A 71,827-nucleotide genomic window follows, 5' to 3' on the forward strand; every position below is an offset into this window, starting at 1 on the left:
AGTTCCGTGGCTACCCGGCAGCGACTGTCACAGCTTGCTGGTCAAGGAGTGCCCTTTCAGCCGTATATTCCTGGCGCAGCATTCGCGATCCTGGCAGGAGCGGGTCCAGGAGACATTGGGTGGAATTTGGCTCTGGCGGTTGCGTAAGCGCTATTTCGCTCGCGAGTAGGGCTTAGTCGGCGTCGGGCGAAAGTGGGGTAAAGCCGAGCCTGCGAGGCTAAGTAGACTAGCACGACCGCATTGGCTAGAAGGTGTAAACCATGTTGGGCGAAAACAGGTCTACCGCTTATTTGAACCCGTTCGCGTCAATTTCCTGCAAGCGCGGTTCCTTCGGCCACAAGCTTGGAAAAGTCCCAATTGTTACAAATCACTCCCGCACCGGTGTACCCCGCAGAAGCATCTTTATTCACAGATAATCTGTATATATAGGGCAGGATCGATGACGTCACAGACGCCACTCATGATGGTGGTAATGAGGTGGCGCTTGCATCATTGACTGGGGCCAGATCATTTAACCACACTAAAGCTCTCATTTGTCGCCTGCCGTGTCCCATTTCATTTGAATCTTGTGGTTTTCAGTCGCTCCTAAGCAATGCTCCTTCTGGCAAGAAAGGATCTCTCCCAAAGTAGTCACTTCAGACGCTGCATTTTTTTCTCATTAAATAATCTATAGTGACGTTGAAGGCCCTAGACGCTGTACTCACAACCTTAGTCACATTTGGCTCGAGTTGGCAATGAGCCACACGATGTGGGTGTAAATAGTGTATCATGGATTCTTGGAATCACTGCAGCAATTATTGCGCACGTTAGCCCTTGTCAGTGCATTTAATTGCCGGCTTTAAATTTTCCGAACCTCACGATGGCGTCTGCAGTTGCGACGTTGTTTCAAACCAGCATAAAAAAATAGTCCTCATATTCGTGTATTGAAAAGTATGCTCCTTGCTGCTTAGGAAAAGCTAAGCACCAAGGCGTGTACTGCGCGACGTACTTCATACAAGCTCTTATCACCCAGTGCACGTATCCCTGTCAGTGTCAGTGGCAGCATACGCACGCCTCTGCTACGCTGAAAATAGCAGAACGCTACAGAAGGAAGCTTACATCGTGGCGTGAGCTCCTCGCAGTACGGTGTTCGTAATCACGTGTGTCGTACTGTTCGCTGAACTTACCTGCACTGCTACAAGCACGACCTCGGTGTTTTCTTACAGCAGCCAGCGCCCCCTTGCGGACGGAAGATGAACGCAGACTGGTGCTACTGCATCTGCGTGCTCTTCATGTTGTGCGCCATCGTGGCGGGCACCGTGGCGTCCGTGTTCGTCTACTTCCTGGTGGCGACCTCACTCAGCTATCCAACCGAGAAGTGGGAGTACCAGAACATGGCCATCGTCTGCGACGCCAAACAATGCGCCGAAGTAGCCAAGTGAGCGCAATTACGGACTTGAGCGAGAAAAAAAATTCAGGGGGCACTTTGGCTCTCTAAAATGCTGCAAGGCGAAAGCCTTTCCTTGCGCACTGATTTGCATTGATCTTGTATTTTTTATTATTTTTAGTTGTTTTTATTCCCTTTTCAACTTTTTCTTATTTGTTTTATTTCACTTTATATTTTTTTTTTATTTTTCTTGTCAGGGGAGGCAGATGGGGTGAACGAAGACACCGTATTCACTAGACGCGCCTTTGTTCATTCCAAACAATCGAGCTTGCATGGTGGAGTGGTTAGCGTGCTCGTCTCGCACTCCGGAGACCCTGGTTCGATTCCGCAACTCGACCAGTTTCCTGTTCGTTTTTTTTTCATTTATCTAGTCTGACTAGAAAGGATAATTAGTTAATTAAGCAATAACTAAACTCAATCCCGCTTCACTGGAGCATCACTATGCGATCCCTTTAATTGGTTGCATGGTTACTAGCCAAAGTATAATTGGACCCGTTTGAAATTCGCGCACTTTTATGTCACGACCATTTCGACCAATTGAAAAGCGCGACATTTCTGTCGCCAACTCCTGCTTACAACGATGAAGCATTGAAGGCTTCCGCCTTAAAAGCTGAGCGTCCGTTAGCCCGCCTGGTAACGGGAGATTCGGCGGCAGCTATTAAGGCGAAAGCCTTTAATGGCTCATGCTCGCGGTGTCCGTCCTTGCTCGCGGTGTCCGTCCATGCTTGCGGTGCCTATCCGTGCAGTGGAATCGTGCGAACTATGGCCTCTCCTCCGCGCAGCGGCTGAACCTCCTCCATAATTTCCTTTCATCAAATTCATTTTCTTCACTGCGGGCCCACTTTCTGTTTCTTCTTTCACTCTCACTTCCTTCCTTCCTCTACAAAAGGAGGACGGGTGTCCACCGAGATACGCGAGACAGTTACTGTGTAATTTCCTTTCCTCAAATACAATTTTAATTTTCTTCACTACGGCCCCTATTTGTCTTTCTTCTTTCACTCCCCCTTCTTCCCTTCCTGTACGGAGCGGTTCGGGTGTCCACGGCGACGGTTGCTAGTCAACGGCTCTTGCAGCCGCATCAACAACACAACAGCACGGTTCAAGCGTCCACTTACCCAGGGAGCCAGTTTGCGCACTTACTTTCCTTAAAATGATCAGAGTGTAAAACGTCAACGAACGGGCAACGGCGACAGCGACGCAGCGAAACGGACGCCAGAGAGCTGCGCTCTAAAACACTACAATAAAAAAAACGACTGCAGTCGCCAAAGACGATAAGAACCGCACATGCGGGAAGCCCGCCACGCGCCAAGTGGTTCGGGGAAGCGGCAGTGGGTTGACCACAAGGCTTTCGCCAAGCACAGTTTAGAATTTCCAAAGTGTCTTCGGTAATTTTTTTTTCGGTGCTAAATCTCTCTCTCCTGTAAGGTATAAATTTGTTTGGACCAGTCAGTTCATACTTGAAGCACAAGAAACCAACTCAAAAGGGACGCGCAAAAAGAAACAATGAAGACAGGACGGGCGCTGACTACCAGCAACACCGCCTGATGAGCTTGCTTTAAGATGTCTTCATTGGCTCCATGATATTGTCACGTGGCCCGGTGTTGAAGGTTTATATTATGCTGGGTCTCTTGACAACAAACAGCTGGTATGCTCAGCGCCGGTCCCGTCTTCAGTGCTCCTTTGTCGGCGTTAGAGGACGCAGAAAATGCGGCGTCGGCTTTGTGAGCGAGAAATAACGGCGTGGTCTGGCAAGTAATGCCCAGAGAGCAACCTAGGAGGCAGGTGAGCTACCTAGGTCACGTGACCTTGCGCCGTTATCACAACCTTCTCACCGGATAGGGAGCAAACTGCCCACCGTGGCAGGTGGCATTTAAATTAATGATTGGTCGCTCGGGAGGAGCAACCCGGGTCGCACAAGGCCCACCGCTGGGGGCCCCTGCCATCGCGGGCAGGGGTGCAGCACTAAATATTGAGCCCTAAAAAAACATGTACGATACAGAATAACGTTAGACATGCGTTCTAATGCAGCGGAATGTGTCTCGTCCTGCCTCTTGCTGAGAATGAGCTCCTGGGGGGGGGGGGGGGGGGGGGGGGGGGGGTTAACTGCTAGAACACTTTCGTGAAAGGGCCAGCTCTGGTCGGTATGAAGTACCCAGACAAGCCATGAGTTCCCGTTTCAGAAGCCATTTGCGAAAGCATACAGGAAATGCCGAAAGTGGGCTATGGTGCCTCTCACGTCCATGCCCGTGCGCTGGACATGTCAGCGTATTTTCCACATTATCAATGCGATAGCATTACTAGGCTATGTTGTGTCCACAAAATGTGTCGCCGGATGTGACGTCGGTGACGTCATCAGACAGGATCTGAAGAGTGTTATGGTGAAGTATATAAAGTGAATGATTAAACAATATCGAGTCAGAGTTATTAGTCATCGGTTATTAACATTAGGTGCTAATTAATTGTTACAATTAACGATATTAATTAATGATAATAATTAATGGGGCAACTAATTTGTTTGATTAGTGGGGCTGATTAGTGACACCATGTGACGGCATAAGAGTGTGACGTCATCCATACATATGATGACGTCACGCCTGCAACCAAGCAGAGTACAGCAAGAAAAAAAGTACACATCGTCGAGTGCGGTAGCATCGGAGATCGAAGAGCGGCGGTCGGATCTTAACGGAGTGGGTAAGTATAGGTGTAGAAAGGCGTCGACCAGGAGCCACCAACGTGGCGGCAAACGCTGATGCTTTCGCATTTCTCCAGTGTAGTCTCTGCAGTGGTCTGTGTTTCTTTTTTTTTTTTTGTTGCGGACTTGTAACATAGGGATGGTGCTCTTTCAGAGCAATTTTCTCGCAAGGCGGCGCTATCGGCGACGCTGCCGTGGCTGCGCTGCTGTGCATGGGTGTCACCGCTCCGCACCTGTCTGGAATTGGCGGCGGACTTATCGCGGTCTTCTACAACGGGTGAGCGCAGTGCCTTTGATTACGATGGTCCTGGTAGTTTAGTACCTACTCTGCTGGGCATCGAAGTACTAAACTTTTGATCATCAGTTCGACATAATGCCTGCACTAAGTCAGCCTGTCCTGTGGTTATTCTGTCGTGTGTGACTCGTGAAATGGCCTAAGGTTCGGCAGTAGAACTAGCGTACAGTCGCGATCAGAATGACCTGCAACGCTCTCGTGGTTTGCGCTTGAAAGAAAATTAATACGCTGTGCTGCACAGTATCAGGCACGCGGGCACGCTGCTCGGCAGCTATATACAGAACTTTGCAGCAGCGCCCGACTCGAATTGCTTCGTGATATCAGCTTGTACCACCTGAGGCGTGTTGTCATACTGCGCGCGATAGTACGTAGTTTCTGGAAGCAGCAGAACAAGAGTCGGTTGCAGTTCATTTGGAAGCAACGCTCAGGTTATGAACAGCATCTTACGGATATCCACTAGGGAACCCGCAGAACTTCTTGCGGGGGGGGGGGGGGGGGGGGGGGGGGAGGGGAGGCAACCACAGAAAACGCCCCCAAATTGTGGCCTAAGCTATACAGATCAAGAATTAGTAACGTCAAGTTAGTGCATGGCTTACAGGAGGCACTTTGGAGTTTATTTATTAACAAAGCACTAAACTTTATAATATAAGCAAAATGTTGAAAGCTGCTATCGCTTCGTGAACAAAAGTGGTCAGTGTCGCTACGTGCAGGTTCGCGACTCACGCGAACTGATAACCAGCACACAACACAATGTGTTCATCTACATTTAACCGCTGTCTGTCAGACTTGAATAGGAGGCTGCAGACGCCTCAGATTTTTCTAGCCAAATTGCATGATGACACGGGTGATAACGTGATTCTTGTTTCATTACACGCTCTCGGTGCACGCTAATCATGAAAAGACCGTCCAGACTGTCATTTTTCATTGTTGAGATAAACCAGGTTTTTCACCCTCCTCACTGTACTGAAGTAGCATTCGAGAGTGTAGGTGTTAACCGGTAAGGCCGGAGCTACCTCAATGGCTGTTGCGACAGCGCGGAGGAATGTCTTGGCCTAAAGAAGTTCAGAGTTAACTATTATTTAGATTTACCTAGGTTTGTTAAGCCTCATCTCGTACCAGGATATGCCTTTTTTCTTAAAGGCTTTGATGCAATAATAGCCTCGGAGTTATTCAGCGAGGACAGCAAATTCGACACGGCTATAAATACTTCATTCTTGCTTGATGCAGCTGAAAAAATCTGTAGCTCTTTGCGTTGCTTTCGGAAAAGTGGTGAGCCAAAGAGGCAGTGAGAGAGACCAAGCAAGGTGAATATACTGCCACCCGATAGTATTCCTCCGGTGACTGAATACCGTAGTTGTCTCGGTAAGCCTGATGAGACTTGTCTGGTTACCGATATTAACACGTTTAAGCGACTGGCTGCTTACTTGCTGTTTTCATGATATAACGGAACTGCTCGCTAGAGTTAGTCCGGTGGCCGCTAAAAATAATCTATTCAAAAGTTTAGGGGAGTCACCCAAAGTGGAGTAGATTTTTATTAAGGGACTAATCACTCATTGGCATCCACCCTAGCGCAGGCATACGGCTAGAAAGGAAAGCTGTACAGCGCTCTCAAACTGCGTAGTCAAAAATTCGTCCCGTATAGCTTTATAGCTTTCCTTTGCTGCCGTATGGCTGTGCTCGGATGGATGCTAATGAGTAATTTCGCTTTTACTAAAAATATTCTGCAACTCAGTTATGTGGTCTTGTACACAATGGAAGCCCATGAGTACACTTCGCAGAACGTTTGTGACTGCTTCCAACCGTGCGCTGTACTTCACGACAGTGTGCAAGCCGACAATGAAGGGTGAACTTCCGCTTGCATAGCAGAGGATGTGATCTCGGCGCCTAGTTGTAGCGTGCGAGCTTGATTCCATTGGCGTGAGCACCTCGAGTCATTTCCACTAGAGAAGATCTTAATTAGCTTGTACTACGCAGACCATATCGTTTCATACAGCATCAGAATGCTGGGCACAAATTTTTTTCGGAGCACGTTCTCAGAGAAGTTTACGGTTTGTACCAATACTCATCTATGGGGTCGTGAATAGAGGACTAACGAAGTCATGAAATAAGACTTACATCACAGCTAGGTATGGAAAAGAAACTAATAAGAGTGACATTAAGGCCTTCAGTGATTCGAGAGAAAGCGTGGGTTAACTATATCCTAGTTCAAATCAAATGAAAGAACTCGGCTCTGACAGATGACATAACGTAGAAAGGCAGCTCATCGTTTGATAGGAGAGCACAGTAGCAATCGAGAGACAGGGGGCGCTACAGGAGGGGGTTGAGTAAAGTCACTTTAGGGTTGAGCGGAGCCTTAGGGCAGAGAGTTCAGTTTGGTAGAGCCGGGGGATCGTCGCAACCCGACCAGATCCCATCTGCACGAGATTTGTCGGGATCATGCAAATAAAGTGGCACTCGCGGGCTTGCTCGTGACCCGTCCTGGCCTGACGCGACATAAATGTCCCAATGCAAAGCCGACAGGTTTGATTTCACCTGATACGCTGTTGTCAAAGTTAATCAGACTTACTTTGCGAGCTTTAGGGCCTTACAAAGGTCGGTGCAAGTGACATGCGTTGTACTTATATACTGGGTGTTTCAACGAACGCTTTCAAAAATTTTCAAAAATAGGCTTTTGTGGCATTGTATCACCACTGTTGGCGGACACAAAAAAACCGGTGAATCGTCTTAAATAGTAAGCTGATTAATTATTAATACCTAACTTTTTATCTAGTAGAGTTAGGTGCCTAGTTGCAATTAGAGATTTGTAGCCGGTCGTTAGTAATAGCGATATCAGTTTTTAACGCTACTACCCTTGCCGCTGTGTCTTGAGAAAGTTTGGCTCTTTCAACTAGTTACGTGCAACTAGTTAAGAAATGTCTGGAGAGGTTGCTTTGCCTGCATGCTTACGATAGCGCATGCATTTTAGTTCGATGCCGGCAGTTTTTGTCCACCCACAACGGTGAGGGTAACCGCGTTTTAGAACTTCTAAAAACTGATATGGCTAAAACTAACGACCGGCAATAGATCTCCAGTTGCAACTAGGTGGCTAATTCTACTAGTTAAAAGTTAACTATTAAAGTTAGTTAAGCAGCTTACTACCTAAGAAGATTAATCGGTTTTCTGGTGTCTGCCAACACTTGTAATACTATGCCTCACAAGCCATATTTTACCCCTAAAAGCTTATTTTTGAAAAAATTTTAGCGTTCGCTGAAACACTCGGTATATTTTGATCTACATCGCAAAGCTCGCTGTGTCCAGTTTTTCTTGTCCACCAAAGCGGCACGTAGACGAATGCAAGCCCGTAAAGCTATAATCTTGTGGCGAACATTCACTTTCTCCGTTGCATATTCAGACTATCAGTTTACCGGATAATTAATCTTGTTAGAGCGCCAAACAGCAGCCTGAAAAGTCCTAGAGCCAGTGCTTAAAGTCAGGCTCCATCGGAGTGGGGTCTCTAATTATTCGAGCATTGGTGGAGAGGGAAATAAAGAAGGAGAGAGAGAAAGCGTTTGGCGGTTTGCTTTACTCATCGTTTATACGAAGGTGAGAAATCATTTTTAAAGGTTGCTGTTTGCTCAGTTTATGTCACATACTTGAAACAAACGATCCAAACGCTATACCAGTATGCGAGTTGTTGTCTAGCCACTGAGCTGAGCAGTCAGCACTGGTCTGACTCGTGGTGCGAATGCATGTTTCCCTTTTTCTTCCACCCTTTGTGTAGTGCAGCCAACTTTGTATTTTTTTCCCTCTCGAGTTTTAAAGAACATTTTAACGAAGCTTACTAAAAATCCCAGTGAAATTTTCGAAACTATAGACAAGAAATGTCTGCACCACCACTAAGAAGAATAAAAAAATTGTTGATTCATGCAGTCTCTACATTCTAGCACGGGGGTCTCAGATCTCTTGCCAATATTAGCTGAAGGAAGGGGGGGGGGGGGTGATCAGATACCCCCTGACTTTAAGCTCTATCTAGAGCCGTAGAAAACTGTCACGTTAGTGGTGTATGAAGTTTTTCACTGCGTTAATCAGCGCAGCCGTTAGCTAGCCGACTCCGCCAGATAGTTTAGTGGGAAGTAGTCTGTCAACGCTCCCTCGCTTTTCTGTTCGGGGCAGCTCAACCCACGAAGTGGAAACCCTGGACGCCCTTGGTCATTCACCGGGTGCTACGAAGGCAGACATGTTCAACGGAGACAATGAAGCGCTCGCCAAATTCGGTACGGGTTCCCTCCTCTTGGTGAGGGATGACATTGCCTGCGCACTACGTAGCCGTACTTTCTTTCTTTCTTTCTTTCTTTCTTTCTTTCTTTCTTTCTTTCTTTCTTTCTTTCTTTCTTTCTTTCTTTCTTTCTTTCTTTCTTTCTTTCTTTCTTTCTTTCTTTCTTTCTTTCTTTCTTTCTTTCCTTCCTTCTTTCTTTCTTTCTTTCTTTCCTTCCTTCTTTCTTTCTTTCTCTCTTTCTTTCTTTCTTTCTTACTTTCTTTCCTTCTTTCTTTCTTTCTTTCTTTCTTTTTTTTCCTTCCTTCCGTTCTTTCTTTCTTTCTTTCACCGCCGCGGTGGCTCAGTGGTTATGGTGCTCGGCTGCTGACCCAAAAGACGCGGGTTCGATCCCGGCCGCGGCGGCTAGAATTTCTTTGGAGGAGAAATTCGAGAGGCCCGTGTACTGTGCGATGTCAGAACACGTTAAAGAACCCCAGGTGGTTGAAATTTCCGGAGACCTTCACTACGGCGTCCCTCATAGCCTGAGTCGCTTCTGGACGTTAAACCCCAATAAACCAAATCTTTCTTTCTTTCTTTCTTTCTTTCTTTCTTTCTTTCTTTCTTTCTTTCTTTCTTTCTTTCTTTCTTTCTTTCTTTCTTTCTTTCTTTCTTTCTTTCTTTCTTTCTTTCTTTCTTTCTTTCTTTCTTTCTTTCTTTCTTTCTTTCTTTCTTTCTTCCTTTCTTTCTTTCTTTCTTTCTTTCTTTCTTTCTTTCTTTCTTTTTCTTTCTTTCCTCGCTTGCTTCCTTCCTTCCTTCCTTTTCTTTCTTTCTTTATGAATATTAGGCCGTTCTTTAGTGTAGCGTGCGCAGGCATACGCAAAGAGATGACGTGCGCGCTAAAAATAGCATGATGCGTAGTGCGCATGTTTCAAACGCTATTTCAAATCGAGACTTAAGGTAAGCTCTCCTTACGCGCAGGCTATTCTCCCGAAATTAGCCTGCGTGGATCTTGCATACGCTAGAATATCGTTCCCAACATGACGGTGCGCTTCCACCCCACGCTCCGGAGTGAATTCATCGTCATTGAGTTTTTCATTAAGTGCATTGGCCATCTTCTTCTCATGTGGCTTACAACAAAACTGTTTTTCAGTTAAACTGGCGATGCTCCCGCTTCTAGGCTTAATTGACAAAAGTGGTCCCCGCTCTAAACACCAGATATCGCCACTAGGCTGAAGCATCTCATCTAATCCAGTCCAATGTTGTCGCATCTGCGTTAACATACGCTGAACTAAATGTGCAGATGGGACAAACAGCGTAACGTCCCGAAAAAATACTTGTGCTTAGGGTATGTGAACTTGCATACGCTATTTTATAGTCAGATACAACTCAAGTACGAAGCGGCAGATGCCCCTCAAAAGAAGCCCTCCAGCTAGTTGCGTAGACCGATTTTCATGACGCCACAGTTAATCGGATTAAGCAGTGGTTATTCCCCATTTATCCGTCACCCCCTGCGATTTCACGCTTGCATGTCCAAAAGTATCGGTCGAGGAGAAGAATCGGTCGACGCTATTGACTTGAGGGGCCCCCTTTGAAGGGCACCAGCCGCTTCGTTCTTGAGTTTTATCCGACTGCAGAACACTCTATTGGCTTCTCATCCTGATGGGATCAGGCGTGATATTAGGGTTAAAGAAGAAATTTGATGTGGGCTGTAAAAATGGCATGAAAAAAACGAAAAAAAAAAATGAAAGCGCCGGTTCTGCGTCGAAAGTCAGTACTATTAGCGAAGGACACATTACGCCTGTTATATGTCCAACATTTTTGGATAAAAAATTTTGAATATGGGAAAACTTTGAGGCACTGGTATACCAGGTGTTCCAGGGAAGACTTTAAGTAATTTTCAAAAATTCAAAAGGCTCATGAATTGAAGGAATCATATTCTTAGCGGTCAGAAACAGACACAACACCAAGATACACACACACAGGACACCTTGTTGTTGGTGTACATCTTGGACATCTTGGTGTTGTGTCTGTTTCTTACCGCTAAGAATATGATTCCTTCAAGCCGTTACCAACTAGCCCAACTTAATGTTTTAACGAAGCTCATGAATTTTTTTCAATTTTCAAGAGGCTTTTAAAAGCTGCACAGTATAACCGGTGTTGGCGGACACCGGAAAACAGGTGAATTTTCTGAAGTAGTAAGCTGGTTAACTAACTTCGGATAATTAACTTTTTATCATAGCTAGGGCAACTGGTTGCAATTATAGATATGTAGCCGGTCGTTAGTAGTAGCCATATCAGTTTTTGGAATTTCGAAAACGCGATTGTCCTCGGCGCTATTTCTTTACAAAATTCGGCTGCATCGTGCCAATATACATTCGCTTTCGAAGACCATGCAGGCAAAGCAACCTTTCCAGTGCACGTAACTAGTCAAAGAAGCCAAATTTTGCCGAGCCACAGTGCTAACGCTATTCGCGTTTTCTGAATTCTGAAAAGTGTTATGGCTATCACTAACGACCGGCTACAAATGTCTTATTGCAACTAAGCGCCTAACTCTAACAGTTATGCAGTTAATTAATAAAAATTAGTTAACAGCTTCTGCTTCAAACGATTCACCGGTTTTCTGGTGTCCGTCGACACTGGCAAAACTATGCTGAAAAAGTCAGATTTTTACCTCAAAAACTTATTTTTGAGAATTACTTAGTCTTTCCTGAACCATGTGGTAAAAATATTGAAGGTAATGATCCATTCTTCTAATATGTACCAAAAGCTTTCTTTTATAGTGCTTCCATCGTTCGCATCGAGCAGTTTAGACTGCCGTAGAAAACCAACATGGAATTCTTTTAACGATGGCAAAAATATGCAAGACTGCCGACGGTACAGCTGCGGATATATTGATTCTTATAATGAAATATAATGAAATATAAGTGTTAATTGTTGGGCTAGTTTGTATTGTAGTTTGAAAAAAGTCATAAAATAACAGCGCAACGGCTCCAGGCCAAAGAAGACGCACAGAAGGAAGGGCGGAAAGGACGAACACAGCGCTGTGTTAAGATTTTGAAGACACGTTTCACGTGCCCCCGGGACGGAATAACTCTCAGCAAAGCGCTCACTTATGCAGAGGCAACACCTTCCTTACGTAGAGTTCCAGGTACCTTGCTCGGCAAGTTGCTGCCACGATACTGGTGTGGAGCACATTAACGCCGTGAAGTAGGGACGAACTTACGAAACGCGAACCGGATGCAGAGGAAGTGTACTTTAGAAGTGTTAATTGGGCTAGTTGTTAATGTAGTTGGGACATATTCATAAAATCACAACGCAACGGCTCCGTTCCAAAGCAGGCAGACAGACCTTGCAATATATGAAAAACTGTGCTCATAAACTCTTACCCGTTCAAAACTGCTCTGTGCCCAACATTTCTAAACAAGACACATTATGGCGCCCATTCGTACGACTTTGCAGGCAGCCAGGCGCCTATCGTGCCCGGTGCTTTGGCGGGCTACGAGGCGCTGCACAAAAAACTAGGCACCCTGGAGTGGGCCAAGCTGTTCGAACAGGCGATCAGGCTGGCCACCGATGGGTTCAACATCGGACCCCGCATGGCCGAAGCTGTGATGAGGAACTACAATATCCTCGACAAGCAAACGGACCCGATCGGCCGGTACGCGTTTCGCATGCGCCCGGCGGGTCTGCTCATAAATATTTTCTGGCTACACACATAGCACCGAAGCAGCGTGTGGTAACGAACGTTTCAACTCCCAAGCGCGCCAGTGCGCTTCATCAGTGTACCACGCACACGTTTTGTGAAGGACGCGAAAATAACAATGAAAGCTTGGGGGAAAAAATGATGGTTGATTTGCGTAGCTGGGCCAAATGCGAATTAGGTGAGCTACCAGTTAGATTTTCACTTCAGGTCCGGGATTCAGATCCAGTGTTCACGGATGACAGTTGTTCGGATAAGGTTTTCTTTTCCTTCCTTTCTTTCTTTCTTTCCTTCTTCCTTTCTTTCTCTATTTCTTTCTTTCTCTCTCTTTCTTTCTTTCTCTCTCTCTTTCTTTCTTTCCTTCTTTCCTTCTTTCTTTCTTCCTTTCTTTCTTTCTTTCTTTCTTTCTTTCTTTGTTTCTTTCTTTCCTTCTTCCTTCCTTTCTTTCCTTCTTCCTTTCTTTCTTCATTCCTTCTTTCTTTCTTCCTTTCTTTCTTTCCTTCTTTCTTGCTTTCTTTCTTCCTTTCTTTATTTCTTTCCTTCTTCCTTTCCTTCTTCCTTTCTTTCTTTCTTTCTTTCTTTCTTTCCTTCCTTCCTTCCTTCCTTCCTTCTTTCTTTCCTTCTTTCCTTCTTTCGTTCTTTCTTTCTTCCTTCCTTTCTTTGTTTCTTCCTTTCTTTCTTTCTTTCTTTCCTTCTTCCTTCCTTTCCTTCTTTCCTTCCTTCTTTCTTTCTTTCTCTCTCTTTCTTTCTTTCTTTCTCTCTCTCTTTCTTTCTTTCCTTCTTTCTTTCTTTGTTTCTTTCTTTCTTTCTTTCTTTCTTTCTTTCTTCCTTTCTTTCTTTCTTTCTTTCCTTCTTCCTTCTTTCTTCCTTTCTCTCTCTCTCTTTCTTTCTTTCTCTCTCTCTCTTCTTTCTTTCCTTCTTTCTTTCTTTCTTTCTTTGTTTCTTTCTTTCCTTCTTTCTTTCTTTCTTTCTTTCTTTCCTTCTTCCTTTCTTTTTTTCTTTCCTTCTTTCCCTCTTTCTTTCTTTCTTTCTTTCTCTCTTTCCTTCTTTCTTTCTTCCTTTCTTTCCTTCTTTCTTTCTTTCTTTTTTATTTGAGACAATTTGCTACAAATTGGCTCAGGAAGCAATAGCAAAAGTCCCGGATGGGGCCTGACTAGGCTATGCCCCCCTGACAGCACAGGCAGCACAAGTGTACATATGATTATACATCATAAGCGGACCGAAGTATAACACATCAATAAAGAAGACAGAAAGATACACACCGTGTTAGGTTACACTCTAATCGCTCTGTATAAAGAAAAGGAAAATAACGTATTTGAACGGTAATATTACAAAACAATTTCTTATGTACTGCATCAAGTTTATCAGCAAACAAACATGTTTCACCAAACAAAAATTGATAATGTGAAATGCGATCCAGTGTACATAAGTGATGGAATATGACCTATAGTGCACGATGGTAGTACAACATAATACAGATTAATAGCACCAAGAGTTGGCTCAGGAGTTTAACCCATGCACCTCCTGCTCAGATAAAAATATTGCTTTAACTTGCTTAATGAGGTAATGTCGATGTATGCGGAATTGGTCGTTCTTTCCGTTCATATATCCCTGGGAGTCTTCGTACACTCCTGACGCAAGTGGTCAAGCGACGCGCCATTGCCCTTCTATGGCAGGTGCTTTTATCGGTAGGTGATGGCGGTGGTGAAACTTTATTTAGTGCTGTGTCTCTGTGTTTCTCGACTTTGTCCTGTCCCTGCGCACTGTTTTAAGTAGAAAAATGAACGAACTGGCCCCGCCACTTCCCACGAAACGTTATTACCAGCGGATACAGAGGGGCGACCCGAAACCGCCCCTCGCTTAAACGACGGCCGCTATACCTTGGGCAGCGGCACCTTCTTCAGCCAGCTGAAGGAGCTTGACCTGTGTCCCCGGGTCGGGGTTGAGCATTAAAGCCTCCCAATGATCAGAGGTAGGGATTGCGGGCAGTTCCAGGTCATATCATGTAGGTCGGCTTTGCTATCACAATTTTGCATTTATCTGAGTAGAGACATTCCGAATAGAAGCTACACAACGGGGGATTTGGATAAGTGTTAGTTTGAAGTTTACGCCAGGCTTTCGCCTGTCGTTAGGAGACCGTTTTATCTGCTGAGGGGAATCTGAGTCTTGCAAGCCTGTAGCGCTGCAGGATTTCTCTGTAAGAAAACAACCTGTCATTTACCGGAATACAGGGCGGGTGGGCTGCACGACCCATCTCGGCGGGACAGTTCCCGAGCTATGTAATGAGCCGCCTCATTACCATCAAGGGAGGTATGAGCAGGCGTCCAGATTAGGCAAATGCGCCTTGTTAGCTGAGAATTTTACAGAATCCGTGCTGCTTGTGGGGTGATTCTTCCGATTTGATTTTACGTGTTCTTTATTTTTCCGTTTGTTGCATTTTTTTACTCCGCTCTTTGAATTTATTTTACTTTTCTTATCCCCCACTTTTTCTTTGTTTTTTGGCACTTGTGTGTTCGGTGCATGAGTTGTGTGCCGTCTGCTGCCGGGCGCTGCCACTCAAGCCTTCTAAGGCTTTGGCAGGCCCGCATTTGTATTGGAATGAATGAATAAAGATATTATTATTATTATTATTATTATTATTATTATTATTATTATTATTATTATTATTATTATTATTATTATTATTATTATTATTATTATTATTATTATTATTATTATTAACGTGTAGTTACGTATCGCCAATTTTGAGTCGCTGACAATGGTTCCTGCCGAGGATCCCGCAATGGCTAGGGCAATGGCTGTTTCTTCTCCATCGTGTGTGTGCTGAGTGCGTATGGTGCAATTATGAGTCTACCATGTTCTTTGATGACCATAGCTACCATCTTGTTAGTCGAGAAATTTGCTACATCTACATATCCTACAGAGGTATCATTAAGAAATCGGTGGGACATGGGTCGCTTCGGTTAGGGTTGCGATCCAGATTGCTCTGCCCGAGCTGGCTCTCATGAATAAATGAATTGTCGCCTGGCGTGGTGGCCTGGGCTAGGTATATCAACCGACAAAACCAGTCCCACTGATTGAAGCATATATATATATATATATATATATATATATATATCGTCGAGTCGAATAAATATGTTTCCTCTAACGAAGCGCATACTTCGCTATATATATATATATATATATATATATATATATAGGGAAGTATGCGCTTCGTTAAAGGAAACATTTATTCGACTCGACGTTTAGACCGGAAGACCGATCTTCTTCAGGAGTGATTTTATTTTGTTAATGCATCCTCTTTTATAGGGGTGGGCACAGAACAGGTAAGTGAGAAACACAAAGCCCATAGCAGAAAAATACACAAAATTATTAGAGGTAGTGCAACCGACATGAAAAAAGAGTACGAGGAACAGGTACTCAGAGCAAAGGCCGCATCTGGACGTTGTATTTTCTTACTGAGTACCTGTTCCTCGCACTCTCCTCTTTTTTTTTCGTGCGGGTCGCACTCCCTCTAATAATTTTTTATGTGTATTTTTCTGCTATGTGCTTTGTGTTTCTCACTTACCTGTTCTGTGCACACCCCTATAAAAGGGGATGCGTTAACAAAGTAAAATCACTCCTGAAGAAGATCGGTCTTCCGATCGAAACGTCGAGTCGAATAAATACATGGTCTGTTCTGAAAGTAGTAGGACTGGTTTTGTCCTGGGCGAACGGGCGGACGAGAGGTGGTCTGCGCGTGCAGGATCGTTGAAGGGGATATTGGGAATGCTGGGGAAAATCGGCAGTCGGCTCTCGGCCGTTAAAAAGAGGAGGTCGCTTGTACTGTGAACCCCTGTCGAAACGTCTCGTCACGCAGAATCGTCGAGCGTTTACTGCATCAGCGATACGCGATCAAATTTTGAGTAAATCTTGGTAAAACGGGCAAAGAAACTCACAACATGATTAAGGAGGCCTACGGTGACGCTTCCATGGGTAGATCAGGTGTTTTTGATAGGCACAAGCTTTTCCGAGAAGGTAAGGAAAGAGTGGAGGAAGACGACCGCTTCAGACGCCCTTCGACCAGCAAGACCAACGAAAATGTGTAGCGAGGGAAACATTTACTTAACAGTGATCTATCAGAATGATTGCTGATGACTTGAGCATTCCTCAAACCCAAGTTTTTGGGATCGTGACAGAAAACTTACCCATGAGGAAAGCGTGCGCGAAGTTGGTGCCGGGAGTGTTGTCAGAGGAGGAAAAGGCCAACCGGTTGGATCTTCTTCGTCATCTGAATGAGGACCCCGATTTTTTATCCCGCACAATGCGGCAACGCTGTCTCAGCCCCCCTACAGCCTCGACTTGGCCCTGCCAGACTTTTTTCTATTCCCGAGAATAAAATCGACGCTTGAGGGGAAACATCACGGATCGGTAGAGGTGGTTCAACAGGCCGTGACGAGGGAGCTAAACAGCATTCCGGTCCAGGTGTTCCTGGAGGCGTACGAAAATTGTAAAACTCATTAGCAGCAGCGTGTAGGTGCGGAAGGGTGCTACTTGAAAAATTGTAATCGTTTGTACTATTCTCTTGAATAAATTTTGTTTAAAAAAATGAGTCCTACTACTTTCAGAACAGATCATGTATGTTTCCTTTAACGAAGCGTATACTTCGCTATATACTCTTGCAAGCAGTCAAGTACTTTATGCTTTCGCAACCTCTCTCTCTCTCTCTCTCTATATATATATATATATATATATATATATATATATATATATATATATATATACAGGGTGTCCCAGCTAACTTGTACCAACATTTAAAAAAAATCTGAGCGTTCTTCAGAACTGAAATCACGTGATATTGTTACGGTTTACCTAAAGTTACAGTACCATTTTTCGCTCGTCCTATTTGAATAATTAATCGAGATAAATCAATTAACTTTTTAAATATAGCTTGAAACGTTCAGGCATCCATAGGAAATTTGTGGAGCTCCACAAATATTGTCAAACCCAGGCACTTCCAACGAGATTGACTTAGCCTGGCCGTTTTTATTCGGGAAAAACGAAAGCCCGCGGAATTTAAAATATACCACGTGACAGCGCGCTCCGTGCGCCCGGATGCGCCGCGATTACAGCGCTTTCATCCGTGCCTAGTAAAAAACATCACTCGCTTCGCGCCTTTCGTGCTGCCCAAAACAGAACTTCACGTTGTAGATAAGTGCCAGTGGGTTCGGGCGGCAGTTGAAAGCATGGCTCCCGTTTTATAGCGGAATATATATGTATATACTGCTCAGTGGTTATGGCGCTCGGCTGCTGACCCAAAAGACGCGGGTTCAACCCGGCCGCGGTGGGCAAATTTCGATGGAGGCGAAATTCTAGAGGCCCGTGTACTGTGCGATGTCAGTGCACATTAAAAAACTCCAGAAAATCAGGAACATCACTTCATATGGAAGCATTTCGTTTTCGACCAGCTTCTGGCCGAAACGTCGACCTAATAAATGCTTCGATGTGCAGCGACGTTCCTCCTTATACTTAAATTACATACATACATACATACATACATACATACATACATGCATGCATGCATGCATACATGCATGCATACATACATGCATGCATACATACATGCATGCATGCATACATACATACATACATACATACATGCATGCATGCATACATACATACATACATACATACATACATACATACATACATACATACATACATACATACATACATACATACATACATACATACATACATACATACATACATACATACATACATACATACATACATACATACATACATACATACATGGTCTGTTCTGAAAGTAGTAGGACTCATTTTTTAAACAAAATTTATTCAAGAGAATAGTACAAACGACTACAATTTTTCAAGGTAGCACCCTTCCGCACCTACTCACTGCTGCTAATGAGTTTTACAATTTTCGTACGCCTCCAGGAACGCCTGGACCGGAATGCTGTTTAGCTCCCTCGTCAAGGCCTGTTGAACCACCTCTACCGCTCCGTGATGTTTCCCCTCGAGCGTCGATTTTGTTCTCGGGAATAGAAAAAAGTCTGGCAGGGCCAAGTCGAGGCTGTAGGGGGGCTGAGACAGCGTTGCCGCCTTGTGCGGGACAAAAAATCGGGGTCCTCATTCAGATGACGAAGATCCTACCGGTTGGCCTTTTTCTCCTCTGACAACACTCCCGGCACCAACTTCGCGCACGCTTTCCTAATGGGTAAGTTTTCTGTCACGATCCCAAAAACTTGGGTTTGAGGAATGCTCAAGTCATCAGCAATCATTCTGATAGATCCCTGTTAAGTAAATGTTTCCCTCGCTACACATTTTCGTTGGTCTTGCTGGTCGAAGGGCGTCTGAAGCGGTCTCTTCCTCCACTCTTTCCTTACCTTCTCGGAAAAGCTTGTGCCTATCAAAAACACCTGATCTACCCATGGAAGCGTCACCGCAGGCCTCCTTAATCATGTTGTGAGTCTCTTTGCCCGTTTTACCAAGATTTACTCAATTTGATCGCGTATCGCTGATGCAGTAAACGCTCGACGATTCTGCGTGACGAGACGTTTCGACAGGGGTTCACAGTACAAGCGACCTCCTCTTTTTAACGGCTGAGAGCCGACTGCTGATTTTTCCCAGCATTCCCAATATCCCCCTTCAACGATCCTGCACGCGCAGACCACCTCTCGTCCGCCCGTTCGCCCATGAAAAAACCAGTCCTACTACTTTCAGAACAGACCATGTACATACATGCATACATACATACATACATACATACATACATACATACATACATACATACATACATACATACATACATACATACATACATACACACACACACACACATACATACATACATACATACATACATACATACATACATACATACATACATACATACATACATACATACATACATACATACATACATACATACATACATACATACATACATACATACATACATGCATGCGTGCATGCATACATGCATGCGTGCATGCATACATGCATGCGTGCATACATGCATGCATGCATGCGTGCATACATGCATGCATGCATGCGTGCATACATGCATGCATGCATGCGTGCATACATGCATACATGCGTGCATACATACATGCATACATACATACATACATACATACATACATACATACATACATACATACATACATTTCGACTGCGGATCAGCATACACACATATATATGCATACCTGGGCACATCGCCCACCACCCGGTGGGCAGGTGAGCAGCCTGCCACAAAACCGACTTCAGACAAACGGAGAAACACACAATTGCTAAATGCGGGGAATGGCCACTAAAAAAACATCGAAAGGTTCTTGCGGCGATCTCAGGGTTTTGTTAGTTCTTGCTTTCAGTTTCGCTTTAGCTTTTGTTTTCAAAACCACTACAGCGAGCCTCGATGAAAGATTGGAGAGCAATTGGCGTGTGTGTAAGATAGCGTCTTTCAGACGTTCATGCGGCGAGGACGCGGGACGAAGGCGCCATCACACAAATGCGCCAGGCTCAACACACCAACACAAATTTAACACTTGAACTCGGGACTGAAGTAGAACAAAATGGCTGAACTCGCTTGCGATCGACGCACACGGCGCAAACAACAAAGGTTTCTGCCCACGTCAGCGGCTTTTCCCTAATGCATCTTCTTGGCGAGTTAGATTGGTTACTGTATAGATTCCCTACGGGAAAGCTATTCGAAACTCCAGGAAAAAAGTTCCGGGTCTGGCAACACTGAACAAAAACAAAGATGGCAGTCCTATCCGATGTTCATGGGTCTCCTCCTCCTATTTCAGGAAAGTCTTCTTCAACACCCAGACCAATACCTGGCTGAAACTGAATGAGAAGCTTCACCAACCGTACCTGGCAGAGACACTCAAGAGGATTGCCGCATCGAAAGGAGCCGACATCTTTTACACCGGAGACCTCGCCAAGACGATGGCGGCCCAATTCAAAAAAGGTTTGTCCACTGGCGGACCGATTTGGTGAGCTGAGAGAAACTGTGGCACTATTGGCAGTTTTCATGAACTATAGGCTGCGCCGCAGTCCAGCCAAGATGGCGACCGTAAAGAGGGCTCCGCCAAACTCCGTCTGCGATCAGCATGAGCGCTTAACAAGTTTCCTTCATTGCACGATTCAATATTTTTAGCCAAACACTTTTAATTACTCCGTGTAAAATATAGAACCGATGAAAAACTGGAGATCGTCTCCCTGTGCCAGCAAACGTCCGCAGTGCGAGCGGAACCTCACGTGATCAGCGCCCAATCCAGGACGTTTTTAGTGGTGTCATGATCGCTAGCGATGAGAGTTCCTATGCGGTTGAGGCTTTTTTTTTGTTAGTGATTTCACGCATCCATCGCACCTAAAACCACGACCGCCGCATCGATCTTCTCCTATCTGAAGAGGCGAGGTTTGGCGCAGTAAGAGACGGTAGGAAGAAGCGTTTTTTTCATAGGCTGCTGTTCCTTTAGTTATTTTTATTTCAGAAACATGTGCAGTCCCTGAGTTTGCCATATTTTTCTGAACGATGCACTGACCATCGCTGCGTAAAGACGCGCAATGGCGATGCGATGACGGCACTGATGACACCACCCAAGCCTAATATACCGCGGAACCAAGTACACCTACGATAGCCATGTCGGCTTACATTCGCTAAATGTATTCTGCGGCTGAAAATGAAATTGAGCTGGAGCGAATCGGACTGCATGTCGTTTTCTGTCTGCTATGCCGGTCGCAGATGGCGGCATCATAACCCCGGAAGACCTCTCGGCCTACAAGGCGCAGTGGAGGCCGCCTCTTGTAGCCGAGATAAACGGCAAGAAGACCGTCCACACAGCTCCGTTCCCTGCGAGCGGAGCCATCGTGGGAGCCTTGCTTGACAACGTCACCATCGGGTGAGCACTGCCCTGTTTCATGCCTCTCTGTAGAAGATATCTGTTTGTCGTTTTTCAGGTCAGGGCTGTGATTTTAGATCGTCCTTCGTCTCCTCGCAGATGTGTCTACAGCTTCAATGCATCGTCAACATATACGCACTGTAGGCGAGGAAAGTACGCGAGCAGAGTAATCCTGTACTAATCCGATAAGTTAAAATAGTACACGAGCGATTTCCTCTCAAAAACCGTGTGTGCACAACGAACCTGTCAGAATCAGTAGCCACTGCATGCGGAAACGCGACTGGCGGCCGCGTGACCTCCGTTAGGGCGGTGAATAGCTAGCAGAGAGCAAGCCCTTGTTGACCATTAGAAAATAAACGTTGGTGCAGCCATATCTTTTTTGGCTGCCCTCGTGTCGCGATGGTGCACAGATGATGATGCAGTCGTTGTCCAGGCCACAGATGTTCAATAATTTATGCAGAGACGTTTTTTTTTTTTCAAATTTTTCCCTACAGTCATGCGGTGCTGCAGGGAACAGTCAAAAAGCCGCCGCTTCCAGTTATGAAGCCAAAGATACTAAATACGTAAGTGCCGCAATCACTTCTGCGACGACTGAAAAACTTCAGTTCTCGTGGCACAGCAAGTACAATCTTTTCGAAATGAGCTCAACCCCAGGAGTAAGAAACTCTAGCCAATTTCGGTTTCAGCTACTTCAGCCCACCTGGAGACTGGTGGAGAACTAATGTTTAAAAATAGAGAGTTCAAGCATAGCTGACCCGTTTACGTGATCCGCTTCCGCTAGGCACCGCTGCGCGTGCGCAGAACGCCACTACGGCGCCAGATGGCGCCACGTTGCCGTCGGCTGCGTGCCCGCCGTGGAGGAAGGCAAGGTGCGCGCCTACCACGTCGGAACCAATCAGCGCGCACGGATTGCTGCCCGCCAGGGCTCCGCGGTAGCGGGTCGCGCATCACGCTTTGCCTTAATTAACTCTCTAGTGAATCATTTCCACACATGTACGCAACGGGAAATGAAGCTGTTTTCGTTTCGCCAACTGTGGCTTGAGTCCGGCTCAGAGATGGAGTGTTTTTTTTTCTTCTGGATAACGTTGCCATAACATCGATACGATGCTCCAAGTGGCTCTCGTTCGGCCGCTATGGCAGCAGTTGGCGCTGGCGTCTGCACTGGATAGGGCGTTTCACCTAAGACTTTACGCTGTTTTTGAAAATAGGCTTTTCGAGTTAGAAGAGTGCTTTTCTCAGCATAACATTGTCAGCACAGTAGTACATCAGAATACAGCTAAGATGTGCTAACTAGTAGGATGGTTAACTATTACTGAATAGTTAACTTTTTAACTATTACTGTCAGGTGTGTAGCTCACCGTAAGTAACATCTATATCAGTTTTTAGAATATCGAAAATACGGTTACCCTCGGCGCTATGGCCCAACAAATTACGGCTATATACATCGTGCCAAAATACATGCGCTTCCAAGAAGCCTGCAGGCAAAGCAACCTCTCCAGTACACGTAACTCGTCGAAATAGCCAAAATTTGTTGGGCCACAGCGCCTAGGGTAACCGGTAACCGCGCATTGGCGCATCGCTTAACCGCTGCGCCATTGCGCTGGTAGTGGTATGAGGACTCGCCGCGATCTATGAATGTTAAGTAGACGATGGTCAGTTCTGCATATTCGGCATTCACCTATTAAAGCTGCCGCGTCATACCTTTAGGCTTAGCTTAAATGTGCCTTCCAACTAACGGTGTCTTCGGCTGACGGCACTCGTGCAGTTTTTTGCGCACTCGTGCGGTGCCCCACGTTCGGCTGGATGCCACTCGCGCAGTGCCGTACGTTCGGCTTGGACGAGCACGACACGCGTGCGCGCCACCGTGCCACCGTGGAGACCGACGGTGGAGCGCGGTGCAATCCTGTCGTGCAGCGCGCGCTAGCAGACGACGCTGTTCACGCTACAAGCGTTTGCTGACTCAGCATCGACGAAGAGGAAAAAGCATTACAAGTGGACATATTTTACAGAAATGTTGAATATTATAGCAGCAATACATTTATTCACGCTGCAATCAAGCAGCCACAGGCCGGCGAGCCATATCTATTATGAGAAAATTAGAGGTTTGTCAATATCTTTAATGCTGGTGGACATATTTTACAGAATTGTTGGATATTATAGCAGCAATACACTTATTCGCGCTGCAATCAAGCAGCCACAGGCCGGCTAGCCGTATCTCTTATGAGAAAATTAATGGTTTGTCAATATTTCTAGTGCTGCTAGTTCTGCCTTAGCTCATGCAAGCAGCGAACGGCATATGCTGTTCATCTGGCATGTCTGCATGTTATAACATCATACTTTTTGCAAACGTATGCACAGGTTAAAGGATATCAATAAAGCGACAATGTGGGGCGCTTAGTAGACTGAGAGTCACCTGCAGATATTTTCGGGAGTTACTCTATAGCTGAAGCTCTAAAGGCGTATGCATCGAAACCGGCAAGCATAACGCCTTTGTGTGATGTCTGAGAAGCATGCGCCACCATAATTAATCGCAGTATCTCACGAGCAGGCTCGTGGAGCTCGCGTTTCCCGCCGTGTTCTCAAGAGGTTGTTGCTAATTGTACAAATTACTGACTTCGCTTGTTGGCGTCGGCCGCTCGTAAGAAAAGCCTCTAAGATTATCGAGGGCCTCGGTGAACAGAGGGCAGGAAGAGAAACGGCACTCTGCGAGTGTTTAGCACGTTCGGCTGATGTGCAAGGGGACGTGCCACTCGTGTAGTATTTGACGTCACTTACTGCGCACCGGCACGGAGGCAGTGCGTCTCAGCCGAAGGCACCATAAGGCACCATAAGCTTTCAACGACCACTTTTCCTAGTCTCCGCTCGTGGTGCTGTATATTCCTGCTCGTCATGTGGCTATACACTCGTAGCGATTATTCACTGAGCGCAAATTTTCGCCCTGTTAGGTACGTGGAAAAACTGAAGTTCATCTTCGCCGGGAGAGCTGAGCTTGGGGATAGTGAAGGTGCCATACAAGTAAGTTGAAAAGAACGTCTTCGACGCCACCTATACTGACACGCAGTTTGCCTGCAGTAAGTTCACTAGACGGCTGCAAACAGCGCATGCCGGAGTTGTTAATATCGAAGCTTTCCCGTCTCCTCGACTGAAAGCTGTCATGCCGTGCTCGCGTACTAGTGACGTAAGCGAGGTAATCTATGCATACTGAAGTGGAGAATGCAATATACCGTGTTCCGTCTGCACGCTAAACACGAATCAGCCTATACATGAGTAAAAAGAGAGTTATGCTGCGCTCCAGCGCATTTCCTTTTAGGGGCAGGGTATAGTACCCAATCACGAAGTAAACGGGATGCTTACTCTTGGCAATGGAGGTATATTCCTACCTCAAGGCGTAGTAACTTGATGTAGTTAGCAACTGGAGGAGCCATTTAAACGCGGCATAGGAGGTCCTGAGGTTAGCAAGCCGAGGGGATTTAAACCTAGTCAAAAGTCTTCGTAACCGCTAAAAGTTCGCATGTTTTCAAGAGGGAATCAGTTTCTGTTGCGAACTGTAATTATTCCGCATTTTCTGTAATGGAAATCTGCCCCAAGGCTTCGGCAGAATACCCTGCCCCTAAAAGAGAATGCACTACAGTACAGCTTACTCTCTTTTTATGCCCATAGAGGCGAATTTGTGATCGCAATGAAGGCTAAAGTAGCGCGCAGCCTGTTTGGTTAGTGCTTTTGCAGATGCGATGACGATGGCGAGAAAAAAAAAAATAGAAAACACGCTGTATCATAAAATTGGTCATGGTAATTGTGATAATCAGTTATTTCAAAAAGAAAAAAAGGAAAGTGACCGATGGTTGTGAGCAGTGGCAAAGTAGTCAAAATCTGCTTTGCTTGTAGTGTGCGTTCAATGCGGTCATTACTTCCACCTGAGACGTGCCGCGTTGCGAATTCTGAGGAAATGTTGCGCAACAAGGAAACTAGGAGTGCCATCAATCAACAGTGTTTGCTGTGTCGTCTAGTAAAGCTTCAGCAGTCTCCATGATTACGGCTATTTCTTTTCGATCGCGGCACAAAGCACGGTGAATAATCTTTGAGGCCAGTCTTCTCACGGCCCAAATGTGCTTTCCAAGTCCGTGATTGTATCCACACTTAAAGTTTGTTTCCAGAAATGTCGTACTGTCCGTGGTATGCCCACAGTTTGTTGTGTGAAATAGGGAAAAGGGAGGGGAAAAAACAGCATTCTAAATACAAACGACTGGCGCGTGAAACGCACGATGACATTCCTCTTGGCAGTCCTTTGTCTTCGGTGCGGTTGTTTTGTGTCCGTCATGAATGTTAGCCCAGTAGCGACTTCTGTGTAAACTAGCGGGTGTTTGTCCTGCTCTGAATGAAGTCTTGCTCTCTTCACGCCGCAGAAGGAATCCAAGGTATCTCCTGATATACTGAAGCGCTTTGAAGACGCACCTAACCCTGGCTTACCGAAGGATAAGTACGATGAGTACGGTATTGTACACGACGTGGGTGAAGACTTCGGCGGAGCGCACCTCTCCATTCGGGACCATCTTGGCAATGCGCTCTCGATCACTACGGGCCTAAACTCGGAGTGAGCACAAATTTGTTGGACGGGTGTTACAGCGGCCCCTCTTACTGTCTTCTTCTTCATTTGGTGACTTTCTTTGTGATTCACTGTTTAGCGTCATCAGTGTTTAAATTCAGAGGGTCTCGGGGGGGCCTCAACCCCCCCCCCCCCCCCCCCCCCCCAGTATTGGCAAGGAATCTAGATCCCCCGTGCTAGAATGTAGAGACTGCATGAATATGAAGCAAGCAGCCATTTCGTATTCTTCTTGTCAGTGGTGGTCGAAACGTTTCTTTATCAAAACGTTTCTTTATCATTTAGAAAATATTGCTCTGCTTTTTAGTAAGAATGATTAACGTATTTTCTCAAATCCTAGAGAGAGAAAAATGCATAGTTGACAGAACTCACAAAGGGTCGAAGAAAAAGGGCAACGCATGCCTTCGCACCACGAGTCAGACCAGAGCTTGCCGCTCAGCTACAAGGCTGTACAACAGCAACGCGCATACTGGTATAGCGTGGGGATCATTTGTTTCAGTCCTGTGATATGAACTGGGAGAAAAAAATTTCCGACGATTACGTTACTTCCTAATGCAGAATTTGAGTGCAGCTCATCAGCTGTTTCAGCTTTTCGATAGATTGAGGAAAGAATTCGACGGCGGCGACGGTAAGCTTCTGCTTCGGCGGCACGCACCTCTGAATTCTGGCGGCGACGGCGCTGGGCCTCTGCTCTGGCAGTTCGTTTAGCAGCAGCGGCAGACGAAGGACTTCCACCAGTTGCCTCGCTCATGGCTCAGAAATAACTGTCATAGAATAAACTATATATATATATATATATATATAGGCAGGCGGTTTGCAGTGGCGAACGGCGGCGGCTCTGCGTTTTGGCTCGGGCGGTGCACATATCGAGATCCGCCGCCACCGATCCGGAGCTCTGATTACCGCCGCACAAGGGTGGCATTGGAGGAGGAGCGAAGAGAGCAGTTAAGTTATCGGGAGGTCGCGAGAGATAGCGCCAGGAGCTATGAGGGACTATCACTATGGGACTATGAAATAGGGACTATGAAACAAATTTATTGAGATTATGTAAAGATAGGCAATCCATCACTCGTCACTCCAGCGCAAGAATTTTTGAGCTAGCATCAATAACAACGAAGTTATAGGCGATTAAAAATCACCCTCCTCCTCTCCCCCCTCAACTCGTACGCGCGGGGCACCATAAAAAAATAAAGATAACAGCTCCGGGACTGGGCTCCGCCCATGAAAACGTCAATCGCTGACGTTCGGTTTACAACTTCCGGTTGTCGCACTCGCAAGGAGCAGCGTGCGTCGGCAGCGTCTCTCCGGTCTCGGCGCTTTCTTGGATTGCGGCGCGCGTCGGGTTTCTTTGCTAGTTGGCAGAATGGACCCGGACCTGTTCCCGGCTCACACAATGTTTTATTTTTTTGTGCGCTGGTTCGGCCGTCACACCGATGCTGCCAAGTCTTGGTGTGAAACACCGTGCATATACTGAGCCTAGCTCTCGAATGATGTTGGACACCCGGCTGCGGGATCGCAAAATCGCGCCGCCCGACTTAGAACACAAGGAACATACGGTATTACGGTCGTAAAACGGACGGGAGAGTCAAAGAAGGTCGGGACCGAGTCTGCATGTCGAAGCAGCAGCCGAATGTGAACAGCAGCAGTACGTAGCCGTCAGGCCAAGGCCCTCCGCGACAGCTAACGCTTCGAATTCGTCCTGTGCCCTAAGTAAATGCGGCACCTTTTTTTAAGTTCTCGTAGATAAAATTGTCTTCCATCGCAGATCATATCGTGTAAACGTCCATACCGATGGCTGTAAGCTGGAAACTCACCTTCCCGGCGGGAAGAAACAGTGTCGGCAGCGACTTCGGTCGAAGCTTCAGGTGCTTGACATTCATGCCTGACTATCGAACGAGCGCTGGGTTATAGTAGTAAGCGTCAGGTGCGAAGTGTCGACCGCAAACGCGGAGTCTTCGGCGTGCGTGCGACGCTGGCAGTCCGATGCGCTCCATCCAGGCTGCTCGCTCACGCACATCTCTAGGAGTAACACCTCGCCAGTCACTGGGTTTGCAGCCGACGACACAGCAAGGCGTATTCATCTTGGGCGGTCGAAAAAGGCACTGCTAGTGGCTCCCGAACTCGCGACAGAAAGAGGCGGCAGAGGTAAATTAAAACCATATGCGCGAAGGCAATGCCCTCGCTCGCGCTTGCCCCAGGGGGTCGCGCGGCAGCTCGAGCAGACGATTTTCACCGCTACCGGAAGTGTGCCCGTGACGTCGAAGCTGCCGCGGCTCTAGCGAATGACAGCGTGTGGTGGCCTGCCGACGTCATGGGACTAGTGACGTCTATCTTCCCGGTTTTGGTTTCAGAATTGCTCCCTACGAAGACACCAAGCGGCCCGCGAATTTTGAAAAACACGGTTTTTAAAAATTCATAATAAATTGCCGGCTGAGTTCCGAAGACTCATACTTGGTGTCAATGCTTCTGAGCATCACTTCTAACATTTACAAGCGGCTTTTAATTCTTTTCATGGTCCCTTTAAAGCCCTAGCGCAACTAGAGCAGCGCGCTGCCCCGGCCACGGTGGAAGTCTGTTTCTTCCACCGTGGCCCCGGCTGCGGAGCTGTTTACAACGGACAACGGAGACGCTGCGAAATGCAGGAACGGGCGCCAAAGAGCTGCGCTCTAAAACAACCTTAAAATGCTGTTAAGGCGCTCGTCTACCGAACCGGAGTACCCGGGTTCGAACCCGACCGCGACGGCCGCGTTTCGATGGAGGCGGAACGCAAAAGGCACCCATGTGCTGTGCGATGTCAGTGCGCCTTAAAGATCCCCAGGTGATGGAAATTATTCCGGAGACCTCCACTACGGCACCTCCTTTTCTCTTCGTTCACTCCTACCTTCCTCCCTTCCGTTACGGCGTGGTTCAGGTGTCCACCGTTATACGTGAGACAGGTGCTGCGCTATTTCCTGTGTTCAAAAACCAATACACCACCTTCGTATAAAACGATGTGTAAAATAGGCCGCCAGTTGCTTTCTCTGTCTTTTCCTTTTTATTCCCTCTCCATCTGCGCTTGATTCACTAAGACCCCCTTCGATGCAGCCAGACTTTAAGCACTGGGTGCCATGCAAAAACTTGCATCGCGTTGTCAGTGACTTCGAGTGGCTCCATGGCCTAATGTCGCCATCTGCCGGAAAGTAGAGGCTAGTGACTGGAATGGACAGCAGAGGCGGTGTTATGCGATGCCTGGAGAGAGCAGCAGAAAATCGAGCCATAATCCCCTCACCAGCAAAGCGACGGTCAGAGGCTGTGTTTACGCTGACTAAGCGTTCCTTTTAAAAGGTCCATTTTGTCTGCATGCGCTGGTCATAATGCAGGGGAGAATATGAGGTGAGCGCGGAGGTTCCCCAGTTTCCAAACCGATAATATTGAAATAGTAGAGCCACGTTCCGTTGTGTGTGAGTGTACAAAAGTGAGATGATGGGCTAACGGTGCTCCATTGTGGCAACACAGAGCAAAGAACAAGGACGTTATCTTGCTCCATGAGACAGCAGTCTTCGTCTTTGGTCCCTTCAGGCACTGGTCTCTTCTATATTCTCCTCGTTCCTTGCACTGTGTTGTAACACTGATAGATCAGCTGCAGTTTGTGCGCCATTTAAGCCGTTTCTGTGCGTTTCAGTACCGCTTTCGTAACTCTATGCTGGTTAAAGAACTGCCCCACATTATAATTTTTATGAACAGCATTAGCTGAATGGTTTATACGCCTGTGTCTCATTTATTGACTCCCCTTTCTGGCTTTCGCAGGTTCGGCGCCAAGTACTTTGTGTCGGGCTTTTTTATGAACAACTACATGGACGCGTTCGGGAAAGCTGGCGGCAAACATGGGCGAACCGAGTCGCCGGTCAACTTGCTGCGACCACTCAAGCGGCCGCTGACCTTCATGGTGCCCACCATCGTCACCAACGCCAGCAAGAAAGTGAACCTCCACGCCGTGCTGGGGGCCAGCGGAGGACTGGCGGCAATATCGGCCCTCGGTCTGGTGCGCAATGAGTGGCCCTCTGCTAGCGCAGATGGAAGCCATCGGGTGCATATAGTACTTCTCGTTTTGCACGGGTTACATGCAACGAGTAATCGTATGACACCACCCGGAAGGCTGTACGACATACGGTTGCGTCACAGTTTTGATACAAATGTTCTCGGGAAAATTTCCGCCACATTGAGGTCGGCCAGTGGCGAGTATATATAAACGAACGACATGTATAGGATTGTCTGAAATGGCGCTACTCGGATTTCTGTGTGCGTCATACGGCCGCTTGATGACGTCGCCCTATTTTTCTTGACATCGCTGGGATTTTCTTCACCATCTACAACTATACACACACGCACACACGCGCGCGCACACACACACACACACACACACACACACACACACGCACACACACACACACACACACACGCACGCACGCACGCACGCACACACACACACACACACACACACACACACACACACACACACACACACACACACAAGCCGCCGGATTTTCTCGTAGGGGGACTAGTAGTTCTTTCACATTAAAAACAGATGATGACATGCTTGCGTTAGAAGGCGCATACCCTAGTTTCTGTGTGTCCCACAAGATTGCAGGCCGTCCATGCATGCGCGTTGATGTGGCATTGATTGACTGTTAATAGTTCTTTTGTGGCGCTTGTTCCAGATGTTAGCCTGCGCGGAAAAGTACCCGCTCAACAGCTGCGTCGAGTACAACGTTCCCGTGCACCCGAAACTCGATGCCGTCACGTTCAAGGTCCAAGTGGGCACGCCGTCGTCGGCCTTCAACCCGGTGTGTGCCGCAGGCGAGCCTCTCTCACGCTGAATTCTTTTCTTGCGCACACAAAGACGACACAATAATACAAGGGAGACAGGACGGAGCGCCACTGTTTTATTCAAGAAAAGTACAAGATATATATATTGAAAAAATGGATAATCACAGATGCGTCGTGCAAGCCAAAAAACCAGAAAAAAGCACCAAATGAAGGGCACAGGTGGCTCACCTCTTATCTAATTTATCTAGAAAGGCAAAATCTTTATCATGCAATGTCACAGATGGTGTACGAACACATGAACTACCACCTTTCCTAACATGGTAGTCCTCAGCCAGTTCTCGCGCAGGAGTGTCGGCGCTCCTGCACAAGATGCTGGTGCCTTGGAGCCTTGCATCACTCATCGTTTTTTTTTTGCTTTGTTTTCTGTCATTTTCTTTTACACACTCATTGATGTGTGCCGGAAGCTGTGAACCGGTACCGTTTCACAAGGACAAATTGTGTTCCCATAGGCGCTCATTAACACATCGGTCCGATTGTCCGATGTACACCTTCCCACACTTCAACAGAATTTTGTACATAACCCCTTTTTGACACTTCACAAACTGGTTCACATGTTTGATTTTGCAGTCTGAGTTGTTGCTACTATCCTGCGAAACTAGACGACACAGTGAAAAGAGTTGCCTTGCCCCCCCCCCCCCCCCCCCACAAAAAAAAAAAAAAAACACGGGTACCTCACGCTGGCCTGTTGACACACGGGCTTTCGACATCGAGAGCGAACGGAAATCGCCCTTCTGAAATGCAGTGCCGCTCACCCTTTGTGCGCTCGCGCCACCGGCAAATAATGTGGAGTTGCAATCTTTTTGAGTGACGAGGGGCGAGCGCAACCTCCCTCTCGCATTCCTATTGCCTAGAAACGAAAAACCGGTTTTTCCGGTTCCACACTGATCCTGCTGGCCGCTCGCTCTTAATGCCGAATGGTTGGTTTCGTTTATTGGGGTTTAATGTCCCAAAGCAACTCACGCTATGAGGGACGCCGTAGTTAAGGGCTCCGGAAATTTCGACCACCTGGGGTTCTTTAGCATGCACTTACATCACAGCACACGGGCCTGTAGAATTTCGCCTTCATCGAAACTCAGCCGCCGCGGCCGGGATCCAACCCGCGTCTTTCGGGTCAGCAGCCGTGCGCCGTAACCACTGAGCCACCGCGGCGGGCTTAATGCCGAATGCTCTAGTGAGAAGGAATCATCGCTTTGCACCTCTTTGTTACTTGAGCGGAATACACCACTCTGACACCACTCTGACACACTCTGGCGAGGCTGCTGACCGTATTAAAGAATAAGCGGCCACAATGCGAAACGCTATAGTTCGGCCATTCAGCTTCAATATTCGGGCAAATGGCAGCGCTTCTTATATTATTGCGAAACCAATACTACTTGCACTTTGCAGGGTGACCACCATCGTGCCGCGGCGGTGACCACCTTTGACCTTCATTTGACCTTGATTGCATTAGTTGGATTAGATTGGATTACATTAGATTGGATTGGACTGGATTGGACTGGATTGGATTAGATTAGATTACATTAGATTCAGTAGATTACATTGCATTGGATTCGATTGGATTGGATTGGATAGCAGTGGATTGGATAGGATTGAATCGGCTTGGATTGCATTGGAATGGAATGGATTGGATGGGATTGGATTGGTTCGGATTGGATTGTATTACCGATGCATCACCACAAGTATAACCACAAGCACCACCACCAGCTACACTACCAGCTGTACCATGGCGTAGGTACGGATATTGCTTTCGCAATTACCGGGCTTAACCAAGCTAAGCCGCAGCGAATTTTTTCAATGCCAGTCAGATGACGCATTTTGGGCTGATCATGCCGTTTTCTATTAGATTTTCTTTCTCTTATTCACTAAAATTCTTGCCTTCTCCGCGCTCGATGCGAAGGGGGGGGGGGGGGGGGGGGGTCACTTAACTAAACACAGCATGGTTTTACAGAAGGGTGGGCTTTACAGAAAATAGTTGGTTGGTTTAGGTTGGTTTATGGGGTTTAACGTCCCAAAGCGACTAAGGCTATGAGAGACGCCGTAGTGGAGGGCTCCGGAAATTTCGACTACCTGGGGTTCTTTTACGTGCACTGACATCGCACAGTACACGGGCCTGGAATTTCTCCTCTAAAGAAATTCAGCCGCCGCGGCCGGGATCGAACCCGCGTCTTTCGGGCCAACAGCCGAGCATCATAGCCACTGAGCCACCGCGGCGGCTCTTACAGAAAATAACCGCAATGGTTGCCACGTTAGTTAAACAAGTAGTATGATCTGCTACTGCTTTGAAGTCCGATGGGCAGGCGATAGCGGTGATGTTGTGGGAAGGGCCGTTCCAACATCATGCTGCGTGGGGGAAGAAAGAGGCAGGGAACTTGACCGTATGGGCTCAAGGCCAGGCAACTCGAAAAATATGGCCAGTGCGATGAGATATGCGAGCTAGTAGTGTAATGCAGCCTGCGTAAGTCATAGGTGCTGTAAGAGAAATTATGAAACAGGGTTATACTGGCGATGCGGTGAGGAAGCACAAGGGTTGACAAGTTTGATTCTGCATTTAAGGATGATACGCTGACTTAATATGAATAGGTATTATGAATGAATATAATGGCAGGGTTTAGAACTTTTTGTTGGGCTAGATGGTGCATGTTGTAAGAAAAGAACAGTAGCGCAACCAAGACGAACACAAGAGAGGACCACACACAACTATCGCTAAACTTATCTAATACCCCTGCCACACGGCAAATTTAATGTCATTCTCATCGAATGACATTTGTTCGACTTAATGTCATTTTTTCTGCGCGCTGCTAGACGGCAAAAACTAATGTCATTTGCAAATGATGGCGATTGCGATGGAAAGAGAGTACAGTGAGTACAGCATACAAAAATTTCGATGTATGCTTCAATACGTTGCAAAAAGTATTGCTTTGCTAATGGAAACCGATTCTAAAATCTTCATCCTCATTTTAATCAACGTATTTAGATAGGCACGCTGTGCGAGGGATCTAAAAACGTTGATTTCAATAACGTGTTGATCACTGCTATCCACCTTAAGTCCAAGCCAAGCCAAACCTCAGCCAGCGGCGGCAGGCAAATGGAGGACGTCATATTGTGAAATGCTCTCTATGGTGAAATTAGACAGTATTATCTGTGCGTCCGCAAAAGCTTTGCGCATGCTACGGGCGCACCTTGCGCGCACTGCCGCTTGCCCTCACAACAGTTTTAGTAGGGAGCACGGTGGTTGGGTGTGACTAGCGTAGCGCGCGAGAAGCATAACATACTGTGGCGCCATCTAGACGATAGCAAGTCAAACCTTCTGAACTGAGTGCCGAAAAAACGTTTTTCTCTTTTATTAACGGCAGTAATGAATGCATTCGAAGGCTTTGTTTTTTTTAATGTAAATCAATTGGATGAAATGAAAATGTAGATTCTAGTGCAAAGTTGGAGAAATACTTCGCTCGGGGTCGTTGCTATGACGACAGTGTACGCCGTACATAGTTAAGCGTAGCATCAAGAAATTCTGAAATTTATCTCAAAAGCGATTGATATTTCAAACCTATATTGTTACGGAGGGATGAGAATGTACAAAATAAAAGCGAATACAACCGTTTAGAGCAAGCTATCGCGTCGAAAAATGCAGCGGCGACGCAGTATTCGGTCCGAAGCGGGCGAGCTGGGCGTCGCCATGTTGTGAATGTTAACCACGCAAGGCTGGTAGCGAGAGTGAGTTTTATTTTTTTCCAATTCTATTTGGCATTTTTATATACATAAATGAACGACAGCACAATCGTAGGGACGCGGAAATATTACAGTGCTTGTGACGTTTTTGTAATCGTTTTTTTTCGGTGTATATTCTCCCCAAGTCTCTGGTGTCGAGGGAACACATTAGCTCGGACGTCGCAGGCGAATGTGTTCAGGGAACTCATTCGATACCTAATGTCGTTTTCATCGAATGACATTAGATTTTCTCGTGTGGCAGCAAACTAATGTCGTTTTCAACGAATGTCATTCGATGGCAATGACATTAAATTTGCCGTGTGGCAGGGGTATAACTTTATTCACTAACAGCGCAGCAAATATGAGGAAAACCAGGACACGTGCAGAGAGATAACCAATTTCCACACAACACTATCTACAGAACCGTTCAAGATACGCCATTTCCGATTTGAAGAGGTTCACCGACGTATCGCTAACACAAGATACACCTCTCTTCCTCATATGAAATGCTTCCAATAGTTTCCTTGCCCTTGTGTCTTTGCTTTTACATGAGATAAAGATTTTAGATAAAGTTTCATGATAAAGATAAAGGTAAAGTTTCATGAGATAAAGATTTTAGGTAAAAGCAAAGACACAAGGCAAGGGAACTATTGGAAGCATTTCATATAAGGAAGAGAGGTGTATCTTGTGTTAGCGATACGTCGGTGAACCTCTTGAAATCGGAAATGGCGTATCTTGAACGGTTCTGTAGATAGTGTTGTGTGGAAATTGGTATCTCTCTGCACGTGTCCTGGTTTTTCTTATATTTGCTGCGCTGTTAGTGAATAAAGTTAGATGAAGTTTAGCGCTAGTTCTGTGTGGTCCTCTCTTGTGTTCGTCTTGGTTGCGCTACTGTTCTTTTCTTACAGTGACAGGGTGCTGGGCCGATTCGAAGGCATCTGTATCGAGGCAAGCTAGCTTCAATTTCTCGTCAGTGTCCCCTAAAAAAGGGTGTTCAATCCTTTTTACCACTACCAATTCCTCTGTCTAGAAAACATCTAAACTGCGCTAGTCCTGTCCTCTGCCTTGCCCTTGTCTTGAGCACTGCTTTAGAAACGGCACAATATCGACAATAGTTAATACATGATGGTGAAGACAACGAACTTACTTTTTTTGCACTGTATAACTGCGGCTTATATGCGCCGTTCCAAAACTAGTACGATTAAGCAATATACAGTTAGCGCCAATGTAAAAGGGAACACATCGTGAACATCAAGTAATGAATACTCCATGACCATCAGTAAGGACACTTATCTTTTTTTTTTTCTAAGAAGTCTCTCTCTTTTTCTTTAAAACGGGGCAATTAAGGGCCACAAAGCATTTTCGTGGCCCTTGTTCGATCTTATTTCGTGGCCGTCCGCTCGTCCTGCTTCTCCTCATGTCACTGCGGCTCACTGCATGCGCTGAGCTTACGCAGCCGCCGATACTCCATCTTCAGCGACATACTTCCGTGGTCACCGTCTCTGCTTGCGGGGTTGTGCCACTACGGTGCACACGCGGCACTGATTCCGGCTTCATTCCAACCTGATACGCGAAGCTGTGTATACACGTCTGCGCACAGCCGGACTCGGCTGCCAACCGCCGCCTATAACCCACCACCGCGGTCGGCCCTGTCACGTGAGCAGCGCACCCGCAAACTCGGCCATGTCATGTGGTCTCATGACGTCACACACTCCGTCGACCAATTAACGCTCGCCCATGTCACTTGACTCTGTGATGAAATCACTGTATCGACCAATCAGCGCATTTTATGATAACCACGCCATTATTTTTTTTCTGTGCTGAGGCTACTAGTGCTATCGAATTAACAAATTCCAACTAGCTGTGTATGTCGTAAATTCAGCGCTATAGTCTCCACTTTTTTTTTCTTGCTATCGTTCAGCCTTTAGTGCTTGCCTAGCTAAAGTGGGTGCCACTCAAAAACTAGGAGTTGCCTTGTTCGGTTTGCGTGCAGGGGACCATATTGTCCAAGAAGTTTGAACAGCCCACTGAGCATGTGACCTTCACGTCAGCCGCCACGGCAATCCTTACCACAGCTCGGGACTCGTGGATGGCGCCCGCCGACACCAAGCGCACCGACGGAAGCTCAGCGGGTGTCGGATACGTGCACCCGGTTTACAAGAATGATAGGACTTGAACACGCACGCTACGCACACGGCCGCACGCCGTCCTCTTCCCGCAGCACGGACGCGAAATGCAGTCGGCGTTGTGGCGTCTGCGTGATATTGCAGCGCTTGTTTCTTTTTTTTTTTAACTTCTGGTGCGTCTAGCGACCTTAACTGGACGTGCATTGAAGGCATGATTGTGCCAGAGGGATCTTGGTTAATATATTTAGCAACACCTCGTAACTTAATTGTTTTATTTTCTCAGACAATTTGTATTTTATGAGCCAAAATGTAGATTTTTTTTAACACTGTGAAGTGAACAGTTTTAATGCAGTCGATCTTTTACGATATCATGAATTTTATTAAAGTGGTGTTTATTCAAGTTACATTATGGCTTACGATAGGCCTGGAGGTACAAGGTTCATTGATTCAAGTGAGGAAGCATGAGGAAGAGGTTGGCCACAGGTGATATGCTGAGGATGGCAGTGACGCTGACGAAGTGGCAGCAGTTAAGAGGCTTGTAACGAGGCTTCAGGCGTTAATAGTGAAACACTGTACTATGCGACAGCAGTAAACTGAGTCTAATGAAAACAGTATTGAAAATAGATGAGTGAACTTTCTATGAGCCCAGCACACCTTGACCAAGTGAATCTGGCGCCTTGAGGGTGATCCTTCAATAAAGTCGTTCTCTCTACCTGTCGTGTCTTTAGTGACTGCCGTTTGCCGTTTGACTGCCGTTTGCCCGTTTGCCCGGTGGTCCCGGGTTCGAACCCCGGACCAGCACGAATTTTTCTTCAACTACGAAGTTTCTGGGAAAGCTGTATAGCTTTCCTTTGTAGCCGTATGGCTGCGCTCGGGTGGATGCCAATGAGTAATTACTCCCTTATTACAAATCTACTCCACCTTGGGGGATTCCCCTAAACATTCGACCAACACTGTTCCCACTTCGAGTTATTGATCAATTCGCTCTCGCTCTACCATAAGCTTGCCGTCCCGGTTAGCTCAATTGGTAGAGCGACTGCTCCGGTGAAGCGGTGGTCCCAGGTTCGAACCCCGGACCAGGACGAATTTTTCTTTCACTGCGAAGTTTCTGAGAAAGCTGTATAGCTTTCCTTTGTAGCCGTATGGCTGCGCTCGGGTGGGTGCCAATGAGTAATAACTCCCTTATTACAAATCTACTCCACCTTGGGGGATTCCCCTAAACATTCGACCAACACTGTTCCCACTTCGAGTTATTGATCAATTCGCTCTCGCCCTACCATAATCTTGCCGTCCCGGTTAGCTCAATTGGTAGAGCGACTGCTCCGGTGAAGCGGTGGTCCCGGGTTCGAACCCCGGACCAGGACGAATTTTTCTTTAACTGCGAAGTTTCTGAGAAAGCTGTATAGCTTTCCTTTGTAGCCGTATGGCTGCGCTCGGGTGGATGCCAATGAGTAATTACTCCCTTATTACAAATCTACTCCACCTTGGGGGATTCCCCTAAACATTCGACCAATATGTATTATATGTATACATATAATACATATAATGCATATAATGAGGTACATATAATTTCCTCGGCGTCTGCCAAGGACCTTATATCACGCTTAATGAAAGAAAGAAGGAATTGAGAGAGCGTGAGAGTTTTTTGTTGACTGAGCAAAGTGAGAAATGTTTTAATGAGTGAGGAGGCAGGGCAGAGGCAAAAATAGCGAGAAAGTGAGTACGAGAAGTGACAGTGGTAGAATACAGTGAGCTGTCAGATGGCCAGATACCTGGCCTTCGTTCACACTGTCGGCTTCAAATATACAATTCCGGAACGAAGCGGCATATGTCCCTAAAAGGGGCCGTCCAGCCAATGGCGTCGACCGATTCCAATGACGTCGCGGTGAATCCCTTTGCACTTACCAGCCACTTGCGATACCGCACTTACAGGTGCAAGGAGATTAACCACCACGTCATGGTAACCGGTCGACGCCTTTGGTTGGAGGTCCCACGTTGGAGGGCGCCTGCCTTTTCTTTCTTCTGATTGTATCAGATTGAAGGTGGCTGCCGCACCAATAGAAACGACTGCAGCTGTCGCTCATTACAAGGTAGCGATAAAGATTAACGGAGATTCTTTTTTTTATTTTCCGGCGTGTACGTGTGAACTCATGGTGTTATATCCCGCCTTCAGTGGCGTACTACTTTACCGAAAGACCTGAGCGGCTGCAAGGTTCAACGGCCTCCCGGAATAAGGGGACCGACCAGCATTTTTTTTTTAACATCTTCATCTTCCCGACTTTTTTCTCTTTCATCCCTTTTTCTCTGTTCTGCATGCCTGCCGTGTTGCAAGGAACATCATCATCATCATCACCTGAATGGCTCGTGGGCACGCGTCCGCGCGCCGAGACGAGAACGAAGAAATGCGAATCTTGAGTGGAAGCAACGATCTGGGGAGAACGACGGCGCTGTCTCGTAAAGCCTGAATTTCAGCCCGCGCGACCATCCCGCACATTCCTGGACCTGGAATACCTCAGCTCAGTATCAACAGCTGGGGCGCTCTGGCTGACGAAGTTCTCGGCTCTACCTCTTCCCGGTTACCGGACAGGTAAGCCAGAGGTTTCGAGTAGGGGTGCTAGTTGGTTAGTTGGTTTTTTGGGGTTTAACCTCCCAAAGCGACTCAGGCTATGAGGGACGCCGTAGTGAAGGGCTCCGGAAATTTCGACCACCTGGGGTTCCTTAACATGCACTGACATCGCACAGTACACGGGCCTTTAGAATTTCGCCTCCATGTAAATTCGACCGCCGCGACCGAGATCGGACCCGCGTCTTTCGGGTCAGCAGCCGAGTGCCATAGCAACTGAGCCACCGCGGTGGGCCGAGCAGAGGTGTTAGCTGGCGACAATGCCTACGAGATTTTTCCGTGTGACTTGTAGAAGCAGGCTTACTATTATTTATCGTTATTTTACAACAGCGTTAGCAGTTGTCAGCTCTTTGCTCAAAAGTGTAGCGTCGGCGTCGGTGCACCGCGCCCACCCCCGGGCTGCACGCAACGGGACAAGCCACCAGCATCCTTCCCTCCCCGCCTCACATCATCCGCCTCGTATTCCAGGCCATCCGTCTCGTATTCGAGACCTCGAATACGAGACTGATGATGCGAGGCCTCCGCTTCGGTCGCCGAGTGGTTAGAACATCCACCGCTAGTACATATCAAGCCTAATATGTCTCCAGTTCTTCGCGACGGTTAGGTTAGGAGGAAGACGATAAGATAACTTCCAGAAAATACCGCATAAATAGCATTGCCTGGTGGATATTCCGGCGAGAGGAGTCCAGGTCTAGGCACTCCTCCTAGAATTTGGAAGGGGCTGGCCCTTAGGGCCACTCCCCATTATCTCCTGTAAATAGCCTCAATAAATGTTTTCCATCACCAACACGTGGCGGAAGTAAATGGACAGAAAGAAGACCCCGCCGCGGTGGCTCACTGGTTACGGCACTCGGCTGCTGACCCCAAAGACGCGGGTTCGATCCCGGCCACGGCGGCCGAATTTCAATGAAGGCGAAATTCTAGAGTCCCGTGTGCTGTGCGATGTCAGTGCACGTTAAAGAACACTGGGTGGTCGAAATTTCCGGAGCCCTTCACTAAGGCGTCCCTCATAACCTGAGTCGCTTTGGGACGTTAAACCCAATAAGCCAATTCGAAAGAAGGCAGACAGAGGGAAAACACAGGAGCGATGGCGAGAAAGCGCGACAGTAAGAGCTGTGTGCACTATTAATGCGATAGCAGCAGTGTCCGCGTCGGGAACAAAATAAACCGTTCTATGTGACGAAATTTGCTGATTGCATAGTTTTTTACACATACGCACAAACGATCGCACAATAAAGAGGTCTGAAGGCATTTTAACTGGTGGTGTCCGTATACTTGCGGCCAGTGGCGTGCCGAGTGACGAGAGCCGAGACTGAATAGCGGCGTGGTACCTAAAGAAGTATTTATTGAACGGAACAGGGACTTATATATAAACTTGGACTAAGTGAAAATGCACAGTTACTAGACAAAGAATGAACATAGCCGAATCTAGCCATTAGTTTACACAGGAAAACCGAACCTGGAACAAGCGTTACAGAGGCATTCATTTCATCTTCCTTAACGGTGAGGAAGCAAACAAGGAAGGGGAATGAGGGGCTCGTTGTAAATATGACAGAAGCCAACAGCCACAGAAACCAAGGGGCACAGGGGATTTTTTTTTAATTAATGTATTTATTTTGTGGTGTTGATCAATTTAGAATATTACTGAATATGTCATCGCTTAAAGCTAATTGATTAGAAAAGCAGAAGAAGAAACAACCACATGCCGCCGGTGGGATCCGAACCCACGACCTCCGAATTACGCAACCTCGCAGCCTGCTAAAGGTGGTAGGCACCCCTCGGCCAACGCGGTTCGAACGCGAGCAAAATGCCCAACGCTGGCACTGGGCGCACGCACGCCCTAGCGCAACGGCCTTTCACTCTACGCGAGGAGAAAGAAAAGCCCCTCCGCAGGGAAAACCTCCCTCAGCGCCACGGTGATGTACACACACACCGTCCTGCAGTTCTACCCACAGAACGGCCCAACTCTCGCACTGTTCCGCTGGCTCACCGCAGCAGCATCAGCAGCAGTCAGAGACAGTTTCCGGTCGAAGACAATATAAGTATAGTCTTCACCGACCGACTGCTGGTTTTTGTTTTCTACTGGCTAATAGCCTTTTTACTGGACTTTTCAAAGCTGTGCCAGTGGCACTTTGAGATTGCAACCTATATTCAGAGAATATTCAGACCGTTGAAGTGGGACCATTTAAATAAAGCACCGCTGAGAGTTGGACGGAAAGCTGTGGTTCAATGCTTGGCAGAACGCCTGGGTACTTTGAACCACACTCGACACCTCCTGGCTTGATCGTTTTTAAATGTTGCTCAACTATACAAATTGCCTAAAACGATTACCGGCGGTTAAAACGATCCCGGCCGCGGCGGTCGAATTTATATAGAGGCGAAATTCTAGAGGTCCTTGTACTGTGCGATGTCAGTGCACGTTAAAGAACCCCAGGTGGTCGAAATTTCCGGAGCCCTTCACTATGGCATCCCGATAACCTGAGTCGCTTTGGGATGTTAAGCCCCCAAAAACCCGCAAGCATTAATTATTTCGCCTTCACAGCATGTAAGCAGCTTTAAGTGTCCTCTGAATTTTTTGTCTGAGAACTGATTAAGTTTTAAAATGTCGTGACTCTCTTTTTACACCATTTTTCTCCATTTTTAAGGCGAAAGCCTTTAATGGCTCTTGCTCGCGGTGTCCGTCCGTGCACTGGAATCGTGCCAACTGTGGCCTCTCCTCCGCGCAGCTGCGCAACCTCCTCCGCTCCTTAGCAACCGGCGCGCCGGTGAGGAGCGCAGCTGTGCGTAGCAACTGTGACGTCACACAGTAGCGATAGAACGAGCGCGCGCGCGCGTCGGCGGAGGCAGCTGCACTGCCGCTCCTTCGCCAGACGTCTCGTTGCAGTCGAGTGAGTGAGACGCATGGCTCCGAAGTGGCCCAGTGATTCCGCGCCAAGCGGTTCGGGGAAGCGGCTGTGGGGTCACCACAAGGCTTTCGCCATCAGACTTTCCAAAGTGTCTTCGGTAATTTTCTTTCGGGTGTGATAAGCAGGCGAGTTTCTGCCAAACTTTTTCGTCGTTTCCTTCCAGCGCTTTTGTCTTCGAAGCGGAAGGATGGGGAGCTCTACGTCTTTCCTGTGCTCTGTACTCTCCTGCCTTATCATAATCATAGCCTCTGGCATCGCCTCGTACTTTACCTACGTGTACTCCTACGTGTGGCTCGTTTACCCAGTCGAGATGTGGGAGTACAGTGACTGGGTGGTCGTATCCGACGCCAAGGAGTGCACCGAAGCAGCCAGGTGAGTCAGATATGAAATGTTGGACATGCAATGTGGATTGTTTCGCGTATGACTGCCACAGAGTCTCATGCCTTCAGCACGGCAAATTTATAACTGTTTTGACTAGTACTGCCAGTGCCTATCAGTCCTCCTTTGGTGGTCTGTGCGGACGAGTACTAGAGATGTTTTACATCATATTGAATGTCGCGATCTTTCCTTTACAGCAGAGGGAAGCTGTTCAACCTGGGATTCAGGATATCACCTAAATAGTCGACGACACTATCCAAACCAGGCATATATATGACCATAAATTGGGGATACATAAACGATGGCACTGGCGATTGAACCCCGCATAGGCGGATGCTCAGACCACTAGGCCACCGCTGCGGTGCAAAAGGGGTATAAGGACTTTTAAGGGTCTATGATTGTAAAGTAGAAAATGACCTTCTCTGTATAAAGGTTTGGGGACCATCAGTGATCTATGAATGTAAGGAATGACCTTCTCCATGTATGTTAATTAACCTGCTACGCTATCGGGTCACGCCCTTGAGACGGAGCTTAAGTGTTGCCTCCATTGTTTGTTCATCATAATATGTATTCATGGTATATTAAAAACTTTAGGGGTCTTCTTAGCCACAATTTCAACAAAGAAAATGCGGCAGCATTTAGGTTGCCTAATGTCACTGCAACTCGACGGTTTCAAACAACTTGCTGTAGTCGGATACAAGTATAAATAAAGGGGGGGTACACTTCAGCTCCTCCTTAAGGGTATGACGCGACAGCGTAGTGGGGTAGCTCCCATATAAGCAGAAGTTCATTCTTTACATTCACACATCCCTGGGAGTCCTCATGCCCCTGCTGGAGCAGTGGTGCAGCGGTTTAGCGACGCGCCACCACCCTGCGGCGGCAGGTGCTCCCAGCCGAGGGCCTTGTGGGACCCAGGTTGCTCTTCCCGAGCAACGTATCATTAATTTGATTGCCACCTCCCATGGTGGAAAGTTTGCTCGCTGTCCGGTGGGCAGGTTGCGATGACGCCGCAGGGTCACGTGACCTAAGTGGCTCACCTGCCTCCTAGGTTGCTCTCTGGGGACGGGGCCTTTAACGCTATAGCGTTAAAAGGCGCTTTCAAGGACCCCCTTCCAGCCAGTGGCGTCGGCCGATTCTCATGAACCTGCTGAAGTGACAATGCACGGAGTGTCAGATGAAACAGTGTAGCCCCCTCCCTGCATTGTAAAGCCACTCCCTGCATTGTCACTCTCCTCACGCCAGCAGGATAGTGAGAATCAACCGACTCCATTTGCTGAAAGGGGGTTCTTAGACGGGGAAAAATCGCTTTTCTTGTTTACTTGTATCCGACTATAGTTTTTGGAACTGCTAATATTCTGTTAATCTCAAGGGGCCCTCGCACCACGATTTTATTTTTTTCACTTAGCTACATTCCAAAATGCATTGCCTTTTCTTTATGCCAGTGCACTAGACGTAACAGTGCCCGTAACGAGACCTGTGCAACTTAAAAATCAGGGCAGGGCTCTGTGCGCGCCTAACCATGCATGGCGAACCCTGCCGTCTAGTTGCAACGTGCCTTCTTTCGTCGTTTGCTATGGTGTGCGCACACGTACAGCTCTCCAGTTTTTTTTATTAATATCGCGACAACATTGGCCACACGATCCTTCAGCGTCCCATGCATGCAAGACAGCGGTATAGAAACTCATGTAGTTTATATTACCAAGAGGGTGAACTGGCGCCATCGTCTCGGCGAGTTCCTGGCAGCAGAAGCTGCGCGACTATATCGTTGCTAGTCTTCCAGCTGCGGCGCTGCCCCTCCCCGGACGCCTGCGTCCGGGCCCGGAGGGGCACGGGTCTTCTTCTGGCGGAATTAGTTTCTTCACTCACTCACAGCGGGAATGCCGGGAAGACGCGGTTTCTTACTTGGCTTGGCTAGTGTTAGGCCGAAAGGGTAGATTGTACCTCTAAACTGATAAGCTTCACCACGATGCTCTCTTTTGTGCGCAGATTATTTAAATGCTGCGTTTTTCACATCTTCAATATATTTAACGCGCAAGTGAAAGTTCGATGCTAGTCCGGTGTGGAAATTTTCACAGAATTTCTTCGAGCAGAGTAGTGTTTTCAAGACTGAATATGCGTTTTATTACCAACAATATCCGAGCCAAGTAAAAAAAGAGCGGACACTAAGAACATGACGCGATAGCGTACTGGGTTAATCCCCATGTATGCAGAACTGGTCACTCTACATTCGTAGACCCCTGGGAGTCCTGATACCACTCCTGGCATAGTGTTTCAACTGTTAAATGATGCGCCACTGCCTTTCGATGGCAGGTGCTGCCGTCAGTGGGCTGTGTGCTACCCAGCTTGCTCTTCCCTAGTGACCAGTCATTTAACTGCCACCTGCTTCGGTGCGCAGTTTGCTGACTATCCGGCGGACAGCTCTCCCGAAGGTCAAGTTGCACACACGGCAATACCCGGCTTTAGCTAGCAGAATGAAGCTTCAAAAAACTTTGTCTACCCGGCATTCCTGCGCCTTTCAATGATGGATGAACTAGTGATGGACTAGTCCATCACTAGTTCAATCACTAGTTTCGATGATGGAGCAATGAGTGGCTAGTGTGCCGACCGAGAGCGCCGAAGTGGCACCGGGAGCAATCACTGCCGGCGGCTAGCGCAGTATGGAGCACAGTAGGGGCCAGGAAGGGTATAACCTCAAGCATATATCTAGCTAGGTAGCTATAGACCTCTCTTTGTGCGCATCATGCAGGCTTTCGGCCGGTTGTGCTGGGCCTTCCTAGCGAAAGACGCGGTCGCTTATTTGTTTTGTTTCTGTATTTTATAGTTAGCACAGATTAGCTGTATTCTGATGTACTACGCCACTGACAATGCTGTGCCGAAAAAAAAACGCTCTTCTAACTCATAAATCATGTTTTTAAAAATTACGCTGCTTTGGGTATAGCGCCACAAGCGCAAGTCTATCCTACAGAGAACCCCTCGTGCGCGTCCTACTGGCAGACGTTTCGTGCTGCGTTCTCTCGGCGCAGGGTAATGTTCAGGTCCGGAGGCTTGATTGGCGACGCCGCCGTGGCCGCTTTGGCCTGCATGGCCGCCGTCCTGCCCCATCGGTCAGGCGTCGGGGGAGGACTGGTGGCAGTCTACTACAACCAGTGAGCAGCACTCATTTCAGAAACGCGGCCTCGACCGAAAGGTCACGGAGAGTGTGCCCCCTGCGGTGAACCAGGGACTTGCGCCGATCAGGGGCTCGCGCGAACTCGCACGGAACAGTTGCGAGTTAGTGAAACACAACTGCGCCGTGCGATGCTCTTTTGGTGCGTTCTGACGACAAAGACACAACTCTCATTGAATAAGGAATTCTAATCATAAGCTACTACGGGCCAAGAAATGACAGATGTGGCTATACCACCGGTTCATTTCACAAGTAAAGTGGCGGTGTCGACGCAGATTTTTTGGGCGCGGACTCGAGAGCGTAGGCTACACCACCACTCACTTCAGGACGGGCATATCGGTGTCATTTTTGGTGTAGACGTTGCGAGTTTGACTTGACTGGCGGGAAAATTATGTAAATGCAGTTTTCTCAGCAATGAAAGCGTCTTCCGCTTCCGGACTAACATCGTTTTCGTTCCTACGTCGCCTGTCCTTGACTTGTTCGCGCAGTCCTCCCTCTTAATGAAATCGGATTCACCTAGGTCATGTAAACAGGCTGAGGTAAGCTGAAAGCAGGAGGGATAAGTTCATTCTGGTAGTAATAAAGCTGCGACCGCGTCCTTTCCTCCGTCCCTGTAAATACCTGTCAAGGTCTCGAGTATGCGTAGAGAGGAAATTGCGATAGTTGGAAACTCTGCCGGTATAAATGGAGGGAATTTAAGGGGTTTCTTGAAATAAATAAACAAATAAATGAGCAAAAATAAGTAAGCATTCCCTCCGACCACATGAACAAAGTCTTACTCTGGGGGTACACGAGATGTATGCAAGCGGAGGTAAGCTGAAAACAAGAGGTAAGCGGTTCATTCGCCGTGTGCTGGAGAAGTGCAGGGTGCCAGCGAACAGATACGCTTTTGACTTGAAAATGCTGCTTTCTCGTGTCTCTACATATAAAATGGTTTGATTTTCTAACCGTTTCATCATTTGTCACTTCCGGGAGAAGCATAAGTGGCTATAGTAGGATACAACTTATAAAAACAGCAGTTGCTAACACTGGGCCGCTGTCCGCGGCGTCTTGTATTACTCCGCTGGCGAATCGCAACTGTAAACGAAATCAATTTTTTAATGCTTGACTATATCAAACAATCCACGTATTAAAACTGTAGAGCTCGTAACTTTTTTCTCGTGCTAAGCTTCTTGTTTACATAACAAGAAACGTTTCAGCCACAGACTACTTTTTCGTCGTGGAGGAATTCTGCGCGCGGAGGCTGAATGTGGGCGGAGCTTCACTGCAGACTTAAGTTGTATCCGACTATAGACACGTAGGCCACCACGGATGGATGAATGCATGGATGGATGGATGGATAGATGGATAGGAGCGCCCGCTTTGAAACGAGGTGGTGGCAATTGCCACCATGCTCGGCTTTTTTTTCAACTGTATTGTAAATTCTAATTAAAATTCGCCATCTTCTTTCACTACGGTTTCCTACACTTCAAACCTTATGTCACCTCTCTGCTTTTCAGCCACCAACCCTCCAATCGCTTTTTGCTAACTTCCACCGCAGATTTATTTACCTGACCATTGTTATCTTTAAACCCTAGGGCCTCAGGAAGAGTGATTGTGCCTGCATCGACACCCGGATGAATACCATCACATTTGAGTTTAAGGTGTTCAATTGTTTTTCAGATCTACCACACAGCACATGTGTCATCATCATCGTTAATTTTTTTTTTTTTTGTAGCTGCGCGTTCTAAGACACCCTGACCTAGCTTCAAAGAGTAGGGCACTGCCTCTTGTGTTATCATAGAAGAATTCTATCCTGATCTGCCGTTTCCAGTATCGATATAGGTCCACACTATGCTCCTTTTTCATTGAATTAATCCATTTTTTAACTTCCGCGTTTTTAACCTGTCGTTTAATGCTCTTTCTTACTCCGTCCTCGTGTCCGGCATACTTACTGGTTATTTTCTTAGTTCTTTACCGCCACTATGAGTCAACGCTTTTTCTGTATAAGTACTTAAATACCTTAGCTGCCCATCTGTTATCGTGCAATTTCCTAAGGCGTTCTCCATATAGTATTGTACTCTGAGCTTCCCATGCTTCGAACGATGCCCAGCCCATATCCCCTTGTACTGCCTCGTTTATGGTTTTGCCGTGGGCACCTAGTGATAATCTTCCAACAGCTCTCTGATTTACGTCTAATCTCGACTGAACTCCTGCCCTTAAGCACAGAACCGCATTGCCGAAAGTAAGCCCCGGCACCATTATTCCTTTCCAAATACCTCTCAGTACTTCATATTTGTTGTACCCCATAATGCCCTATGTTTCATTATCCCGGCGTCTTTTAGACCTTTTGCCCTAAGAGACTTTTCATGCTTTTCCGTGTACATCTGCCCTTCGTTTAGTCATATCCCGAGATATTTGTATTCGGCCACTCTGGGTATTTCGTGGTCTTGTATTGTAAGCACCTGATCAGTTGTATCGTTGAAAATCATCACACCTGACTTACTTGCGCTAAAACTGAAACCCAGAGCGTATCCTTCGTCTCCACAACAATTAACCAAAGTTTGCAAATCTTCCTGGCTATCTGCTAACGGTACAATATCGCCCGCATACATTAAACCCGGGTGCCGCTGCTCAACTACATTTCCGCCTAATCTGTACGACAGATTATAACTTAGATTACTTTCTTGTAGCCTTCTTTCAATATTTATCGCGTAAAGCATGAACAGTGGCAGTAATAGAGGAGAACCTTGCCTTAATCCTTAGTGTACCCCCACAGTTGTGGTGCTTTTTATCCCTTCCCATGTAATTTCAACTTTATCATCTCGGTAGATTACCTGTAGAAAATCAGTTACCTCATAACCGATACCTACATATTTTAATATGTTCCACAGGAGTTCCCTGTTCACGTTGTCTGCACCGCTTATGTCCAGAAAGGCTAAACATAGAGGTTTGTTTTCCGCCTGAGCTATTTCTATGCATTTGGTAAGCATGAACAGGCTATCATCTAAGCGCCTAGTCCTTCTGAACCCATTCTGAAGTTCTCCTAGTAACCTATTATCTTCTACCCATGACTGCATTTTTAACCTCATCGCCTGCATTGCCAGCCTGTATATAACAGATGTTATCGTAATCTGCCGGAAGGATTTTGTGTTCATCATATCTCCTTTCTCTTTATAAATCAAATTCATTTTACTCTGCCTCCAGCTGTGCGGAATTTGCTTATTTGTTATGACTGTCTCTATTGCTTTTATCAGCGTTTATTTGCTTCTTGGGCCAAGTTAATTAATCAGCTTAATTAGAATATCTTCTATCCCTGCGGATGTGGATCTAGGGATATTTGCTTCCACCTTTTTCCAGTTAAGACTAGTCAGTTCAAAGCTGTTCTCTATTCTGCTGTCCTGTGTTGCTCCCTCACTTGGGGAGATTACCCTATTGTCGTTGCTAAATGACGCAGCTATAACTGACGTAATGTAGCTCACAGCATCGTCTCAATCTAAACATTTTCCCTCAGCATCTTTAATTTGTTCTTGCTTTCTTTGATTTGTTTTACCCAACCAGCTTATATGGTTCCAGAATTTTCTGGGCCCCCTTTATTTGCATCGCGAACTTCAGCCAGCCATTGTTCAGAGGACTGCTTTATTTTAGCCCGGACGAGGACCTGAACTTGCTGTTTCTTTTGTCGATAAGATTGACACTTTAGGCCTATTTCCTCTTCAGATAACTGCGCCCTCTTTGCTTGTCTGTGTTCCCTTGAAGCCACCTGTCGTTGTTCAATGCCCTCCTTAATTTCCATATTCCACCACCTTCGTGGCTTCCGCTTTCCTCTCCAGTGGTTTCCTCCTTTTACTTGTTTCATTTTTGTACTGATGAGTAGTTCTAACTGATTATAATCCCACTTTTCCATGGGGCGTTTCTCGATTGCTTCCTCTATGTCAGCTGCTATTAGCGCTATTTGTTCGTCGTTTAATTTTACCTAGGCTGTACTTCTCCTCTTCGTCTATTTCGATTACTGCGAGCTTGTTATAGATGCCCTGCGACATTAGACAGTAGTCAGTGGAATTGTCTGCCTGTTACGGGATTCCCACGTGATTTGACCCTCACATTTAGTGTCTCTATTGACAATAACTAGGTTGTGCCGCTCACATAAGTCTAGCATTAACTTCCCGTTACAATACGAGTATCCATCTGTGTACCACGTAATATAGATGTGCGCGCCCTCTCGTTGGCATTGAGGAACCCTAATGTACACCTAGCGTAACATGTACTGTAGCTACGTCCGTGTCGTGTTATGTCGTGTGTCACCTGATTATGACGTAGTTTTTGCGATGTCTAACGCCGCGGAATGCTTCTATAGTACGTGTTACGTAGAGCTCTGGCTGCAAAATATGCGACAGTTGTGAATCTGGAGTACCCATTCACCTAACTACATTGATGCGTTGCAGTAATGCCAAATACTCAAAAAAAAAAAAAATCAGTTCTGCGGCAAAGCCATTCTGCCAGGGTGCCCGTGGCTCCGTTCAAAACTTAAGTCGAAGCTCTGCTCTGCCACATAACTTAAATTTCCCCTGAGTAATCTGCTTCACCGCATAGCAGTAGTGTAGTTAGGTGAATGGGTACGCCAGACTCACAACTACCGAATATGCTCCATTGGCGTTGTTGCACTGTGTCTTTGTCGTATCGCTAATGTAAAGGGTGGCGCGTCGTGCGGATCTTTGCGTAAAAAGTTAACTACATCTCTGTTTTCTTACGATTTCAGTTCGAACCGTGAGGTGGAGGCACTGGACGCCCTAGGTTTGTCGCCGATTAACACAGCCGAAGCGATGTTTGCTAAAAACCAAACACTGAGGAGTCTTGGTGAGTCCTGGAACTTTTAGGTCTGGTGTAAGAATATTATCTAGCACTGCTTCCCCACTTCTCTAGTAAATGAGGCGCGTGGGGTACGCTATCCTGCTGATACTCCAGGCATTGTTGCTTGCTGTTCTTACAGTTGCAGTGAGTAAGCCTATTTAGCATTCTTATCGATGGAAGAAAACGAACACAGCGCTACGAATGCGCGTGAATAATTTTACTATAATTCATTGAAAGCGTACTATAGAATTTATAGCTGATTCTTTCGCATTGTTTATATAAAATGCGCGAACATGCATATGCATAGCATTGTCTCTGAAGATGGAGGTTGTTTTTTGCGTAGCGTGAAAAACTCTACACAGTCAAAATAGAAGACAAAATAGCGGAATACTTGCTGAGCTTGTCAGAAAGCGTACCATGATCTGCCCGTATTTTCTTTGGTGCCATGCATTCCGGTTCTTCCATTTTGTACTTGATTCTTTGATTTTAATCGATGCTTACTTACGGCATCGATGCTTGACAAGTCGCTTTCGCTAGTATACATCAAGCGATTGTCACTAAAATTTTAGCAGCTTTCAATCGGTTATGTCTCTCGAAGCATCGCTAACCTTCACGAGATGCTTACAAAAAAGCAGGGGCGTGTGAATAGTACATTTTCCAAACCGAATCGAATGGAATCGAATATTGATAGGACCGATTCGAACATTAATCGAATATTTTTCTATTCGCTACTTGTGCGCAAGTTCACTGAGCAATCGTGAGAAACATAGATGTGTCTGTTGAAAGACGCAGCACTGATCACCATTTCGGGGGTCCCAAATCGAAGTCAGTGTATAAACTTTATCACTATCATGTTACGCACATAACCAGTGTCTTTTGCTGTTGGTAACGGACGATGACAAACTAGCGCCACCTCTCGGTGCATGAGACGGGCGACAGTTACGTATGAGGCATGGCCTCCGAGGACAGCCTGACTGGGATCTGCCGTGTCGTCCCATCTCTGAGGCCATGCATGAGGATTATGAACACCGCCAGGCGAATGTACTCCACCGCGGCGCTGAACCCTCAATCCCACGAATACTGATCGGGGCAGCATGGTACGCGGCGTGTATGTTCCGTGTTATGAGAATAGTCATGGAGGAAGAATACGGCAGGCCTTAATCGCGCTTCGCGCCAATTATTCGTAACGTATTCGAAAACATGGGGAGATAATCGATTCGTTTCGAATGGTTTTGAACATGTATACTATTTGGCCCGTTTGAATATCTGAATAGGAGGATATCTGATTCGGTATTCGAAATATCCGAATATTCGCACGCCCCTGCAAGGAAGCCTCCGAAATAAAAGGCACTGCGCAGGTTTGAACCTGCAAGTCGACCACACTGAGGGAGGTAACCTCTACTGTAGGCGGTTTGAAAATCGCAGTACAATGTTCGTCATAAAAGATCCCTTTCAAGTACTTCCTTGCGTGGCTTTGCTCACTCGACGTGAATTAATGTGATTGGTACAACTGAACATCCCTCTAAGAGTTGTCAGAATTTTCAAGAAAATTTTGTTCTTTCACGCCATGAACTGCTGTCATTTCGAACATCAACAGCCCACTTGCTAGGTATATTCAGTGCCGCATTTTTCAAACTTTCTCGTTTCGTTAGCGGTTTCTACCCGTCCCCATCATGGCTCTCTTTAGCCGTCGGTTTAAGCGACGAAGCAGAGTATTCTACTCCTTTGATATGTACGGTACTGCATTACCAGTTTCACTGACAAAGTGAAAACGTAAACCGGCGTTCACACTCTGTCAGTAACCGGAGCTTTATAACTATTGCCGTACAAATGCTTAACATTTAAAAACGCCTTTTCAAATGCTTTAAAAAGATTTAAAAAAGCAGTAGGCGCATTAACCTTTTGCTAACTAGCAGCGCGCGCGCGTGCGCGCGTGTGTGTGTGTGTGCGTGTGCGTGCGTGTGTGTGCGTGTGTGTGTGTGTGTGTGTGTCGATTTTCCTGCAAATTATTTAAATTCCCTGAAAACTCATTAGGATTCTCTTTGCCCTCTGCGGCCTAATTTTGGATAAAGAATTCCCCGAAAAGGGACAATTTCCCGAGCGAAAGATCGCTGCAGTGAGAACTCGCGCTTTATATAGCTCAGGTGCCACTTTTCGAGAGCGTGAGATGGCCGTTCTGAGCTGTGTGCTGTCGCAGGTCGCATGGCGCCCATCGTGCCTGGCGCAGTGGCCGGCTGGGCGGCACTGCACCGGCGGCTCGGCAGGTTGCCGTGGAAGACAGTCCTCAAGGCGGGATTCTATTACGCAAAGAGGGGATTCGCCATCGGCCCCCACTTCACTGCCGCTGTGCTCAGGAACGACCCGCGGCTCATATCTGAGCCCAAGCTGCGGTACGCCTCACAAGCAGCCTCCTGAAACAATAACCCATACGGCATTTGTGCACTGTGGGACATGTAGGCCATCATGTACTGCATGGATGCAAAAACAAACGTTAATGTGTCTACAACAATAGCCGCGGCAATATTATTATAATTAAAATGGATCGGGCGAAAGCTGCCGAAACCTGGAGTTACTGTATATGCTACCAAAGGTACAGGAACTCTACCGAAACCAGACTTGGGGCGCCATCTTATGCTAAGCAGACTAAACAGTATGGGGTGCCCGCGTGCATTGGTGCTTAAAGAAGCAGCTTTCGCTCTAAAAAAGACGCACTTCGCTGCAGCAGTGTCGACACCATAACCTAAGTATGGTGTCGACACGGCTGGAACGGCTGAAGTAGCAGCCGTTTTTGCTGCTATCGCCCTGCTGAAACGTATCGTACGAGTCGCTGGTATGGAATTATGAAAATGTGGAGTCCATATGATTCGGAAAATTATATGGACATCCATACGTTTATTGTATGGAGTCTATAATCTTTGTATAAAATTTCTCTATAACTTTCATGAAATGTGCATGATGTCATAAGGAGTCCGTATGCTTCCATAAGCGCTTTCCATAAAGTCCATACCGACTCCATACACTCCATACTGACTATATAATCCATCTAGAAACATATGAAATTATGGGACTCGCCTTGTGAAAACTTTCAGCATGGCGTTGACACTGCTGCTGCAAAGTGCGTCTTTTTTAGAGCGAAAGCTGCTTCAAAGATGTTTAGCACTAATGCACGCGGGCGCCCCATACTGTTTAGCACGAGATGGCGCCCCTAGTCTGGTTTCGGTAGCTTTCGACCGATCAAGTTTAATAATAATATATAATAATGTTCGTTTTTTGCAACCATGCAGTACATGATGGCATGGTGCTCATTGTATTAGCTGTCTTCTATGACCGCGTTACGGCCACCTGACTTTAACACTTGGCCGCGTACAGTGGCTTAAAACAAGAGGTAGGTACAGTGAATGCAGGTACAATAGACAATTATGTGGTGATAATGCGCAATTATACACATAGAGATAGAAACAAAACAAATAGAAAACAAAATCATTACTCATTGTTACGCATTTCTCACTGAAAACAAAAATAAAGCAAGAGCCAGTGTTAGAAAAAGAAAATACGTCTTTAGTTCACGATACGAAGCAATCGTGGTAATTTGTTTAGTGTTTCACAACCATAATTAGTTCGATATGTTTTAATGTCCCATTGGCCAATACGTCTTTTGTTGTACACTTGCTTGTGTTTTTGTATGGTAGACAATTTCTGAAGAAAACATTTAACCTGTGATAGTTAGAAAGTTAATTGTCAGAAGTTGTTTAACCAACCAACTGAACTTTATTCACCTGTTTTTTGATGTCCGCCGACGTTGGTATTAATCTGACGCATAAGCCCTCTTCATAACTTAAAGGCTTCTATTTTTAGAAATTAGTGGCGGCCTTCCTTAAAACGCCTGGTATTTATTGATACAACACATATACTTACATATACACGCAGATAATTGTAAAATGTACAAACTAAACAGACACGTTACAGCAAGGAAATAGTAATATCGTATTCGATCAACAGCCGTGATTAGTTGAGGTGTGACGGAATTAGTGTCAGGTTTGGCTTCCAAACACCGCTGTTAGTGAAGCTATTCCTGTGAGGGATCCTTCCCTGAAAACAGCGTACTTAAAGCAATCATTTCGTGTGCGGAAGGGTGTTAGTTTTTGTATGCCTTTGTCTAGTGGCATACCGGGACGAGAAAATCACTAGCTTAGGGAGGTCTGTGTTGCACCGCCCATTGAAAATGCAAGAATTTCAGCCGGGAAAACCGATTGCTTTATGGTATATTTGCTGTTCGTAGGATGCTTGCTGCTTACGAGGAAGAGAGAGAGGAGGTTATGAAGTGCAGAAAGGTTCGATAACCGTCTCACACTGGCTTAACAGCCGAATCACTGTAGCACTGTACAGAATTTGTGGATTCGCTGCAGATACTCACATTCCCTTGTCTAGAACATTGGGTCCGCGGTCATGCTTCCCCAGAAGGCACGTTCACGGTTTGCCAGCAAGAGTTGGCTGACTTGCCTTTGCAGGTCTGTCGGCTAGGTTTAACCACAAACCGCAAGAGTTTAGTGCAAGCATGGGCCAACGTAGCATTCCTGACAAGGCCTGTCGCCACATGTTCTGCTGCGTCTTATACGACTGCGCTGCACCTAAGTTGCCTTGATAGGTGGAGGGGGACGGCCGTTCACTTTTGGAGCTCAGCGTTGGGCAGTAGTGAGCAAGGTAACGCTATAGAATAAAGTGCGAACTACGTAAAGAAAAAGGGATTTCATAGAGAGTGAATTATTGCTAAGAAGAGCGTGCTAAGCAATTCCTGGCCCAGATTAAGTCGGGGCACGTCTTCTCAATTTGTTGTGTGGCTCAGTATGCGCGAATGTCGCAACAATCTCCGCCTACGCTTTGAGAACTGAAATCGCATTCGTTTAAACCTGATATTCAGCTTTTAGAGCGAAAAGCTCTCCCATGCTGGGCCTGAAGGTCATATGGCTCTTGGATTTGACCTCTAACGGGAGGCGCGCCGCGTGTGCAAAATCGCGCGTGGCAGGTGTCTCGATCTTCTTCATCGACGCCATAGCTACGCGCTTGGCGGTGACGTCCGCCGCTGCGCTGGCTGCTCCTCTGCCGCTCCTCCTCGCCAGTTGTGGCACGTGACGCATCACGTGATTTGCTCTTGCTGAAACAATTTGCTCTCGAAAAAAATAAAGCTGAACCGAAGCTAAACCGTGTCTAACCATGCTTAAGAGAGCTTTCGCTCTGTATATCCTGGAAGAGCTGAGTTGAATCTCAGCAACTTTTTTCTGTCTCGGTGCTGTCTACGTGTCAGGCCGTCTTCTCGTTCATCTGGCCACTAAGTTTTGGTGATTTCTGTTGCAGACACCAGTTTTGGAATTACGCTCAGCAGAGATTGATGAGCCTAAACGAGCCTTTAGTGCAGCCTCTGCTCGCCGAGATGTTCAAAGAGATGTCCAACAAGACCGACCGGAGGCACTTCTATTCGAGCCACATAAGCGAGGAAATGGCGAGCGACCTTGGTTTAGATGGTACTCATCGACTCTTTCCTTCTTCCACTGTGTTCATCTAGCGCGCACTGTCGTCTATGCTCACCAAAAATACATTAATTGTTAGATCTGTGTTTTATGCGAAGCATATTACTAGAGCTACACTACAGCCCGTCGAGCGCGGCGGTGGAGCTACCTTGGAGGGACCACGTGACACTACGTGACAACATGACGTCACAGCAGAGGAGAGATGGGCTGCCGGCTCGCGCGGTCGGCCGCGGCGGTGGAGGCTCCACATCAGAGGCGCGGCGGCTGACCACGTGACAACATGACGTCACAGCAGAGGAGAGATGGGCTGCCGGCTCGCGCGGTCGGCCGCGGCGGTGGAGGCTCCGCATCAGAGGCGCTGCAGCTGACCACGTGACGCTACAGCAGCGGTATGAAGCTGAGCTTGCCTCGCTCTCCGGGCACTTACGAGGCGGCCAGGTGTTGGGATGCTGCCTAGAAGCAGGGCTGATTTGAACGAGAAGCGAAAGCTTCAGCGTGCCACAGAGACCGATGAAGAGCGGGATGAACGTCAACCAAGGAAAGCCATGTATTACCAAGCCTAGCCACCAATATGCTTCTCATCTGACTAGGCTTAACCTTAGCTAAGCCTCAGCCATTTTTTAGATAAAGTTTGATATGTCCTTATAGTCCTTCAGTGTCGTGAAATGTTGCAACCGTGTTGTAAAATGTTAATGTTGGACAATTTTGTTTGTTTCGACAAACACGACATTGAACATTCGAAGGACCGCTCGCTGTTCTATTTGGAGCTGCTGGAAAAATGCGTTTGGATATATGCGGTTTTAAATTTTTTTTGCCACCCTAAAGGGCGCCTAGATTTTCGTCATTTTCCTGGATCGTTAAAATTTTGAATGGTTTTAGAACAAACGTTGGGCAATTGCCCCTTAAAAATGGTCTATAGACAGTCTATAGACTTCTTATAGACTCTATTGCCTTCCTGTAGATATTTCTTTGTCTATTTGTGGTCCATAGACTGTCTGTAGACAAAAGTCTGCAAAAAGTGTATGGCCATAAATCTATAGATTGTCTGTAGACTACCTATAGCATTTATATTGCCTATAGACTATACTTTAGGATTTGTCTATAGAGAGTCTATAGACTTTATGTACAGAAGTCTATGGACAGTCTATAGACTGCCTAAAAAAATTTTGTAAGGGCAGGCATCGAAACACCGCTTCATTTGACATGCACGGGAGACCAGATGGAACCTAAATCCTGCGAAAAAACCCAGTCCGGAATCTGTACGGTTAGTTATACTAGAGTAATTCAATTGAACGACTCTACTTATAACAGAAAGCGCGACTATTCTCATCGAGGCGCCAAGTTTACAGAGCTTAGCAGCGTTATCTCTAGGTATCACTATATCTATAAGTACTTATAAGTTCCGTAAACTAGTAATCACGACAGTTCGAATCGCATTTCTGCGGCGCGGAGTCCGGGTCACGTGACAATGTTTGCCCAATCTTTTCGTCCATGCACTGGTAATAGAAAATTTTAGAGTATAGAGCCACCGTGCATAGCTATCTCGTATACCCCACCGTCGGCCGCTAATAAGCGTGCGCATGGGGCCACGAGACCCCAAGTGCACCCGCAAGTGGCCTGTACCTAGCCCGCATCTTGCCCGTCAAGGACCTGTGCGCATGCGCATTAGCTGCTGGCAGTGGTGGTTGACGATATACGCTGCTGTGGAGCTTACTGTTCGGCTGGTCGCCGTCGCAGAAGGCTTTATGTCGCACGAAGACTTGATCCACTATCGGGCACAGTGGCTTCCCGCCATGCAGCATGAGATCGGGAACAAGATCGTCTTCTCGGCTCCGGTTCCGGGTGCCGGAGCCCTGGTGGGAGCGCTGGCCGCCGAATACCCATTCGGGTAAGTGCCACGACAACTGCTTTTTCTGCTCCCGAGCCCCAAGTCGCACGTTCGATCCCCGGTTGCCATGGCGACATTTGGGCGACGAAGGCGAAGCTGCAGTAAACGTAATCGCATAGCGCGGTTCCAGAACGCGCTAAACGGCCAGTGTTATATGCTCCGTCCGTGCGGCATATACAGCGTCTATAACAAACGTCATGTTTATAAGCAAAGGTGGCGCTACGGTCGGTAGCGATGCGGGTTGTAATGAAACACGCAGCATGCCTACGCTGCGCACCCGCCGCGGTGGCTGAGTGATTAGGGCGCTCCATTACTGAGCCGGAGTTCCCGTGTTCGAAACCGACCGCGGCGGCAGCGTTTCGACGGAGACGGAACGCAATAGGCGCCCGTGTCTGTGCGGTGTGAGTGCACATTAGAGATCCTCAGGTGATCGAAATTATTCCGGAGCCCTCCAATATACGGCTCCTTTTTCTTCCTTTCTTCTTTAATTCCCTCCTTTATGTCTTTCCTTATGGCGCGGCTCGAGCCTCCACCGAGGTGTCAGACAGTTATTGCGCCATCCCCCCCCCCCCCCCCCCCCCTGAAAGCAAACAAGCAAACAAAACAAAACAATATTACACTGCCCCAATCGACGCGCTGACTTCGGAACGAACTCGCGTATGCGAATGCGCTTCAAAGCGTCCGCGCCGCTTGTGGTTTGGAACAATCTTGTTGATGCCCGTACAGTAGTTCTGCACTTTTTCAGCCTCTTTGCCAGAGGAATTACCAGGTGGAGTGATCGGCATCCTTCTCCGTTCCTAGTTGCCAGCAAGTAAGAGCGCTGTCACAGCAGGGGACTACATTGTCTGATTAAATTAAACCGAGAAAGCGCGAGGTAGAGAGAGAAACTAATCGTCTACAGTCCACAACTTCCAGGCCTATGCACTATACCCGATTGCAAGCGCAAGAAGCAGGACGACCTGATGCACGACACGAAGCAGCTTTTTCACACGACGAACCTTGTGACCTGCTTTTTATTTTCTCCGAGCCACTTCACTCGGTAGAACGTGAATATCGCTGTACTCTTAAGTCATACGTTTACATCGGCGAATAAGGCAAATGCGATCTATTGCTTGGAACTTTGTCGAGCGGGCATCGAACATAAACGCTTTATTCTGCCTGATGCGACAGACATTCGCAGCAAGAGTCGAGGTCTCGCTCCAGCGGTAGTGTCTGTCAGAGTGCTCTCTTTTTGCTCTCTTGCCTTCGGGAGAGTTGCACCAGCGCTTACGCAGTCGTTTTCCTCAAGCCTCAAACAAAATTTACGCTCACTCTTCTTAGTTAAATAAGTCATTCTGCTCCGTATTTCAATTTTTTTTTTATCTCAAGTGCTCACCATCTGCTAGATCAGAGTCGCTTCTGGTGCGGTATCAGTGTTCGCCAGGTTCGGATCGACCTGCAATGGGAAAATTCAGATAATCTGGGAAATAACACATTGTGACTTTATCGAGATTCTATCTTCGTTTAATCACTTGAAACGACACTCTTGCTGAAGCTCGCCAAAGTGAGAAAGAAGAAAACCTGCGCGTCGTATACGTACTACCGTACCCGACTCCAGTGCTGCTTCAAACGTCGCTCTTAGCGTCTCGCTGTGAACGCTGATGGCGAATGGCAGCCGCTGTGTTGTCCTTTATTTCCGCGAATGGGTACTCGGTACGTAGTTCGGGTGACTGGCATCGAAAAATAGTCCCCCTGCCTTCGACTTACGAAGGCACGCACACGGAATATCGCGTCTAAATTTCTCACGCAAGACAGACAAACTGATCTTTTGAATTTCAGTAACAATGCAATGCAAGCCGCAAAGCTTATCCGTCGCCGAACTGTCCTGCACCACGCCCGCTGCCCGTCGCTTTCGCTCCTGCCTGACCGCAGTAGAGTTGTGGAAATTTATGCCGCTTCCTTTTTTCTGCCTCGCAGCTGATCCAACTGCGCCATAATTTATCGGCATATCGCGAATCGCACGCACGCACGCACGCACGCACGCACGCACGCACGCACACGCACATGCACACGCGCACACACACGAAAGAGAGAAACGCAGACGGGCGGACGGTCGGGTTTTCGCTCAATGGGGAACGTCTTCACCTGCAGTATGGCTCTATGAGTGCAACAAACAAGCGCGGTCGACATAGACAAAACATTCGCAAAACAATACGCTGCACGTAGTGAGCAACAAGTGAAAAAACGATAGTGAGAAAAAAGGCATTAAAAGTTTACCGCCACATTTACTACACCTCCTGAAGGCACCACGGTTGTAGTCCTGGGCGTCATGTTGAATGCAGTCCTTCTCGGCTCCCTCTTTCTGCGCATGACGAGCTTTTCAGATGGCTGTAGACGGCTGTTGCGCGCTAGCAACAGTGCACGAACATCTCGGCTGCACTCGAATGTTGAGAGAGCTCAGCGTCGAGTCAAAGGACGGAAGAAAAAAATTGCTGATGTTTAACTTTGCTGAAACCTGGTGTGTAAGCGAAAGCTTCCCAGCATGGCTACGCTGAAGCGGTGCTTGTGGTTAAGCAATGATTGCGAGCCGCCGAGCGACAACGTCTGGGTGCTCCGGCTCTTCGTCCATAGCCAATTGCCGCCGAGACACGGCGGCGGCGCGCTCTTATAGCCGCCGCGCGGCACACGTTGCTGGTCCGTGACGTCACATCATGACGTCATTCAAGTGACCACCCATATGTCCAACTTTGGCTTTGACCTTGACATGACCTTGAGATTGGGGTGCGCCAACCTCAACTTTGGTCTGACCTCTAAGCCTATGGACCACCTTGGTGTAGCACCTGGCTATGCACCATGGCTCTACTATGGTTTGACCTCTAACTCAGCTGAAGGTCAAATTTGCACGGTCCGCGATTGAAGCCCGAGGTCCCGTAGTGAAGATTTCGCTTTAAAAGTGTGCGAATTCTCTTCCGCAGGGACCCAAAGCTGACTGAGATGCAGATGGAGGTTCCAGAATTTACTGCGGCTGAGCTGCACCGGTAAGTATTTCGTGCGGCTGCATGAAGCTTCCTCTGGGAATCAGCCGAGCAGTTCCCTCCAGAACGCTAAATCGTCCGTAATTTTTTTTTTTTAGTCCTATTCTGGTTCTTCGCCATTCTGTGGGGTTTTTCTTTTTATGTTCTAAGCCACATTATTTTTATTTCTTTGATGGTTCGTGCAATTTTCCATTCTGCTTTTACACCACCAATAAATACTGTAGTCGTCTTTTGTGTTACCGTGTTAATTTTGCGTTCACTATATCGGAAATCCAGAGCATTAGGAAGGCCGGTCATATCGTCCTGGATGCGCGAATAAGCTTCGCAGTCAATCAGAACTCTCAGCATCGGCCAGTGTGGCACCTTCAGTAATCACTATAGTGTCTCCATTCAGCAACTACTGGATGAATGAACGAGTTTTATTGGCATCCTATTTGATTCGGGGCAGTGGATAGCTCTACCCTGCCTGGTAAATAATTACCGGTGTGATTTCTATTGTGCTATCTATTGCCAGTGCGCCTGCTTGACTACTGGTATGGGGCTTGCGGAGATAGATTACCTTCACGATGATGGCCGGGTGGTCTGTGACATCAGGCAAGCTGGTCCCTTCCATAAAGTTTATTACTGTGACCTATAGAGGCAAAGCAGGCGGTGCTGCACTCCATCCATTATAGTGAACTAGCTATTACGAGGTGTGGGAAGGCCGGGACGATGAGGTTTCGTATTTGGCTTGGCTTTTGTTGGGCATGAAACGTGGATTCAGTCATAGCCATACCGCTCTTCTCGCTGCATATCTGGAAGAAATGCTGTGAAAGTTTCGATACCAGGTTAACACTTTGGTAAAGTGGTTTAAGAAGGGAAAAGTGCACCATTAAAATAATTTCATCTGCGCGCTGAGAACAGCATCGCGATGCATAGCGGCGCACCTGCCAAATTCAGTGGCAGCGTTTTTGGGCCCAACAGTCATCCTCATCATCATCATCAGCCTGACTACGCCCACTGCAGAGCAAAGGCCTCTCCCATGTCTCTCCAGTTAACCTGTCCTTTGCCAGTTGCGGCCATCGTATCTCCGCAAACTTCTTTATCTCATCCGCCCACCTAACTTTCTGCCGTCCCCTGCTACGCTTGCCTTCTCTCGGAATCCACTCCGTTACCCTTAAAGACCAGCGGTTATCGTCCTAAAACCTCGTGTTCCCGCACATTCCCGGGGTGGATGAAGCTTTAAGAAACTCGAGTATGGTTCCTTCTATAGTAATAGTGAGAAAATCAATGGGTTTTTCCGCGCCGGCGGCTTTGGTTCGTAACTATAGCATACCGAAATTTTGCCGTTAGTTTTGATGCCAACTTCGTCGGGATTTGGGGACCATGTTGGAATGAAAGTGCAGAAAATGGGAGCGAGAACCATTTACGGTACAAAGAAAGTGGCATTTCCCCGTGCTTTATATGTGTACCCCTGTTTCGGGGAAATTCCGGACATCCGTCAGAAAAGTGTTGAGGTTTCCTATAGTAAATGTTAATCATTTGAAACTGGCTGCTGGCACAGTCGCAAGCGATGAAGCTACGTCTGTGGCTACGAGGCAGAAGCTACTTTCGGTTATTCGCTTCGTGGACTAATGAGCATGCGAGAACAGCGCACCTATCAAATCTGGCGCGTCGCTTTGGTATATACAGTTTCTGCAGTGGAGCTTGACTTAATTATGCTCATTATAACGAGTATAACTTGTGCTGCGCGTTTTCTTGCTCTTCTTCCAGGCTAGTAGAGCTGCTGAAGTTCACCATAGCTCAGAAAGGCGGACTTGGCGACTCGAAGGAGGGCATAAATGTGAGGCGCAAACCGAGAATCCCCACCACAAATCTCGGATTCCTACTTCCTTTGTTCACGATGACTGCGTCGCGCTCAGAGATGCACGGGATAAAATCCCCTCTTCGCAAAACGCGCCGCGCAGTGTTGTGTGCAAGCCTGTTAAAGGGCCAGTATTCTTGCACTGTTTCTTTTTTTTTTTGAACTACCATTGCGCGCATTTTCTGCTACTATGTATGGGAGCAGACTTTATATATGGAGTTTTAGCCTAATTATATAAGCAATTTTTAAGGCAGGTTGTTTGGTTAGAATTCAGCTCCTTTTCCTGCGTAGCATTGTCAGCGGTTTAGGGCATCAGAATGCAGCTGCGACGGGCTAACTAGCAGGCTGGTTGAGTAATACTGAATAGTTAAATTTCTATGTAGGACAATTAGGTTTCTCACCGAGTGAGAGGCTTGCCGCCCATCGTAGGTAATATCCATATGAGTTTTTGGATTTTCCATATGCCCATTCTGGCCACTGGGGACTTCCCGCCCATAAAGAATGCTAGCCACGCGTACGAGCGGGCGTCACACATCGGCGCGCCGATCACGTGCTCTATGCCCGCTCGTCGCTCCCAGTCGGGCGCTGCCAAGGAAGAGCACATGACACCCGCACTGCTGTGGGGCGCTCTTTCTGGTTTTAACTTTTGAACTTAACTTTTAACTTTTATATCTTGAAAAAAAAAAAATAGCTTAAGTCACTGGTGTTATAGGCCGTCTAAAATACATACTTCCCACAAAAACTAAGATGCTGTTATACAATTCAATATTCAACTCGCATTTAAACAATTCCCAGTTGGTGTGGGGCACTACAACATTCACTAACCTTGAACGCATTTATTTAATGCAAAAAAGATATCTCCGAAATACATATAATTTACCGTTCCGACATCCAAGTGCAGCTTTCTTTTGTCATTCGAGAGCTATTAAAGCACATAATGTTTATAAATATCCCCTCGGTGTTACTTTTAAAACAGAAATCAGGAAAAATGTAACAAATCTTAAAAATTTAGCAGAACTAAGGAAAAAAGAATCAGTCTATCCAACAAGACGTGGTGAAGAATGGACAGTGCCAACACCTCGACTAAATCTTGGTAGGGAATGCCTACAGTACACTCTTCCATCTCTTCTAAATAGGTATATCCACATTAACCTCAATTTGTTTTCTTTTTCACGTCGTGAACTACATAATTTGTTTCTGAATAACATGGTTTAAGTTTCATTATGTATACATATTACTGTTTCGTGCATTCTCTGGTGCTTCTTTGGTGTGCTTGTTTTTTAAAATTGTATAAACTCTTGTGTTGCCTCCCTGTCAATAATTAGGATTGTAGACTCGTCAAGCTGCCCAAGGGCAGCTTTTTTCTACGATTCCTCCATCTGTAGTGTTAGATGGGAAATAAACTTTGAAACTTTGAAACTTTGAAACTTCGAAAGTTTGAAAATTTGAAACTTTGAAACTTTGAAACTTTGAAACTTTGAAACTTTGAAACTTTGAAACTTTGAAACTTTGAAACTTTGAAACTTTGAAACTTTGAAACTTTGAAACTTTGAAACTTTGAACTGTCAAGCTAGGCAACTGGTTGGAATTAGAGATTTGTAGCCGGTCGTTAGTAATAGCCATAGCAGTTTTTATAATTTCGAAATCGCGATTATCCTCCGCGCTGTGCATGGACCAACGAATTTAGGCTACATCTTACCAAAACACATGCGTTTTCGAAAAGCATGCAGGCAAAGCAACCTTTCCAGTGCACGTAACTAGTCGAAAAAGACAAATTTTGTCGAGCCACAGCGCCTGGAAGAATCGCGCTTTCGAAGTTCTAAACACTGATATGGCTATTACTAACGACCGGCTACAAGTCTCTAATTGCAACTAGACGCCTAACTCTATTAGTTAAAAGGTAATGATTAAGAATTAGTTAACCAGCTTGCTACTTAAAACGATTCGCCGCTTTTCTGGTGCCTTTGGCAACAAAGGTAATACTGTGCTGGAAAAGCCACCCTTCTACCTCAAAAAACCTATTTTTGAGAATTACTTAGTCTTCCCTCAAACACCTGGTGTCGTCCACAGCAACGCCTCAGCGGAATTCATTCTTTAAAGGTGCACTAAAGAGGATTCTGAGCTCGTCTTTTTACACCGGCAACTCGGTCTCCACGCTCCGACCATTCCTAGAAACTTCAATTATTGCACTGTGCAGCCGATTTCGCTATTAAATCAGTAGCGTAAACATCTGGATTCCGCCTTTTTTTTTTTTACTCACCTCCCCAAATAGAAGGCAGCCAACGCTTGGAGTGCCTTTCAGCCAGTCGCGTGGCGGCTTGCCGCTCTGCCGTCGACGGAGTGATACGTAGCGATTGGCGAAAGCAAAAAGTCCACGCTTACTTTTATTTCTGCGCCACCGCGGTGGCTCAGTGGTTATGGTGCTCGGCTGCTGACCCGAAAGACGCGGGTTCGATCCCGGCCGCGGCGGCGGAATTTCTTTGGAGGAGAAATTCTAGAGGCCCGTGTACTGTGCGATGTCAGTGCACGTTAAAGAACCCCAGGTGGTCGAAATTTCCGGAGCCCTTCACTACGGCGTCTCTCATAGCCTGAGTCGCTTTGGGACGTTAAACCCCAACAAACCAAACCAAACCAAACGTTTATTTCTGCGGGCCTAATTTGCGTCTGTGCTGTCTGCGACTGAATCTATTTATTAACGGACCCCCCCCCCCCCCCAAAAAAAAAAAAAAAAACAAACAAACAAATAAACGCGGAAGCGAAGCCGCCACGTGACTGGCTGAAAGGCACTCCACGCGTTGGCTGACTCCTCCTCTTTTCGGAGGTGAGTTCAAAAAGAAAGGCGGGAGCCGGGGCGTTTAATTCAATTTCTTAGGGAAATCGGGGACACAGGATAATAATTCGAATTTCGTAGAAATACTCGCAGAGCGCACATCGAGTTCCCGCGCTAAAAAAAAAGGATTTCAGATTACTCTTTTGTGCCTCTTTAAGGAGTACAGACACCTAATTTTTGTGTCATGTGTTCTTGTCTACAATAATACAAAAGACACTACTATGCATGAATCTCCATGTGGCATTACGACCACTAAATAATTTAAATCAAATTTGTCTGTCATGCTGCGTCGGTTTCAGCTTCAACAGCCGAACGATGCCTATGACGTCTGAGAGAGGTTATTGGTCATGTGAGGCATAGAAAAACTGCGATATAATCGCTGATTCATCATTTTAATTCACTACAGTGCTGAAGCCAGCCTTTCTCAAGGTCCGGAACGACAACGAATCTATAAGCACCGATTATATTGCAGTTTTCACGCCTCACGTGACCTCTAACCTTCCTTTGACTTCACAATCATCGTTCGGCTGTTGAAACCGAAACAGAAACAGCAATTAGCGGTCGTAGGAAAATGCCGCGTGGTAATCCATGTATAATAATGCTTTGGGCATCACTACAAAGAAGAAAACACGCAGCCAGAAATTAGCTATGAGAGTACATGGTGCAGGTGTTTTAGGTTTTTAATGTGATGAAAGCCTCCTCTTTGCTCTCATTGTAGTCGCTAACGAATCCTTGCGCTGCGCGTCTCGCAGAAGCAAGAATACTCATCCCAGGACGTCCTCGCCGCATTCCAAGGCGCATTCAACGAAGAGAAACCGCTACAAACCTACGCCGATTACAAGGCGACCGATGAGTTCACCGAAGATTTCGGTGGAGCTTATGTTGGTATTCGTGACAAGTACGGCAATGCGCTGTCCATCGTCTCCAGCCTGAACTCGGAGTGAGTGAAGCTTACCATTACAGGCTAGTACCCGAGCAGTACAGGTAATCAGCCCAGTATTGGAAATTGATGGCTTCACTGTGATCCTATGTCATCATCATCATCAGCCTGAATACGCCCACTGTAGGGTAAGGGCCTCTCCCATGTCTCTCCAATTAACCCTGTCCTTTGCCAGTTGCGGCCACTGTTCCCAGCAAATTTCTTAATCTCATCGGCCCACCTAACTTTCTGCCGCCCCCTCCTATGTTTGCCTTCTCTTGGAATCCGCTCCGTTACCCTTAATGACACCGATTATGTTGCCTTCGCATTACATGCCCTGCACAAGCCTATTTATTTCCTCTTGATTTCGACTAGGATGTCATTAATCCGCATTTGTTCCCTCACCCACTCCGCCTGCTTCTGATCTTTTAACGTTATACCTATCATTTTTCTTTCCATAGCTCGCTGCGTTGTCAACAACTTAAGCTGAACCCTCTTGATCCTATGTATAACCAACCTTTGCCAATGTATTTCCAGTATTGGGGTGATTAGCTTGCTGCTAGGGTACAGGTTTGGAAGGAGTTCTAGAATCGAGAAGTCAAGCCTTTGGGGCCCCGATCAGCATTGGGTTAGCTATAGACGCTTGCATTGTTTGGACGTAAGTATCAAACGAAGCGCTCTTCTGACAGCTGCGCACATAGGATGCGGGGTGGCGGAAGAAGATTTGTTTCTTCTAGTTCGGAAGCAAATATATTTTGTGTCAGACCAATTTGCTGAAATGCCTGGAAGCATAACTGGACACGCAGCTAACTAAGCAGTGAGAATGCACTTTTTTTTTTCGCGACCACGCGTCCCGCGCACTTTTTGTTCACTATGATGTCTCCTGTAGTGCTATAGTGTCACTTCCGAAACAGTTCCAGGAGGGTTCTCATACGCAGCCATCTTTCCGAACACGTAGACAGCCAAGAGGGCTTTTTGCTTTTTAGAGGGATAGTTGGTGCATGAAGGTAAGTGAAGGAAATGGCGCGGAAGATAGGGACATGACACGACTACACAGGCGCTGGACTAACGACTGAGGTGTATTGTCAAACAAAAGGGAATTTATACGCCACACAAAACTGAAAACAAAAATGCACCAGCCGGGCTTCTGTCTGCTGATAAAAGGCATAAAGGGCAACTTATACTCGGCAGATTACACGTAAGGGCGAAGTTTGAAACCCTGGGCAAAGTTCAAACTGGCATTCATCGCTTTTCTTTTTTTGCGATGAATGTCACTTCTAACTTTTCTCGCGGCGTCATACTTCGCCCATATATGCCATTTGCCGCGTTAAAGTTACCCTCTATGCTTTTTATCAGCTGATAAAAGCTCGGCTGATGCATTTTTGTTTGCTGTTTTGTGTGGCCTCTAAATTCCCCTTTTGACAATACACCTCAGCTGCTAGTTCGCCGCCGCGGTGACTCAGTGGCTACGGTGCCCGGTTGCTGACCCGAAAGGCGCGGGTTCGATCCCGGCCACTGTGGTCGGATTTCGATGCAGGTAAAATTCTAGAGGCCCATGTACCCGAAGTGATAGAAGTTTCCGGAGCCCTTCACTACAGTATCCCTCATAGTCTGAGTTGCTTTGGGACGCTAAACCCCCCGAAACTACAAACCACACTTTTTAGTTCAGCGCCTGTGTAGTCGTGCCACGTTCTTATCGTTCGCACTGTTCCCTTCAGTTAACGTATACAGAGTGGCTTGTGTAGAACGCTGGGCTGACCTGATGCAACAAACTTTCTCCTTGGATTCTATTTCGTTCTTCTCATTATTCTAAGAATGGGGTGGAGCGCATATGGCAGGTTCTCTCAGATCATGAATGGTAGCTTACCAATATCCCTGAAGAGAAAAGTATACAACAGCTGTATCCTAGCGGTACTCATCTACGGGGCAGAAACGTGGAGGCTAGCAAAGAGGGTTCAGCTTTAGTTAAGAACAACGCAGCGAGCTATGGAAAGGAAAATGACAGGTGTAACGTTAAGAGATCGGAAGAGGGCGGAGTGGGTGAGGGAACAAACGCGGGTTAATGACATCTTAGTTGAAATCAACAGGAAGAAATGGGCTTGGGCAGGGCATGTAATGCGAAGGCAAGATAACCGCTGGTCCTTAAGGGTAACGGAGTGGATTCCAAGAGAAAGCAAACGTAGCAGGGGACGGCAGAAAGTTAGGTGGGCGGATGAGATTAAGAAGTTTGCGGGGATACAGTGGCGGCAACTGACAAAGGACAGGGTTAATTGGAGAGACATGGGAGAGGCCTTTGCCCTGCAGTGGGTGTAGTCAGGCTGATGATGATGATGATTATTATTATTATTCTGGCCCTGGTGACCATGATCCTCTCATCTGTTACATCTCGAAAGGGTAACGGCAAGCATGGCTTTTCAAAGGAAAAACAATGTCTGTATGTCCCAAGTACCAAGAAACTTAACCAGGCGAGAGAGACTTGCCATACGCAGGCCCGTCTCTCTTCCGCTTAATATCACTTTGAACTGTATAGTTCGGGGTGGTAGGTTGCTTTACATTAGTCGGCAGATGTGCCTGCGCAAGTTTGCCCCAACTTTAGCCTGTCTTATCATTTCGCTCGTGTTTATTCCCGTATGAGTGTCTGTTCTTAGAGACAATAGTGTCGTTTTTATTGAGGTCGCATTGCACGGTAATAAAATCAAATTACAACATGCTCTTCAAAAGAACGAAATCATGACCACACCTTGTAAGTCACCCCTTTTTGCTGCTCGCCATCCTCGCATCTGCGTCGCACGAATATCCACTGCGGTGAGAAAACAAAAGTCCATATATCTGCTGTACCCTCACAAGGTTCGGCTGCCTATACGTGACCAATATGGGCATCATCATGAACAACTTCATGGGCCAGTTCTCCCAACCCGGAGGCAACTGGGGCCTCAAGCAAGCGCTGAACAACCGGCTGCTGCGGCTGAAAAGGCCGCAGACTTCCATAATGCCAGTTATAGTCACGGTCGGCGGCGAGCTTGGAGAGCTGTTCGCAGTCCTGGGCACAACCGGAGGGCTGGAATCCATCTCGTCCATGGGGCAGGTGAGACTCCATGGAGGCACACGGGAAGGAGGAGGAGGAGGAAACATTTTTATTGCCAGTCTTAATCTAGACGCCTAGAATATCGACGGCAAGCCGTACCGCGGCTCGCTACAAGTCCGCTACAACGTTGATAGGGATTTCTGGCTAGCAGTAGGAGTTCTGACTTTTCTGGTGCCGGAGAGAGGACTGTTTGCCGAAACTGTCAGCCAGTTTTATCCTGGACCTCCTCAAGAGTTGCGGTTAACATCCCAGGCGAGCCTGACCTACACCACAGTGACATCATCTGCATATATGATGTAATGAAAGCTGACTATAATGTAGTTGCTCTGCTAAAGGAACCATGCCTAAAATTAAAATAAAAAAAATTGGAGGAGTAGAACGTTGAGAAAAAACTGGAACGACGCTTACCCTACCCTTAAGAGCACAATGCGAGGACATTAGAGATCCCTCCCGCGCGAGTACATCTCTTGCCTAGATTCATAGATGGCGGTGAGTCCGCTAAACACTACTGGCGCAGTAGTGCAGTGTTGAAGCGTTGCGTCACTGCCCCAGAAGGTGGCTGTTTAAGACACACAGCTGCCGGTGGGGCATGTGAAGCGCAGGTTGCTCTTCTCGAACTCCCGTAAGGCTCATTTTGAGGCTGTCAATCACTACACCTATGAGCTGACGTGCAGCGCCACGGTGGGAAGGTGGAAATTGCACCGAATTTATTTGAATTAATTTGATTTTCCCCCTGCCATTGTGGGCGGGTTGCCACCAGCTATTTTGGGAGACATACGGACGCCAGCATATCTCGAGAACGGGAGCTCCAATGCTGTGGTAATAACGATGCGTCGAGGCGACTAAACTCCGCCATTGTCTTTTCAGCTCTTCAGTTGCCTCACCCGCTATCCGCTGTATAGCTGTATCCGGAACAACGTGCGGATACGCGTGGCTCCGGGAGACAAGGGCTTCGTTGTCATGACTGCACCTGCCACGGGCGAGTACGACCCGGTACGAGCACGCTGATTACATCGTTTCAGCACAGCGTTGCAGTACGTCGCAACGCTATACTCTTAGGGCTTGAACTTTCTGCTTTTTCCGTCCTTTATTTCAGAATGCAAATTTTTTTTCGGCGAACACTGTTTTCGACGAATGAATTATTTTTTTGATGATTTAATACCCCTGTCAATGACGCAAAATAAAATTCACTTACGAAGAGTGTCACTTACTAAAAGTGCACTCTAGCACAGCTAATTGGAGTAACGAAAGTGCACTCGCAGAAGAAGTGCGCACTCAGGGCGGAATGCGTTCACAGAACACTTTGAGGGCCGATTGCGTAGCCTCGCCAGCAGCGACTTAGAAGGCACAACATGTATAGTGCATAAAAAAGTGCCCAAATTCTTATTTTACTTGCTTTAGCACTGCTTTTGAAATATTTCTTTCTTAGAGCTGCACGCGAAGGAAGACAACACAAGAACGAGATCAGATGCAACCTCGCTGCGCGCCGCCATCTTGTAACTCTGTTGGCCATCTTGTAAGTTATCAAACTTCTGGATAATCTTGGCTTGTCCTGGCTCTTTCTTGTATTCTAATTTTTTTTCTCATTGTAAACTGTTTAAGGTCGTTTTATTTGCGCTATCACGTCAAACAATAAACTTAACTTTTTGAAGTCTTCTTTTTTTTTTTTCATCGAACACTTCAAAAATTTTGCTCAATTTCTGTCTCATTTTGTTTTCCTACGAGTGCACTTTGCTTTCCCGCTTAGCACCGCGTAGCCTAAAGTATCACTCCAGATGCCGAAGCGCACTCCCCGTAAGTGCACTTAACTTGCATGCTTGACAGGGAGAACCTTTGTGGTCAAAACTCACTTAGTCTGTCTCGGAGTTTTTGTTTTTGGGATCAACAGTTTATTTACTAGTGAAAATAGTTGTACTTAAGCAGACAAAATGCAGTGTGTTGTAAAACTCCGATTGCATTCTGTGATGTGTTAGACAGGATTCACGTATATTACATAGCAAGGCGACAAAAAAGGCATTGCTCTGTTGCTTACCTCCGTTCTGTGATGACAAGGACGTCCAGACCTTGTCGCCATTGTCCAAAACGAGACGTCCAGTCGTCTCGTTTTGTCCTTGTCGCCACTCAACGCAGTTAAGCAAGAGTAGTATATTACGTGTGAGAACACTACCTAGAATAAATAGCAATCTTCATTAAAAAAACTTGGATGACGCTTAACCTTAGCACAATACGGTAGCATGAGACTTCACACACGTTGTTGAGAGAAA

The 71,827-nt window shown here is 46.8% G+C and overlaps 2 protein-coding genes across 3 annotated transcripts in view; both read left to right on the forward strand.

Moving 5' to 3' along the window:
• The first annotated feature begins 1,211 nt into the window (after positions 1–1,211).
• Positions 1,212–37,211, forward strand: LOC149364731 (glutathione hydrolase 1 proenzyme-like). 2 transcript variants are annotated; one of them, XM_089570181.1, is made up of 12 exons: positions 1,212–1,417; positions 4,273–4,395; positions 8,566–8,666; positions 12,107–12,305; positions 20,159–20,322; positions 21,100–21,256; positions 21,751–21,819; positions 24,202–24,271; positions 25,660–25,847; positions 29,643–29,877; positions 30,554–30,679; positions 36,424–37,211. In XM_089570181.1, exons 1-12 carry the CDS (start codon positions 1,233–1,235, stop codon positions 36,604–36,606), a joined length of 1,800 nt encoding a protein of 599 aa, XP_089426307.1. In that variant the 5' UTR covers positions 1,212–1,232; the 3' UTR covers positions 36,607–37,211. The 2 variants fall into 2 exon arrangements, with proteins under 2 accessions (XP_089426307.1, XP_089426306.1); XM_089570180.1 differs by lacking the exons at positions 8,566–8,666; positions 12,107–12,305.
• Positions 37,212–42,272: 5,061 nt separating this feature from the next.
• The window catches only part of LOC149364732 (scoloptoxin SSD14-like), a 32,605-nt gene continuing 3,050 nt past the window's right edge, over positions 42,273–71,827 (forward strand). The window contains exons 1-11 of the mRNA XM_089568748.1: positions 42,273–42,457; positions 45,487–45,609; positions 50,368–50,402; positions 52,657–52,849; positions 55,812–55,978; positions 57,722–57,872; positions 60,827–60,889; positions 62,639–62,708; positions 66,312–66,499; positions 69,326–69,563; positions 70,431–70,556. Coding sequence (XP_089424874.1) covers positions 42,273–42,457; positions 45,487–45,609; positions 50,368–50,402; positions 52,657–52,849; positions 55,812–55,978; positions 57,722–57,872; positions 60,827–60,889; positions 62,639–62,708; positions 66,312–66,499; positions 69,326–69,563; positions 70,431–70,556 — 1,539 coding nt within the window. The remainder of the gene's footprint in view (positions 42,458–45,486; positions 45,610–50,367; positions 50,403–52,656; positions 52,850–55,811; positions 55,979–57,721; positions 57,873–60,826; positions 60,890–62,638; positions 62,709–66,311; positions 66,500–69,325; positions 69,564–70,430; positions 70,557–71,827) is intronic.

The sequence above is a fragment of the Amblyomma mixtum genome, chromosome 2 (genome assembly GCF_055824585.1).
Source record: "Amblyomma mixtum isolate Tamu chromosome 2, ASM5582458v1, whole genome shotgun sequence".
Classification (NCBI taxonomy): domain Eukaryota; kingdom Metazoa; phylum Arthropoda; class Arachnida; order Ixodida; family Ixodidae; genus Amblyomma; species Amblyomma mixtum.

Excerpts from the sequence above, each read along its gene's own strand:
- LOC149364731 (XM_089570181.1), top strand. The coding sequence starts at position 1,233 with ATGAACGCAGACTGGTGCTACTGCATCTGCGTGCTCTTCATGTTGTGC. Across the intron at positions 4,396-8,565 it reads ATCGCGGTCTTCTACAACGG|CTCAACCCACGAAGTGGAAA; the intron begins GTGAGCGCAGTG and ends TGTTCGGGGCAG. Across the intron at positions 12,306-20,158 it reads CAAACGGACCCGATCGGCCG|GAAAGTCTTCTTCAACACCC; the intron begins GTACGCGTTTCG and ends CTCCTATTTCAG.